We start from the raw sequence: 72089 nt of genomic DNA on the forward strand, positions 1-72089 counted from the left end.
ATTTCAGTGCCATAAGCGAGGGCCAGATCCAGCGTATGGTTGCAGCAATGTGTGGGTTTATCCACGAACTGAGAGAATCCAATGGAGTCAATAATGGAAAAAAATGATGTTCTGAATGGATCATGTTCATTGTCCATCTGAATGTTGAAATCGCCTACTGCTATAACTGTGTTGACAACCAGGTTGGATAGAAAGTCTGCAAATTCGGATAAGAAAACAGTACAGGCTGGGTGGCCTGTAAACAATTACAAGAGAAAACACCTGAGATGCAGTCTTGTCAGGTTGTGCAAAGCAAAGTACTAGCAATTCAAATGAATTAAAGTTATGGCCAGATTTAAAAGTGGCATAAAGATACCAGTTATATACAGCAACAACACCACCACCTCTACCAGTTGAGGAAGGGACCTGGTAGTTACTGTAACTGGGAGGCGTTGATTCATTTAAAGCAATAAATTCATTCGGCTTAAGCCAAGTTTCAGTCAGACATAGGATATCGAATTTATGGTCAGTAACAGAGCCATCCCTGACCAATTTGGTGCCCTAGGCAAGATTTTAGCTGGTGCCCCTTGCATCGCAGCCAATTCCACCATCACGGAAAATTGTGGTTTTAAACTATTCTTTATGGTCAGAACATGACAAACACTTGCCAAACAGCGAAACATTTCACAAATCTGAGGTAGAACATTCAAAACAATTATGATAATATCTTTTTTCATCAAAATAAGCATGAGTCAGATTAAGTAAAATCCTTTTTCAGTCCTTTTTCCTCAAAAAAATAAATATCTTAATAGAAAAATGAAGTGCTGCAGTGTGATACAGTACACATGTAAGATGACTCAGACTGCAAAGTGTTTTAAAGGATAATGTCAGAAAATAAAACAATAAATAGACAAATCTTAATTCTGGACAGCATGCCAAACCCTTTGTACAGACGGGTTGAAACATTTTGTAAACATTTTAGCTGACAATGTAAACAAAATAAATAGACAAAAGAAAAATCTCAACTGTGGTCAGTATCTTCTGTACAAGTTTTAAACAAGCAAAGCCATTACCCTACAAGTTACGGGCAAGAAAGACAAGTCTGTCTACAGTCTCAGGTTTTAAAGCTGCCCTGTGACAGCAAATAATCCCTCATTTTCAACAGTGCTAATGGGAAGCATGTCTTTGCAATATGCAATTGCATTTGTGAGGTCTTTTGTGTCTTTTTGTTTTTTTTTTTGTTGTAAGGCACGGTGCTGGAAAATGCTGATACGATCGTTTGCTGCTGGGTAGTCGCTCTGGGTAGTGGCCTGGTGCTTGTTGAGGGTCCACTAACAACACTCGTTTGGGACTGTATTTTCTTACTTACTTTTTTTTCCATTTTTTACATTTTCTCCCCAGTTTTGAATGGCCAATTCCCCTAATTTTTGGAATGCCCAATTTGTCATCGATGTTCGGCCCCATTGCACAACTGCCACTGTCAATCTGGCAGAGCGTGGACAAGCACATGCCCTCCTCCAAGACACGTGATGTCAGCTGCTGCTTCTTTTTATACTGTAGTCCACAAGCTAAGCTAGCACAGAGATGAGTCGGAGGAAGACATTTCATATGCAGCTTTGGCACGTGGACCACAGGTGCCCGACCGACTAGTGGGGGGGTCGCTGTTGCTAATGGGACCGAAACCCCTGCCAACGTACCCACCCCTATCCCCTGCGGAACGGAGCCAATGTGAGCTCCCACCTGTGAGCTCCCGGTCATTGTTGGCTGGTGACACGGTCAGGATCGAACCCGGGCCGTAGCGTTCAGACTACACTCGGAACGTGTGCTTTTGCTGACTGAGCCACTTGGGAGTCCCCAGTATTTTCTTACTTTCTGCATGTTCTAACAGGTGATATTGTTTCAAATGATGAAACAGGTTTGTGGTGTTGCTTGTCTTTGATGGCACGTGTCTTCGGCACAGTTTGCAGTGCATCTGCTCTGTTTTTTGTCGGATTGTAAATAGCCAATATCTCCAAACTACTGAAGCTGAGTGACCTTTCCTGTCAATGATGTCTTCGTCCTTCGAGCTGGCACTGCCTTTTCTTCGATGTCGCTCATTTCGCTTGTTTTGCTTACTCCGCTCCAACTACAAGCCTGTTAGCCACTGTGTCTGTAAACAATACCACGTGCTGGACTGAATTTATACCTCATTATACCATTGCTTGCGCAATGCATATCTCTATTACTGTGACATGATTGGCAGTTAGTGATTCATTTCTGTGCGTGCTATCTAAGGATAGAAATTAATTATATTGAACATTTACTGCACGTTTGTTATAGTTCTATCAAGGAAAATTATATTGTGATAATTGTTATTGTTATCGTTTTATATCCCAGCCCTACAGTTACAACTATTAATTACAAAAGGGGATGGAAAAGGAAAAAGCATTTTAATTGACTATTACAAGCAGGGCTAACGTTGGCTAACTAGACTAAGATGTCAATAAAGATGTATGCCTGGTTTCTTGAGGCAGACAGTGGATGGTTCGTGCAGCACACTTAAAAGAAAAAGTGTATGTCTCAAAATTATGTTGCAGGTTATTCCCCAAACACCTGAATAGTCTTTCCAACTCTCCCTATGAATTTAAGGTGGGAGTAACTGACGTTAACTCTAGCTATTTATTAAATTAGCGAACTTTACTATCGTCCAAAGTAACCTAGTAACACCCTGCTCCATCGGTAATTAGTATTACTATGCAGTAGATAAACTATTCATTCATCACATCACCTCTGTCTGCTTCCCGCTTTTCCTCCTCTTGTCTTATTTTTCTTCCCTGGGCACCAGAGGGCTTTTGTCTTTTTGACATGGCAACCCAGAAAATAGGCTTAGTAGTTATGTTGTTGTGGGCTTTTTTAAATATTTCGAAATAATAGTATTAAAATAGTATTAGTAAAAACAGAAAAAGTTAAGAAAATGTTGATTTTTTTTTTCCCTCACTTGGGGCACCCCTATGGATGGACGTCACCCCTAGCATTCGCCTATACCACCTATGCCAAGGGCCGGCCCTGGTCAGTAATAAATTCATTTACTAGCATTGCTTTGGGTGTTAAAGACCTTATGTTTAATAAACCAACCCTAAGGACATTTTTTGCAGGTATTAATTTCAGGTTCACCAGATTTAGTTTTTATCAAGTTGTCAGGGCAAATGCCCATAATAGATTTCTTTAAACAGTATGGGACCAAAGATCGGGGGACTAACCAGTCCAAATAAACTCCTAATGTTTATTGTTGAACATCAGCCAAGACAAGGGAAGTACCTGCATCCTTGCCTGTTTGTGTCCTTGATGATATTGTGGCCACAGATATAAAACACTTTGTGTTTCAAAAGGAAGGTCAAAAAGCTGGTTTGGAGCTGAACAACAGAACTAAAATGATGTTATGAGGATGCGTCAGTGACAATAATACAGACTGAAAAGGTGGCATAACCTGATGACCTAGAAAAGACAAAGATCACTGGAAGAATTGTAAACATGCCCCTACTAGCAGGTTCCCTTCTACTTCACTGTAAGTTCCTTCCAATTAGAAATGAAGTAGTGAGAGTTCAAGAACCAATAAGTGGATGGGACCACTGAGCGCTTTCAGTAACTCATGGTTTTGAAGCAATCAGTGTTAAGACGTGGAAAGTAAAATCTTTTCATTGGTTTATAGTCAGTAAATGACAGCAAATGGCAGCTCCACTCATTTTGGGGTTCCACTTTCAGATCTTCACCTTTTTCACTCTGATAAACAATTTTCCTACTTGTTAATTGGATCACCAAACACAACCACAAATCTCTCCACTGTGAAATCAGTCTGACAACACAGTGGGGGCTCTGAAACAGCTCAGCATGTTTTGGGGTTTAATATTTACCCACATTTGCTTTCTGATGCTGCCTCCACATTAGTTGTGATGCCAGCGTCCCACAGGACTCTAAACAGCAGTAAAATCATGCCGAGGTAGAACACATCTGTGCAAAGTGGATACGATAGTACTGGTTAAATCCACCTGAATACCATTTAGGTTCAGTAAGAAATGTAACCAAATGAACATGATCACTGTTTGGCATTCTTCCAAAACAACTACATAATAATTACATGATGAGGTCATCCATGACTTAAATGGTAATGGTACACTTTATTGATCCCCGTTGGGAAATTTGTCTTCTGCATGTGACCCATCCGAAGCAGTGGGCAGCCGCAGTGCAGTGCCTGGGAACCAACTCCATTTCTTTTGTCAGTGCCTTGGTCAAGGGCACTGACAGAAGTATTAACCCTAACATGCATGTCTTTTTGATGATGGGAGGAAACCAGAGCGCCCGGTGGAAACCCACACAAACACGGGGAGACATGCATACTCCACAGAGAAAGGACCCGGGATGGCCGGGATTCGAACCCAGGACCTTCTTGCTGTGAGGCAATAGTGCTAACCTAGGGATGTCACGAGAACCGATACTTCGGTACCAAGTCAATGCCAAAAATTTCAAAATGTGATGGTACTCGTTTTTCTACAGTACCATAGGTACTGATGCTTCGGTACCAAGTCGATGCCAAAATTCTGAAAACATGACGCTACTCGTTTTTCTACAGTAGGCCTACCATAGGTATTGGGGATGTTATTCTTCCGGATCTGACGAGGGCAGCATATACGCCTGTTTGTTTTCAGTACTTGTTGCTTTTAATTCCTCATCTTTCTTAGCGATGTATTTGTATGGAGCAGCATCATACCAAAACAATTCCTTGTTGGGGTAACCTACTTGGCCATAAACTAAATTCTGAAGTGTTTTAGTCTGCCGTTAAAATGCCAAAGGAAGAAGAAGAACACTTGGAAGATGGCGACAAGTGCAGCTGCAGTGACAGCTCCACCTCGACTCGTCGAAAAGAAAAACAGTAAGAGTCGTGTATGGAAGTACTTTGCGTTCGAGGCAGATCATCAGGGATTAATAATAAATTCGCAAAAAACAGTATACAAACGGTGCCATAGAACTTTTCAGATGACACAACGCAGTCTCCATGCTATTACACATAGGGCGTCTGTATTCCGTTTTCTGTCCAACTAGCTTACATAACATTGGATATAATTTCACACTTTCATCATGATAATGTGTGTAGCCTGCAGCAAAACGATTACAACCTAACTAGTAGCACATTATTGATGTGGTTACCTTTCATTGAGGTGACATCATAAAGGTTTTCTGTGATTGTATTGACTTGGTCCTGCGCTCAGTAAGGGGAATTTCCAATGCTGTAGGCTAATTTAAACAATGTCTATATTATGCTGATATTTTGTATCTTTTGTGATATATTGGGTCTTTTGGGGTGTCTTATGCCTAGAATTAGCCAAGGAGGTTGTATGGTTCATTTAGTTCCTATTCTGAAAGTCTGATATGCATAATGACATGTATATTTAATTGTGCAACAAATGTATTTAGGGTGTCAGACTCTACTGTATTTCAATGCAAATTCAGGGGAACTTCTGAAATATTTTAGACTCAATGTTCCAAATGTCAGAATAAAAATTACAGTTAGTGCAGAAAGGTGCATTCTGGGGGGTGGGGGTGCTGAAGGGGGAGTTCGCCCAGGGTTCCATACAAGCTAGAACTGCCACTGCTTACAAGAATGACATCTATCCATCTACAATATGGTCCCTTTCCCTGATAAGACTCCCTGACAGTAAAATATGATGATAATATAGCGTGTGCGGCATCTGAGCTTGGTTTCAGCCTGGACGTGGAAGAATCAGTCAGGGACAGGGGACTGTGAACATTTATTCCCTGTTGTTACAGGCTAACTGTTGGGTTGTGCAGATCACTGAAAACAATTAAGTTGCCTACGGTTTCCTAACAATGGTAGCAATTTATTAGAGCAATAAGAAATAGAGCTACTTGCAGAATGAGATATGGGACCTGCTCTCATATAATACGAGGCACCAACTGATGCACTATTGAAATGTTACAACACTTTAATTAGATGCCCCCGCCTTAAAACCCTTCACTTTCCAGTAGCAACCACATACCCCTTAAGATTGGGAAAAAAAACATTATTTTGTGTGCTGCCCACCCTCCTAATCCTTATTGCCATCCCCACTGCAGGGGGTCGGAAGGATACTGACCTGCACCAAACTGATGTGTGGTGGAACATTAGCTAAGAACACTACACCATAATCTCATAAGCAGAAGATTCTTAGAAGCAGAGTTTGAAATGAAAAGAAGAAATGTAAAACAGACATTTAAGTTTTTCTCTTATTTTACTAAGATGTATTTAGCCAAGTTCCTCAACCATGAAACCAAACTGATTTGAAGAATCTAATATTTTATTCAATCCTTTATTAAGTGAATGAGAATAACATGAATAGTGTTAATTATTTGTATGCCACGGTAGAAATTGTTGGCACTGTTTGAGCAACAATTATTAACAATTATATCACATCTCAGCAGATGCTGACTTACGTGCATTTTTTTTACATATCCATTTATACAGCTGAATATTTAAGTAACTGATTGAATTTAACTAAATTATTTAAGAATACAACATTAGCACCTTGCTTGGGAATTGAACCCATAACCTACAGGTAAGAGGTAGCTCCTTCACCACAACTTCATTGGGCCACCCTGTGGGGGTTACTTTATATTTACATGTCTGCTGGTCTAATGCCATCTCTTACCCAGCATTCCCCTGGGTCTGTGTGTCTTGGGGAGGGGGCTCATCCAGGACTTTGTCCTCACCGGCTAGGATGGGGATGACTGTAGGGGCAGGCACTGGCAGAGAGGAACACGACTCTTGGATAGGGGATCTGGACGTTTCCGAGGGGGGTGGCGATGCAGCAGTGGTCAGCTTTGCCTGAGTCAAAACACAAAAAGGACATGCCCCTTCTCTGGGACCAGCTGTGCACATTGATCATAACCTGTAGAGATCATCTGGGCAATGCATGGAATGAGACATTATGTATGGTACTGGCAGGACACAGCTCTTAGAAGACTTCCACCAGAAGATATATAGAATATAGATCCACCTGGTTAGTCTATATTAGTGACGTTAGCTAGACTAGAATCCTGAATGAATTGCAATGGTTGACAGCTAGAGAATTGGTACTTCAAATAAAGACTGATAACTGATGATTAGACTTATTCGACTTATATTTAAATATTCATATTGTAGCGAGCTGGGTCCTTTTGGGAAAGAATGATGCTGCCAGTTGCTAAGCTTGGCTATCCAGCCGTTTACTAAGCAACAGGACATACACAGACAAACACTGACCGGGAAGGAGGGGACTACACAGAAAAGGAATGCAGACACAGTCACAGTAGGTAAACTATATACACAAAAAGAACACTGTCACAAGGCATGCTGGGAAACGCTCCGCCCACCACCGCCAACACGCTACACACCCCCCACCTAGGTGGTTTACTGTCCCCAGCAACCCACGACAAAGTCCCAGAGGTGTTGGGGGAGCCGACGCTGATGCTGAGCCCACTGCGGAGGTTCCTCGGTGGCCCTCAGCAATGCAACAGCTGACCCTTGGGCCCTGCCTCCCCCCAAGACGAAGCCAAGGGTCGATAGGGTGTGAGCCGGCCACGGTGGAGCACCACCACCCGATTCCGCTTGACCAGCCGCACCCAGTACACAATGTCCGACAGTTTCCTCTGGTCAGGGCTGTACACCCACACCTGCACCCCCCATGCAGCATGAGTCGTAAGCCCACTTCTGTCGAGTCCCGGCGCTGGAGAGGGCCCAGCTCGTGTACTTCCCAGAACCACTTCGGGAGGTTGTGGAAGCAGTCCAGGCCAGGCTCACCCTCCACCTCCGGCCCGGAGGTGGCCCAAACACCAAGTCCGTGGGCCTCCGGAGCTCACGTCCGAACATGAGGGCAGTGAGAATGCATCGATTGGACTCCTGAACTGCTGTTCGGTACAACCACAGGACCAGGGGCAGGTGCAGGTCCCAGTCCCGCTGCCGGCGGCTGGTCAGGATGGCAAGCTGGGTAGCCAGGGTGCGGTTGAAGCACTCAACCAGCCCGTCGCTCTGGGGATGGGGTGGCATGGTCCGGGTGTTCCTGATGCTCAGCTGCCGGCAGACCTCACTGAACACCTCAGCCTTGAAGTTCCACCCCTTATTGCTGTGTAGCTCCTCAGGAGCACCAAAGCAGCAGAACATCTCGCTGACCAGGCGCTCGGCGGTGGTGGTGGCGCTCTAGTCCGGAACCGCATACGCCTCAGGCCACTTGGTGAAGTAGTCCATGGCCACAACGACGTAGCGGTTCCCCCGGTCACAGGGGCATCGGGACAGAACGTCTGCGTTGGTGTGGAGACGATCAGCCCAGTGGCGGATCTCGAAATGGTAGTCCTGCAGAGTCTTGAGCCACCGGGCCAGCTGCCCCTCTGACTCCTTAAAGTTGAGGAGCCAGGTGAGGGAGGCATGGTCAGTGTGTAGGATGAACCTCCACCCATAGAGGTAAGGCTGGAAGTGGTGGAGCCCCAGGATGACGGCCCTCTCCATCAGGCGCTCAAAGGTGGCTGGGGCATTACAGAGGCTGAAGGGCATGACCTTGAACTGCCACAACCCCTGGCCGATGGAGAAGGTGGTCTTTGGGTGCCCCTCCGGTGTCCACTCCACCTGCCAGTACCCGCTGCAGAGGTTGAGGGAGCTGAACCAGCGGGACCCGGTGATGTAGTCGAGGCTGTCGTCGATGCGGGGCAGAGGGTAGGAGTCCTTGCAGGAGATGTTGAGGAGGCAGTAATCGACGTAGAAGCGCCAGGTGCCGTCCTTCTTCTGAACCAGAATGGTTGGAGCTGCCCAGGGGCTGCTGGAGGGCTCGATGACTCCCACCTCCGCTCCTGCAACTGACATCTCTAGTCTGCTTTGAGGCCCCCGCAACTCCTTTGGTACAGGTCGTCAACAGCGTGTTTGGTCCCGGTCGAGGGTTGGAGTGACGGCGATGACGTAGGGACCCCCTCTGTTGCTGGTGGTGGCATTGAGGACCCTCCGGCTGGCACCGTTGATGTGGAGGTAGGTCGCAGCCCCTCTTTACCGGCGGTGCAGAGTGCCACAGCCTCCGAACCCAGGTAGAACGTAGCCCTGGGTACGTCCACCGTGGCCTCCCACTTGGCTAGCAGGTCCAGCCCAATGATACAAGGGTCCTGGATATCAGCTAACCAAAACTGATGGTCAGCGCTGTGGCTGGCGATGGTCACCTGGAGAGATCTTTTCCCTTGCATCTTCGCGCATTCGTCCACTTGAAATTGGACGTTTTAGAAATCGCCAAATGTCCATAACTGCTTATTGTATAACAGAAAGATAGCTAGCTGAATCACTGAATGCACAAAAGGGAGGGGACTCGCATCTAACGTCGCACATCACAATGTGCCATGTCACATGATGAGTGCTCAAAAATTTATTTATTACAAAACCAAACATAATACAATTCATATTTATTACTTACAATCATTTTATTTTATTGCATTACTTAAAATATTGCATTATTTTATTGCATTACTTACGCATTTGGAATTTTATCAGCCTTATAAAGTAAATGGTTTTACTGGGGTGTATGTGAGGTCTTTAGCATTCTCATTGAAGTGTTTTGTAAAATGATTACATCACATTTTTTATTTACCACAGTCCCAGCATTGTTATATTCCATATGGCAGCTCCTCCGTGGTTTGTACCAGCTTGATACTACATACGAGGTATGAATTGTTTGAATCTTGTCATTTCAGGGGGGCTAGAATGCATGGGCAACATTGAATGTGGGATTTGTTTGTTAACATATTTTTACGCAGGGCAAGTGCAATAAAGCTGCGTCTAGCCACTGTTTTTCTCCACACATATAGTTTCTTTAAATTTTATGCAGTATGTTGTCGGCTAGGATGCTGTGGTTCGATTGATGCTATTGAGTTTTTCTTTGTGAAGCATATCCCGACAAACCTGCCTACATAGGCCTAATAGAGCTTCCTAAGTGTATGTGTAGGACTCTCATTGCGACTGGTATTATTGACAGCATATGGGGGGGTGCAATATATTTATTTATGACAAAAACAGAAACTCTTTGTGAACAGTGATTTTAATTTGTGGATGGTGCAATAGCCTAAAGCAAAATGGGTGTGATGCACTAGATATATAGCATTTGTGGGGTGGTGCAATAAGCTTGAGTATAGACTTGGTGGATAGTGATATTCTTAATTTATTGTGGGACCTAGTGACTTAATTGGATATAGAGGTTGTGCACTGTGAGTAGTTGTGACTATTTGTGCTTGGGTTTTGCACCTGCCATCCTTTGGCGCATCTTGTATACATTTCTACTGGTTGGGGGTTTTGTTTTGTTTTCTAGCATTAATTGAATTGATATTTATTTTTCCTTTGTTTGCTCTTACTTGAGTTGCTTTTGTTGGATTTATTTTGTAGTTTGGTTTGTTTCTCATTGTTTTTTTACCCTAGCCAGTCGTGTGCACTAAACATGGATATCCATAAGGCCTAGATTGTACTTTGCCTATACCATCATCTTGGGACAAAGGTTCTTTGACTGTAATATCAGTGATTTTCAGGTAAGTGTGAATTTATTACATCATTGACCTATAGTCTACTACTGTGTCCTGTTTTAAAGTCCGTTTTAGTGATTTATGTATAATAAAATTGTGACCTTTTGATAGCTCTGTTAGTTCTTTCAACAGAACACCCTGTGGTTGGGGAATCTAGTCATTATTGTTAAGAGGGTCTCCCACCCGTATAACTGGGAGTGGCGGAGTCTGGCCTTAACTATCAGTGGCAATTACGTCCTGTAAGTTGCAAGGTGGAGCCACCGTGGATCGGACTTGTTGGTCCACCACATCCCACAGATGCTCAATCGGATTGAGATCTGGAGGATTTGGAAGCCAGGGCAACACCTTCAACACTTCATCATGTTCCTCAAACCATTCCCAAACAATGTGTGCAGTGTGGCAGGGCGCATTATCCTGCTGAAAGAGGCCACTGCCATCAGGGAATACCATTGCCATGAAGGGGTATACCTGGTCTGCAATGATGTTTAGGTAGATGGCACGTGTCAAATTGACATCCACATGACTGGCCGGGGTTTCCCAGCAGAACATTGCCCAGAGTATCATGCTCCCTCCAACAGCTTGTCATCTTCCCACAGTGCATCCTGGTGCCATCAGTTCCACAGGTAAACAGCACACACATATACGGTCATCCACGTGTTTTAAAAGAAAACGAGACTCATCAGACCAAACAACCTTCTGCTGCTCCAAGGTCCAGTTCTGATGCTCGCATGCCCATTGGAGGCACTTTTGATGTTGGACAGGGATAAACATGGGCACTCTGACAGGTCTACGCAGCCCCATACACAGCAGGGTGCGATGCACTGTGTGTTGTTACACTTTCCTCCTGTAACCATCATTAAAATTTTCTGTGACTTGTGCCACAGTAGACCTTCTTTCAGTTCAGACCAGACGGGAGAGCCTTCGTTGCCCTTGTGCATCGATGAGCCTTGGCCGCCCAACACCCTGTCGCCGGTTTGTGATTTGTCCATTCTCAGACCACTGTTGGTAGGTACTCACCACTGATGACCGGGAGCACCCCACAAGCCTTGCCGTTACAGAGATGCTCTGACCCAGTCGTCTGGCCATAACAATTTGGCCCTTGTCAAAGTCGCTCAGGTCTTTACTCCTGCCCATTTCTCCTGCATCCAACACGCTGACTACGAGAAGTGATTGTTCTCTTACCATCTAATCTACCCAGACCTTGATATGTGCCCTTGTTTGGAAATGATCAATGTTATTCGGTTCACCTGTGAGTGGTCATAAAGTTTTGGCTCATCAGTGTGTATATACAATATATGGACAAAAGTATTTGATCACTCCTGTTTTTCAGGGTTTGGGCTAAGCCCCTTATCTCCAGTAAAGGGCAATCTTAATGCTTCAGCATACCAAGACATTTTGGACAATGCTATGCTTCCAACTTTGTGGCAACAGTTTGGGGAAGGCCCTTTTCTATTCCAACATGACTGTACCCCAGTGCACAAAGCAAGGACTATAAAGACATGGTTTGACGAGTAAGGTGTGGAAGAACTTGACTGGCCCGCACAGAGCCCTGACTTCAACCCCACCGAGCACCTTTGGGATGAACTGGAACAGAGATTGCGAGCCAGGCCTTCTTGTGCAACATCAGTGCCTGACCTCATAAATGCTCTACAGAATGAATGGGCACAAATTCCCACAGAAACACTCCAAAATCTTGTGGAAAGCCTTCCAAGAAGAGTTGAAGCTGTTATAGCTGCAAAAGGGGGACCAACTCCATATTAAAGTATATGTATTTGAATACAATTCATTACAATGTAATGGTCAGGCGTCCGAACACTTTTGTCCATATAAATATGTATGAACAAACTCAACTGAATTCAACACAGATCTTTGGAGGCCAGAGACTCTCTGTGAATCATGCAGTGTGTCCAAATTATCCCTGGTGCTACTTTCCTCACGTGCGCAAACAATCCAGTCTGACTGCCACTCATAGCTCTTGCCCTATCGCTACATAAAGCCACGCACTTCTGCCACGAAATATCGCGATCTTTGAAAAAGTCATCAAGGGTTTTAAAGATCTTTGCACCTGTAGTTTGCCCCGGCAGTGGTTTGCAAAAAAGAAATTCCTCGCACATAGCACCACTATCTTCGTATCGCACAAATGCCAACAGTTGCGTATCATTCACTATATCAGTCGTCTCGTTGATTTGAATTGAAAATCCTTGAACCTATCTGACAAAGGAATGGTTTTAATTTGTTTGCACATTCTTCATTTATCATGGTTTTACACATGTCTATAGCTGCTGGCAAAATTAGCTGCTCTGTAATTGTATGGGGCTTTCTGCATTGGGTAACTTTGAGTGTTACCAAATATGATGCTTTGAGTGCATTTTCACTCACTTTTGCACTCTTTCTCATGAGCATCTGTTGTCCTTTGAAATCACGCAACACCTGTTGCATATACTCAATAGGTTTAGCCTTCAAGAAACTGTGAAGTGTCTCCATATTAGGGGTGTGTGATACTGCAAATTTTTTACAGATCCGATACCAAGTAAATACAGGGCCAGTATTGCCGATACCGATACTTTGTACTTAAACAAGCAGCTTATGTGCTTTCATGTAGGGGCAAGCAGTGTGTCATCTTATGTTAAATCTGAATACATTTTCTGACCACTAAATGAGTTTGTGATTTTTGCTTTCCACTGTTATTTAATTATGTGCATATTAAAACCCAGAACAGATTTTAAGCAAAGTTAGGCAAATAAAAAATATATATTAACATAAAATCTGCACAAAAGAAAAATCAATATTGAATTTACATTCCTTTTCCCTTCAGTCTGAGGTTTTTGTTCATAAATAATTATATAATAAAAAAGCAAATTTTCCCAAATTTGACTTTTTTAAGAACAAAGTGCACAAAACTATTACTAGGGAACAAATGTTTAAAAAAGTCAAATTCTTCCTTCCCAGTTAGAGGTTTTGTTCAAAAACAAAAATATAATAACATTGCACCTCTCTGGCTTTTTTGAAAAAAATAAAGTTATTAAAGTTACAAAGTTACAAAATTATTACTGGAGAACATGTTGTAAAACTTAAATTCCTCTTTTTCAATTAGACTTTGTATTCCGTTTTTGTTCAGAAACAATATCATAACAAAATAAAAATTCTTTAGTTTTTATAAACAAAGTGCACACAAATGTTTGAGAAAAATAAAGTAAATAAGGTGCAAATATATCTATATGTAGATATATCTATATAGATATATCTATATCTAAATGTAGCCTAAATACATCCCAGTACCCCTTTGACAGTTAACACTAAAGGATTATTATATTCTGCCATTTTCATATTTGTTTTAAAATATTTTTTTACTTCCAGTTAAATAATTCATTTAGATAACACATTGTAATGAGCTGACTGTCTTAATATGGTCTATATTTAGATATATATATTATATATCAGTCTGCTAAAGTAACAACTATGATGACTAGTATCACTTTGAAAATTAACATTAACTAAAATTGAACATGCGATATGACTGAAATATTAGTTTCACTGCTGTGTAGGAGCTACCTGGATATTCTTTGACTCGCAGAAAAGATTCTGCCAGCGATTCTTTTGTCTCTGTGCCGGTGTAGCAGCCGATTCCGTTCCCTTTAGGAATTCAGGTTCCCCCTTGAGAAAGCCATGTCTGTTCACGGAAGCTCCAGAAGCACCCAAGCACAACTGGATGTACGGAAAGCGAAATAGCCCAAACGTGCTGCCGCTAGTTTCAAATGTCTTGGCGCACATACAGTAGCATACATTCCTGTTAATGTTCTGTTATTTTAATGTCGTTTCCTTGTTTTTGTCTTTTGCAGTGGTCATATGTCGCATTTAGCCTACACCATTAATATGTCTGAACCCACGTCCAAACTCAATGTTTTTTGTTGTTTGTTTGTTGATTGTTTTGAGACAATACATTTAAATTATTCTCAAACTCTGTCTGCCGAAAAACTTGCTGGTAAGTTCATATATAGGCATAGGAATAATGCATAGGCTAGGCATTTTTGTAGCTGAGGTAGGCTACTTTGGGGAAAGACGCAGATCCTTGTAGCCTATAATTTTGCCACGCAGGGTTATTCAGTTAGTGAGTGAATGAATGAATGTTTAAAAGAACGGAGGAAGGAAGTAAGGATATATATATAGTAAACTTTATACACGTACAAACAACACCCATTTAAGTAGTCATTTAAGTCATTTCCGTGCTTCCGTAAACAGACATGGCTTTCTCAAGTGGGAACCTGAATTCCTAAAGGGAACGGAATCGGCTGCTACACCGGCAGCGGTCTGCCTGGGGGATTTCTCTCCTCCTCGGCATTCTCCTTTTCGTGATTTTTTATATGTTTGTATATATTGGTGGTGTTGCCACAGTAACGAACAGCTCTCTTACACACATCGCATTATGCAATATTTTCATTTTCGCTTGTAAAATAACTCCAAACAGCGCTCCTCTCTCTCTCTGCCATACTCTCGCTCAGCGCAACTAACAGTTTGCTAGGCGCTGCTGAGTCACGTGACAGTAAACCAGTAGAGCAGAGAGGGGAGGGGCAACAGAGTGAGCAGGCAAGACGTAAAGGTAGCTGTGCTTTACACACACGTGTCTACTTTTTGATGAAATGGGAGTAACGTACTGAACGTAGAAGAAAAACTGGAACAAAAGAATCGATCTCATCACGCTAGTATTGATCAGATAGTGATAACAACGTTGGTATTGATGCTATCGATATTTGGATCGATCCGCCCACCCCTACTCCATATGCCGCAATAGTTTCGACGGCTTCATGGCTTCATTTGAAAGCAGCGTTCAGCATATGAAGCACAGTGGTACCTCCTCTCCTGCTTTGTCAGTCGTAACTGTAAATCCATATTTAATGTAATACTCACTGTATTTTCTTTTTCGTTTTCGCTTCCCTGCTTCGTCTGAAGTTGTAGCTTTGTCCGAACAGCATGCAGTAGAAGCCTGTCCCTCTGTCGTGGTATCTGTCACTTTCCTTACTAAATACCGATCCATGTTGCTGCTCACTAGCTAACTTCACGTCAGTTACAAACGGTAGCTAACAGCAGTAGACCAGCAGACCAAATTTAAGTTCACTGAAACTATTACTTGCCGTCTAAACCTCAAAATCACATATTTTCCTGCCTTCTTTTAGATGCTAGTCTATTTCACGTGCGAGATTGTACGTTACGTACGTTATGTGTAAGGATATGACGTTATGGACGCAATGCATTAACATTAGCACAGGCTATGATAGACCTGATAGGTGCAAAACTAGCCCATCCGGTGTCAGCTTGGATCTCCTCTATACTATTTTAGTCATTGAATTCATTATTCATAACAATGCCCCAATCATCTGGAAATGTGAAAATAAAAGTAAAACGTGCTTGCCCACGCTCTCCCAGATTGACAGTGGGGGTTGTGCAATGGGACCGGACATCGATGACAAATTGGGAATTCCAAAAATTCGGGGAATTGGCCATTCCAAATTGTGGAGAAAATGGAAAAAAATACTATAGGCTGGAATGCATGTCACGGACCACCTGCAATGCCGCCGCGGACCACCGGTTGATAAAAACACATATACAGGGTTACTTTAGGTAAGAAAAACAAGGAGCTGGTATCAGTAAGGATGACCCTGGTAAATTGGCCCGACGCCTTAGTTTGAAATAATTGTAACAGGTTCAGTTTGGAGAATAATGGGGAAATTCAAGTTGTTTTGAGGGCTAAAAATAAAGACATATCAAGAGCGGTTTGGAGAATAATGGGGAACTTCAGGGTGCTTGAAAAATAAAATAAAGATGTACACAAAGCGTGAAAATAATGGTGTATTGAAAAAGCATGCTAGAAAACAGGAGAAGAAGGTGTGACACTACAGGAGGGGTCTGAATGTAAGTTCCAAGACAGGAGGGGCTAAGGTAAAGACAGAAAAGAAAAATGTATTTGGGGGTTTTTTCCGACTGCTTTTGGGATATGACTGATGACATTACTGCTCCGCGGACCAGCTTGGTTTACTGTATGTGATTTGCGCACATATACAATAAACTCATTGCATCAGACTCTGAAGAATATTTTCTGTACATATTTTCTGCGATTATTTTATAACATTGTTTTATTCAGAATTGTTACAGCACAAGTGTGAAGGGAGCCGTCAGTGTATTCGGCCCAGACCACGCCTACCACACCATCATCAACTGCATGTTCTACTCTGACCCTGCCAGGTAAACTTTACTTTATTCTTTTGAATAATTTGGCAACAGCGATTGTAGCCAAGGCTATTAGCTAGTTTCTGTACTGTTGAAACTATGGTACGTTAAATAAAATTTGGTTTCGGGATACGTTAATTCATGTTAACCGACGACCGCAAGCACAGTAAACCCAATAAACAGGTTTTTATTTTCGAAGATAATTCAGGGCTCCCGCTCGTTGACACAGAAGACTGGAACGACACAGCTAGTTACAACAGTCGTTTCAAAAGCACTGGGCTAAAAAACATTGAGTTCACGAGGTAACCGCCTTTGCAAACCAAGGACATAGGAAGTATTCTGGGCTACTCGCCGCACGCTATTTTCGGTATCAAAATCTCTATAGCCTACTACTGAACAGTGTTCTGTTCGAGTATGTCGTAAATTTTCAGATATAACGTTAGCTAAATTTCGCTGATCGTTAATGAACAAGCTAACGTTAGCTAGCCAACTATTCTGTTACTGACATATTGCTGAGGTAAAGTTAGTATCAGCTAGCTAGCTAGCTGGTAATACCGCCGGTTGGAGAATTATGTGCTTATGTAACCTGAACATTCAAAGTATCACAGCTCAGTAAGCTATGCTGACAACCAGGGGCCAATTTCTGTGTCAACTGTTGTGTTAGTTTGCTGGGCACTAACGTTAATGTAAATGGATACCTAAATGTTTACAGCAGCTGGTTGTAAATTGACAAAAACAGTAGGACTAACCCATAGTCACAGACATAGATATTTATTTTTACACAACAAAATCTGAAACTGATGAAGCTGTGGTGTTAAGACAGGTCCGCTACCCAGACAGTAAACAGTTGCGTAGATTCGCCTTCTTCAATGGTTTAACATTGAGCTACCACTTCCGTTAACACGTCACCAGAGTCTTAATTAAACATGCTATTAAATAGTAGGCAGCCTTCTAATTAGTATGCAGTATGATGCGGTAAATACTTTCAGTATGCAATAGAGAGTTCAATATCAGACTCTCTCCAACGCAGTGACGGCTGGTGGTGATATTGGGTGGGTGGGCTAACAAACGCATTACACCCATCAATAGTTCACGCTGCAGCATCACAGCCGCGATACCAAGTTACAGCAACATCACTAGCCTATATACCCTGTCATAGCAAGTGCTCTACAACAACACTACAGAGAAGTACCCACAAGAATGGCCTGATACTAAAAAGCTCTCTGTCTCTCTCTCTCTCTCTCACACACACACACACACACACACACACATAAGTGCTCACACAAATTGGTACTACAGTAACATTGTACGTACCATCTGTACATCAGCTGTCATTAGTCAAAAGTCAGTGGCCTGTGGGCTGAATCAGAGCCGTTGATTTAGGGAGTTGCGTCAACTCTAATAGGACCAATTATTTCACAATAATGGGATCATGGAGGTTAGAATAGTTCCTAATAGTGGCTAGTCACCTGCAGCGTTTGCCGTTCTTTGAGGTATAATCCGAAGAAAAAAAATATCCAGAAAAAATATCGATAACCTAAATTTGAAGAACGGTAAGGGATTCATTTAACGGAGTATTTTCCGTCATTTAGCTACCATTTTTAAAAGCTTTGAGCTTTGAATCACCTCTTAACCTCTTATTTTAACCAACAAAATAAGCATTCAATATATCATCACTATATTAGATTGACAGATAGCTATTTGACAATACTAGCTAGCTAATGTTATTTGACTAATAGCGAAAACGTTATCTAGCTAGAGAGCTAGTGATAGTTAATGTCAGTTATTAACTAACTATTGGCAGCCACTCTTTTTTAGCTACTCTACTTTTCAGGGGCGCCTCCAAGGGGTGGCCATGCCCCCCCCCCCCCCCCCCCCCCCCCAAAAAAAAAATGTCTAGCCACCCCACTAGCCAATTTTTAAAAAAAATATTTTTACATTTATTTAGGCAATTTGTCCAAGATCGAACTGGAAAAGTGCGTATTTTATTGTTTTTACTGCAGATTTCAGATGTTTGTTTTTTCCTCTTGTAAGATGGATGTGTTTAAGTCCGGTCTCCCTAGGTCGCTAGATATAAATTAGCTGGGTACGTTGATTGCGGATAGCCTATTAGCTAGTTGGTTACATCACATCATTTAGTAGTACATTGCCATTTAAAACGTAACCGTGTTTTTATTGTTTCTATCCAGATATATTTTGTCATCTCCATTAATCGTGTTTAGGCTTAGAGAATCAAATTATCTACATAGCTTTTACCCACAATTGCATTGTATGTAGCTAGCTAACATTAAAAAAAATCACTCATGCCAGATGCCACAGCTTTCTTGTGTCACTTACCGTACGTTCACACCGGGAGCGGGGAGAGCGTCAAAATTCGCTCTGGCCGCACTGTCGACAACGCTGTTGAAGAAGTGGACGCTCTGACGTAGATAGGCGGCTACAAGTTCGTTTGGAATGCTTCGGCTTGCAAACGTTATTTAAAGGGGCCGTAAAGCAAACAAACGTGTCGACCGGTGTCTTTGTGCCGATTGGCCACAAGTAGTTAACCTCATGAAATCTGTAAATGTGAAGGTACGAAATCGATCGATGAAGAAAAGAAATGAACAATTATAATTACATGTTTGGTAACAAAAAAACTAACGAAATAAACTAATTAAAAGCCATTTTTGTGGTGTGACTTTTGTATTGATGCTAAATGCTAAGTGAAACTTCAACATGCAGTTTATAGGATACGTTTACTAGCTCTGGTCTTTAGTTAACGTTAACGTTAATTTATGTGTAGCACACATATCAACCTCTCCTTGTGCTTGGGAACTAATGTTTGGTGGGAACAAAAGTTTACACCATTGTGTTCTCTAGAACTCTCTAGAGCGCAGTACTTCTATTCCATCATAGCCCATTACCATAAAGTTGCCCAGACTTGAACTTTATTCTGACGCCCACAACGCCCAAGAGTCGCCGCCAACGGTCATGCCGCTGCTCGCCGCCCAGAGACGCTGGCTCACGTAGAAAATGAATGACTTCCGGTCGCTTTGACACTCTCGCCGCTCCTGGTGTGAACGTACGGTTAGTGTTGCCAAGTGTCCCGTATGATACAGAATCGTTTCGTAATGAGGAGAAAAATATTGTGTTTAGTATCCATAGGTTTTAACTTCAAAGATTTAAATCCATAAATTCAGTTTTTTTTAGGGCTTTATCCTGTTCGATATTTTAAACAGAAATGAAGACGAGTTCGAATTAATATTCGAATTTCCGTGTTAAAATGTTTTAAATTCCAAGGCTAAATACAGGTCCTTCTCAAAAAATTAGCATATTGTGATAAAGTTCACTATTTTCTGTTATGTAATGATAAACATTAGACTTTCATATATTTTAGATTCATTACACACAACTGAAGTAGTTCAAGCCTTTTATTGTTTTAATATTGATGATTTTGGCAAAAAAGTAAAGAAAAACCAAAAATCCCTATCTCAAAAAATTAGCATATGTCATCTGACCAATAAAAAAAAAAGTGTTTTTAATACAAAAAAAGTCAACCTTCAAATAATTATGTTCAGTTATGCACTCAATACTTGGTCGGGAATCCTTTTGCAGAAATGACTGCTTCAATGCGGCGTGGCATGGAGGCAATCAGCCGGTGGCACTGCTGAGGTGTTATGGAGGCCCAGGATGCTTCGATAGCGGCCTTAAGCTCATCCACAGTGTTGGGTCTGGTGTCTCTCAACTTCCTCTTCACAATATCCCACAGATTCTCGATGGGGTTCAGGTCAGGAGAGTTGGCAGGCCAGTTGAGCACAGTAATACCATGGTCAGTAAACCATTTACCAGTGGTTTTGGCACTGTGAGCAGGTGCCAGGTCGTGCTGAAAAATGAAATCTTCATCTCCATAAAGCTTTTCAGCAGATGGAAGCATGAAGTGCTCCAAAATCTCCTGATAACTAGCTGCATTGACCCTGCCCTTGATAAAACACAGTGGACCAACACCAGCAGCTGACATGGCACCCCAGAGCATCACTGACTGTGGGTACTTGACACTGGACTTCAGGCATTTTGGCATTTCCTTCTCACCATTCTTCCTCCAGACTCTGGCACCTTGATTTCCGAATGACATGCAAAATTTGCTTTCATCCGAAAAAAGTACTTTGGACCACTGAGCAACAGTCCAGTGCTGCTTCTCTGTAGCCCAGGTCAGGCGCTTCTGCCGCTGTTTCTGGTTCAAAAGTGGCTTGACCTGGGGAATGCGGCACCTGTAGCCCATTTCCTGCACACGCCTGTGCACGGTGGCTCTGGATGTTTCTACTCCAGACTCAGTCCACTGCTTCCACAGCTCCCCCAAGGTCTGGAATCGGCCCTTCTCCACAATCTTCCTCAGGGTCCGGTCACCTCTTCTGGTTGTGCAGCGTTTTCTGCCACACTTTTTCCTTCCCACAGACGTCCCACTGAGGTGCCTTGATACAGCACTCTGGGAACAGCCTATTCGATCAGAGATTTCTTTCTGTGTCTTACCCTCTTGCTTGAGGGTGTCAATGATGGCCTTCTGGACAGCAGTCAGGTCGGCAGTCTTACCCATGATTGCGGTTTTGAGTAATGAATCAGGCTGGGAGTCTTTAAAAGCCTCAGGAATCTTTTGCAGGTGTTTAGAGTTAATTCGTTGATTGAGATGATTAGGTTAATAGCGTGTTTAGAGTACCTTTTCATGATATGCTAATTTTCTGAGATAGGAATTTTGGGTTTTCATGAGCTGTATGCCAAAATCATCAGTATTAAAACAATAAAACACCTGAAATATTTCAGTTGGTGTGCAATGAATCTAAAATATATGAAAGTTTAATTTTTATCATTACATTATGGAAAATAGTGAACTTTATCACTATATGCTAATTTTTTGAGAAGGACCTGTATAGGCCAATCCAGTGGCAACTAACTAGTAATTGGAACGTGTATGCAGAAGAGGGCGTGAGAGCGAAGTAAACAGAAACAACAATCCATATGAGGATTTATTACCGAAAAGTGCAGTGCACAAAAACACTCCAGGCCTAGCCTTCTGTATCAATCAAAATCAGTTAGCAGAGATTGGGCTGCCATAACATTAGGCTAATAATAACAAGCACAAACATTAAACTGTGCATCCTAGCAGGCTAACATAGCCACATTTACGATTTTAATACAACTCCAACAGATTACCAGCGATTGTCCAAAAAAAACTCAAACTTAAAATGTCCTTAGCCTACCTGAGAACAACTGAGGCTAACTGGTACATTAAATATGTTCAAATACGTCTACTGCAAATTATTTGCCAGGAACACAAGCCGATCAGCATGATCGCAGTCCAGAGCATAACATTTTTTATTAACTATTGTCCCAGCAGTGGAGAAGACGCGCTCCGAACGCACTGACGTCCCGGGAACGCTAAGATACCTCACTGCCAGCTGTGCGAGGTAGGGATATTTTGTTGTTCCCGTCATCTTCCACCACAGCAGTGGATTGCTGTCGGCTGGCTCGCAATTCTTTCAACAATTTTAGCATTCTTCCATTTTTGGTTCATGATCTACGTATTTTTATCTCTATTTTTAAAATTGGCAAATAAAATTTAAATACATGCTAATAATGTTAAAATCGAATTCATTTTCGAAACACGTGTTAATTAACAAATTCGAATTTAAGGTGACAGCCCTAGTTTGTTTAAATCCAAAAATCCAGATTGTTCTATTGCATTTGGCCATTAAAAGAGAAATATCCGAGTCTGTTTTCGTGAAAATGAATTGCTGTTATTAGATCCCCACCCCCGGCGGTTATCATGCTAGAGCCACCCCAAGATTTTCACTGGCCACCCATGGCCACCCCACTGAACATTTTCTGGGGGCGCCACTGCTTTTGCCGTGATCATGTGATTAAAAGAAATGTGCAAAACAGACAGTCAATAGATGTCAGTTACTTGTATTCTAGATGATGAATATATAGTCTAATACAGTAAATGATCTACTTTCGCCGGATTTTCTCAGATACTTCTCAATAGTTTCCAATGAAAAACAGCATTCAAATTAACCAGCGAGGAACTATTTGAGCTCCATAAGCCACGTGACCGCCTGAGACTTCCGGGTACTTCAATGGTGCAACTCTCTCAACGGCTCTGGGCTGAATGAATTTAGCCCAAATGATCCACAAATCAAGGGGGTGTGCCACGACACCTGTCATTCACTTGACACGAAGAAGATGAATGGAAGCTGATGCTACTGTGTGTGGGCTGTAAAAAAAAAAGCCCATTTAGTTATATCTTGTGTTCTTGTTGTGAGTATTTGGTGCTGTTGCTGCTCTAGGTTCCACCAAAATTTAAAACAAATCTGTTCTAAGGTTTTTTTTTTGCAATAATTTTCTCATCTTTATTCTAAAAGACAGGGAGGGCTTAGTCCTGTTAGCCCATTTATACCAGCCATCCCTGCTCCTACGCCCTTGATTAAGAGACATGGCCAACAGTACATTCTCTGAGTCAAAGCACTTCCAGTCAGCCAGTTCACTTTGTCATACCAGGGCCCTCATTTATCAACAGTGCGTACGCACAGATCTGTGCGTAATAGTTCCGTACGATCATTCCTGCGCAAAGTGTGGAATTTATGAACTTGTACTTGTGCTTAGGAATGTGTGTACATATACGCACATCTCTGACCATGCGTACGCACAACACCCAGTGGTAGAATAGCAAAACTGCAAGTAGAAACCATTGTGAATGTGTGATGTGAACATCTGTCTAGTATTGTAGTTGATCGATAATTACTAAATTAATTAATTTGTATAATTACAATCAGACATGTAACCAAATTGATGCAAAAAGGTATAAAAGCACACATGGGATTTGAAAGGGATTTGAAAATGTAACATGGCTCATGTTGCATTATTAGAAGTTTTAGCCTACTGTGCGCTCCGCAGGGAGCGCGTTTTCAGAGAGCATGCTGACTTGTTTGCGGAAAGTACAGAGTGGCTTCTGAGCAGGTACCGCTTTCCAAGAGAAATATTGCTCGATTTATGCTGTGATTTGGGACCTATGTTGCAGCGCGAAACAAAATGCATGAAAGCCATTCCTGTTTATATACAAGTTCTATCCACCCTGGGATTTTTGGTTACCGGCACATTCCAGCGTGAGGTTAGAGGCAGATCCGGCATTTCTCAGCCATCAATGAGCAAGATATTGCCTGCAGTGTTGGATGCAATAATTTCCCTGGTCCCAAGCTACATTGAGTTCCCTTACACAAATCTGCAGCCACCCGAAGTCAAACGGGGATTTTATGCCATCGCCGAATTTCCTAATGTCATAGGTGCAGTAGACTGCAACCATATAACGATAAAAGCACCATCCTAGAACGAGTTTAACAGGAAGGGGTATCATTCCATCAATGTTCAGCTCATATGTGATGCTTGTTTGACCCTGTTAAACGCTGTTGCCCGGTGGCCTGGAGGAATGCACGATTCATTCATTGTGCAGAACAGCTATGTGGGCCTTCGTCTATAGGGAGGAGCTGTTGAAGATGGATGGCTTATTGGTGAGTGCTGCGCAACACGTTTCAAATACTATTACTGGGATAAATTAACATGTCCTGTATCTCATCTAACTTGCATCCTTAGGTGATCAGGGCTATCCACTGAAGCCATGGCTCATGACCCCATTAGGCAACCCGAGAACCCCGCAGGAGCAAAATTACAACTGGGCCCATGCGCGCACTACATGCGCAATTGAGCACGCAATAGGTCTGCTGAAAGGTCGATGGCTGTGCCTGTCTAGCACGGGGAGGACACTCCAATATCGGCCTGAAAAAGTATGCAACATCGTTATGGCGTGTTGTGTGCTCCATAACCTGGCCATCAGACGAGGTGTCCCCCTGCAGAAACCCCCAAGACCAGACGCACCCAGACGAAGAGCCTGACGCAGTGCCCCTTGCACCTCCTAATGCCATTGCCGTTCAGACGAGAGCTAGGATCATACAAAGATTTTAGGCTGCCCATTAGCCGGCTTCAGTGTGTGTGTGTACATATATTTGCACAATGACTCATCTCACAATTATTTGCCAGTCTTAAGTTTTATTAACCATTTGGGATGCACATGACGCTATTTGTTTCAGTGACTCATTGATTTCCATTAATACTCTGGAAATGGTGTTCAGTTGCTCTTATTTCACTTATAGCCTTGGTTGTATCTTCTTGATTTTTTAGGACCGCGTCTGTCAAGACCCTTGGCTCCCGATGCACAGAAGACTGTGCAGATGGCCGTGGCTCCTCCTGCATCACCACCACAGGAACGGACAAACTTTCAGAATAATATGGAAAACATTTGTTGGTAATATTGTTTGTAACATTGTAATTTTTTTTAAATGTAAACTTCTACTTCATGGTTTATCATTTCAAGTTGCGATACATATCGAAATAAATGTGTGGAAACAGTGGCTTTGTTTTTTTACCATCACTTTGGATGTTCAATGATCCAGCTTGCTCTGTGGGTACCACGGTGTCACTATCTCCATGTTCTATGATGCCAGAAAGGGCTGCTTTGCCAATGATACTTGCAATCCTCGTGTCCAAAGCCAAAATCTCGTCCGTGCCTTTTCCTCCACCGGTGGTCGAAATTTCTCGCTTGTATTATTTTGAGGCTCTTTCTTCTTTATTTCTGAAGGTGTCCTCCTCTCAGACCCGACACCATTAACTGCATCTGTGACCCTCTCCCATGCTGTATTTTTTTTCTTGTTAGTTATACCTGCGCTCAGTGAACTAAACAACACCTTTTGGTTGGCTTCCACTTCTCCGACAAGTACTTCAATTTCTGTTTCTGTGTCTGTTTCTTACGCACATTCTAAATTTGACTCCTACAATAGAATTTAGAATCCTTTCTACGCACTGTTGATAAATGAGGGCCCAGGAGAGCTGAAACGATCAGTTATTGCTCCCTGACTTTTGAACTAAATTAATGTTGGGCGTTCATCTGCCTTGCCGTTTAATTCTGAGTCTCTCCTCGTAAAGGAAGACCATCAAAGGACTTCACCAAAATCAGGTCGACAACATTAGCAACACCTGCCATTTTGTACCTGCTAGTGGGGTCATTCCTATGTTCCCCAGCTCTAGCACATGTAGCACATAATGGGAACCTAGTGGAGGTCCTACAGTGGGGGTCATTCCCATGTTTCCTAGGTCCTATATTCCGCAGCTCTTTCCTAGGTCCTATGTTCCCCAGCTCTGTCATACAATAGATACACTCCCCTGCTAGATAGGTAGCTGAATAGATTTTCCCTCTATGACCTATCTTAAAACAACCTTTACTAAAGTGAAACGAAAGCAAGTAACAAACTCAAGAACTCTATATTTACAATTTTATTTACAGTATGTACAAGTAGAAATGGTATAGCAAATAACAGAGAAAATGAGCAGAAGCTTATGTCTTACGACTTCACCTGCCAACACTCCATATAGACTCAGCTTGAATTCCTCCAATGCCTGTGAGTAGGCATGTCACGATACCAGAAATTAAGTAGTCGATACCATTACCAGTGAAATTCCGCGATTCTCGATACCCAATTTGATACCACGGTAAAAAACAAAAACAAAACAATAAATCCCATGTACTTCAACATACACTCCTTTATTAAAAACATTTGAACATTACAAAAAACAACAGTGACATGTAGCCTTCAAGTAAAAAATAAAAAGAAACAACTATTAACATTACAAAAAAGAAGTGCTATTGAACCCCAGAGACGCACGGCGTCAATAGGTTGTGCTTCCAGGGGCTATGAGAAAAAAAATCACGTTAGATTATGATGACCTGCAAGAAATTACTGCTGAATGAACTAGCTGTGAAAGTGAACACTCTAGCCTGAACATGAACACTCTTGATTTGAGAGTTAAGTAATGTAAATAAAATAGACTATTACATATTTAATTGACAAACTTTTCTGAGACATTTTAGAGGAGACTGGGCTTCCTGTGTAGTCTTACAGCAGTCGCCTTGCCAGCCAGCTAAAATCATTAGCTTACTGCTAACAATGAGATTAGCTAGCTAGTTAGCCACCTTAAATCGTCTTAAATGTTGACATTAGACTGTCAACAGTGTTAGCAAAAACAGATTAACTTTGATTGGCTTGGCTAAATTAACACAGCTAGGTAGGTAATAAAAACATGGCAATCATTTTTCAAACCTTGCATTTCAATGACTGCATTATTCAAAGTTATTTAGACTGCTTGCTTGCTGGCTAAATTACACATGTAATGAAAATTATGTAGTAAATAAGCACATGTTGAAGCACATGTTAACTGTTTGTTAAGTTGTTGTTAGTTGACAGGTGGTTAAATATTTAAAAACTGGAGTGTAATTGCTAAAAGTAACAGATGATGTTGACATAATGTAGGACAAATAGCATATAAAATAACTAGATTCGCTACAATAGTAATTTACTATTGTAATATTACCTGACACTTAGCTAACAAGGTTGCCAACTAGGCCTACAACACCTTAGCCCTGACAAAACTCACTGTAAGTGATCTTGCTGCTACAATAGATAAGACTAGTTACATTAATGACACTTAGCAGTTTGCAAATAAATAATAAAGCTATCCAGCTATGCTAAGAGAAAGATCTCCCTAAATGATATATTGTGAATAAAAAAGCAAAGCATATTAGCTACATAAGGCTATGCACAAATGACTAAATGTTGTGAGCTAGAGGTTCCTGCCAAAATGAAGGAAACACTTGAGCAAATGAGAGATACAAAGTATATTAAAACACATGAAACTCTGAAATGAGCAACTCTGAAACAGTTGCAACTGCAAATATCAATCTAGGGCATGAGCAGGCAGTTTCATCAAGAACAGTCCGTCGAGAACTTCACAGGGAGGGATACTATGTTCATGTTGTGGTGCGTATAGCCCTTATTACACCTAAAAATGCATGTGAGGAAAGTGGTGCAAAGAACACAGGCAGTAGTGTATTGGGCGATGGAACAAGACATGGTTGAGAAGAGGTGCACTGGGAATGTTGTGGCAGACAAATGTCCTGTTAAGACACTTTATGTTTGTGTTTTCCTTTATTTTGGCAGTTACCTGTAGCTAGCAAGCCAGTTGTAAAAACAGACATAGTAGTTATTAAAAACAAACATAATATGTTTGTTTTTAATAACCTTTCTTTTAATCATAATCTAATAATAATCTGATAATAATCTAATATTATTGACTTCCTGTGTGCCTTTTTGATTGTGTTGTACTCTGCCTCATTTGTGAGTCGCTTTGGATAAAAGCGTCTGCCAAATAAACGTAAATGTGAATGCAAAACCCATCTTTGTTCATTTGTATTCCTCCCTCCGCTTTCCCTGTCTGTGGTAATATTGATTAAAACTAATCAATACATAAACTCAATCAAAAAAATCAATACAAAAACTAATACATAACTACAATGATATTCACGTAAACCTGTTATCTAGCTGTTATCTATCTAGCTGAAAAGGCACCACAATTATGCTGAAATTGGCGATGTTTTAATTCACAAATATATCTAATTAATAGAAAGATTTAATCCTTAAACATTTTAGTTCATTTGATTTAGCTCATAGATTACAGTTACCCACAGGAAGGTCGTGAAAAATACATTTTGCCACTGGAGGTACCCTTTAATGACAGCTAGGTGATATGACACTTCTTACCCATCTTCAGCTATTATAACAACGAGGACTACGGAATTTAATTTCACAAATGTACATTGTACTATTTGAAACAGTAATATTGTCGAGAGGGAAGCACATTGCAGGAATGTTGACAAAAGGTAACGTTTAAAAGTTACCTTTAAGCAATTGGCTCAACTACAATTCCCAGAATACCTGCACATCCGCTCCCACAGTTTGTAAACAGTAGAGAATACATGGAGCTGACGAAAATATCGCATGGAATTGTTAGCTAGATAACTAATTGTGTAAAGGACTAGTGCAGCTTAGGTATTGTTAGTGCACTAAAGTGGGAAAACACTGCCCTGTTTTTATTTTACTGTACATTACATTTATTTAGTGAGGCTGCAAAAAAAAACACCCACCCTACTGCTTTTGATTTTGGAGATCTTAGCTAGCTTGCTTGCTAGCTGACTAGCTCTCTGGAGCTAGTTAGCTAGCTAGCTGGTGCTGTTGGTTCTGATTTGCAACTTAAACACGGAACAAGTCCTCCGCTGAATTTAAGTTTGGGACGGGGTGTCCTTCTCTGCTGACCCTGCTGTGGAACCAGTCATCGTGTCACCGTGTCACTGGTCCGGTTCGATGGGGAACTGTCTGTCCTCTCAAAACGCCGATGACTTGTCGTTGCTAAATGAATCTGAAGGAGCCAGTCTACCGGGAGAGCCGCCACCGCCTTACCAGGTGCAGTTAGGGGAGGGGGGCCGAATAGCTAGCTATGGAACTATGTCAACTCCGGAGATTTTAAAATAACTGACAGATATAGCTATACGTGATAATTAAAGGTGTAAGGTTGGATAGCACAGATTAAAAGCGTATCTAACAGACCTACGTTGCCAGTTAAAAAAATTGAAAACAAACATTAGCAATCAGGCTGTCCAGCTAGCTAATGGACACATACAGTTCAGTTTCAGGTGGTGCCATCAGCAACATGAAAGAACGTGGCACTTGTGCTTTGGCATAATTGACCCATGGATATGCCACAAGAACACCCGAGTGAATATGCAAGTGATTGTTGCAAAAATATGTATCATGATGTATGATGCTGTGGCTAGCAGAGTACAGAAGAGAGTAAATACAATGTGATCAGCCGCTCTACACAGTGTGTGAGGTGTTACTCATAACAGTGCTCTCCCCTCAGTGTGTGAGTGAGGCTAACATGGTTGTGTTTTTTTTTTTTTTTTTTTTTTTTTTTGTAATATTGTAGATATTGTAATCTGAACAATAGGTACCTACAATGTCATTCAGTTTTAAGATGAAACTGTGTAACTGAGTAATCCTGTGAAGGGGCTGACTGGAAACAGCAGTGTGAGATGAAGGGTGCTATTGTAGGTTAAAAGCAAGAGTGGTTTTATGTGCAGAACCTAGCGATATGGAAAGCCGTTTTGTAACTTGCACGGTGAGAGATGCAAATAAAATTAGGAATACAAAGAAATACATAACAAGCCACAAGAGATGAAGACTAATGAGTGCATGCTGGTATACCTACTGATGTATGTAATATACTTATATACCTTTATCTTTCTTTACAAATAGATGTAGCGGGATTTTCACATTTGTGACTATGGAAAAGACCAACAAATCTCTAGCTTTGAAGAATCCCACACAAAATGTCAATGGGTCATAAATATGAATGAGGATATGAAGTACCAGTTTCAATCATCATTTGTACTTTTTTAAAATGAACGGCTCCAGAGTAACTAAAATCGAGACAACTAGTTCCAAAAATCACTGTGTCCTAGGACTGGAAGTGTTGATTGAGCCTTGAAACAGCAGAGCCACATCTTTTAGCATAAGTAGTGAGTCAAACAGAGCAAGGCAACAAAAAGTGGTATGGCTCTGTGTCAGCTATTTGCTGATTGAGTGAGGTCACTTAAGTGGTGTCAGCTCCAAGTCTCATAGAGTCACAGTTGGTAGGGGTTACAGATGCCATTGAACTACAGCTGATTCATGTTCCCATATGTGAGTGTCTCTAAAGCCCAAGCTGGAATAAACACAGGAATCAAAAAACAAGCAGACAGTGTTCATATCGCATGCTAGGTCATGCTGACTGTGACTCCTCAGCGCTGGCACCTTTGATCTCCACTACCTCTAATGCTTAAGTTTCTTGGAAACTGCAGAAGTTTCTCAAACTGAGTGTGGATTGTTTAGTGTGCATGCATTATGATTTGTAAGTGAATGTGTTCAAGATGCATCAAGTATCTCTGGTGGAAGCTACCGCACCTGAAAGATGTTTTATGTTTCGTCTTCTTGATCCAAATTGAACACCTGACTTACAAATTGTGATAGATACCGTTGCCAGTTAACAATTTGTCTTTGTGCGCGCGCGCATGTGTGTGTGTGTGTGTGTGTGAATATGAATGTGTGTATTGATGCCTAGGAACAAGCCCAGGCGCCAGTGTACTACCCAACCCCTAGCCAGACTCGGTTGGCCTCACAGCTGACTGAGGAGGAGCAGGTTCGCATTGCCCAGCGGATAGGCCTCATCCAGCACCTTCCTCATGGCGTCTTTGACCCCGGCTCTGATCCCTCTGACAAGAAAGTCAAGGAGTGAGCAGCAAGCCTCCTCATTCTCTAACCTGCCTTAATCTGCCTTGACTTATTCTCCAACCTGCCTCATCTCATTCTGTAACCTGCTTTAACCTCCTTCATCTCATCCTCTAACCTGCCTTAACTTACCATATTTTAGTTTCTAACCTGCCTTAACCTGCCTCATCACATTCTTTAACCAGCCTTAACATGCCTTGTCTCAGTCTCTAACCTGCCTTTTACTGAAAGCTTCTTTTACATTCTGAAAGTGTTGTATTTATTTGTATCAGACAGTCAAACGCAGTTCCTTGAGGCTCATATATTGGATAGTGTCTGCTCTAGCATCTGAATTTCATTGCACCATCACCATGCTAATGTCGGTATTTTTAAATGTATTTGGCTGATTCACATAACAGTTGACACAGGTAAGCCAAAGGAGCAGATGCAGAGCCCTCTGGGAACTGAGATGGCGTAAATTCCCTCTGAATGAAATTTTACTGGAGTGTCCTCAACAGCTCACACCACAAAGTAGCAAACGGTCTTCTGTGGGGCTGCTGAGTCCATGACTTGCACATAGATCTAGAGTCTAACTGAAATGCACATATTTTAGTTATTTGAGAACATGCAGAGCCCATGGAAAATTCCTTTATTACTGAATATTAGAGTTGGGATGGCCAACTGCAATCCCACAGGGCCTGTTTGTTTTCAATGTGCTTTAGCGCTTGATTGTTTAATTGAAGTCATAAGCTGGCCAGGCAGACAGAGCACTTAGATGCATGGATGTTAATATAAACCCAATGGGCTTGTCCTGCTCATTATGCCTACTAGAGCCTATTCACACTCTATAAAGGTTCAGAGATCTCAGTGTAGTTTTGCTTAGTGAGTGGCATGCATCTCCCTCTTCCCCAGGTGTGTGATCTGCATGATGGACTTTGAGTATGGAGACCCCGTACGGTTCCTGCCCTGCCTGCACATCTACCACATGGACTGCATCGATGCCTGGCTTGTGCGCTCCCTCACCTGCCCCTCCTGCATGGAGCCTGTTGACGCCGCCCTGCTGTCCTCCTATGAGACCAACTGACACCACACGGGTAGAACTACTAGACAAATGGGTGGGGTGCTGGAGGGGGAGGGGGTGGGGCAGGTTCACACCCAGGGACAGAGAAGCAGAGAGCTGGATTTGCTTAAAGGACTGGATCTGTGCTTACAGACCAGAGAGATCCTTCCTCTCCAGCCTTGATAACTTATGTGATTGTAGCTCAGAAAATGACTTCAGTGGAATTTAAACAATGTCCATTAGCTCACAGGATTCATTCTACTGTTCCACCCCATCACACCAAGGCCTGAGGTATAAATTGTATGTAATAGAGAATATCCAGCCCAGACATCTCCCCATTGGCTCTCCCCAAGCTGGCTCCGCCTTTATTTTGTAGCATGTGGAGATGAGAGGAGTTTGGGCTCAATGGCTCAGGCTAACAAGGTCCTCCTTCAGAGCCTCTGAAATGTAGTCATTCACTAGAATGCACTTTGTATATTGAGAAGGAGATTTAAAAGAACATGCAGGTTTCTAAAGACATTGGAGAAAGACCCCTCCTCTAAAGTCCCCTCCTCTCCTTTATGCAACATCACCAAAGTTGGCATTTACTTCACAGGTTTTGGGGTTTTTGCAAGGGGTTGATGGGTTTAGTTCCCAAAGCTGTGTTTTGCATTAACGTAGGTTCAAGCATATTTTCCTAATATGCCCCGCCTGTGTCTTGCATTACAGTGTTGAGATGGAATGTGGAAATTTTGGATATTTGTCAATATGGATGTTGGTCACCCACTTCAAAGCAGTCCTCAGATTTCATGTGCATTTATCTCTCCAGCAATTCTACTTTTCAGGTTTACAGTAATAGAACTTTATAGTAGGAAGCCTTTTGCCCACTGAAACCTGTACCTCCCACTCCTGCATCCTCTGTGATGGCCTTATGCTAGAGCTTAAGGAAGTGAAACAATAGACAGCATGACAAATATACAACTTATCTGTGTCAAAGTTGTGTGCAAAAATCTTTAATGCAGCTTGAGAATTCTTGGTAGATTAGATGAATGGCAAAATATATTAATATATTCTGCCTATTCTTTAATGCATTGTCATTCTGTAATGTTGCACGTATGCACGTATACTGTCTAAGCCATATTGACATGGCAGCAACATTACTAAATAATAACAGGAACCTAAAATTATAAACATGTAAATTTCACAAACCTGAGAACAGCTGGGGAAATGGGATAGCTGAATCACTCAAGGCCGTGAAGTGATCAAAGGAAATCGAAGCTCCTGCCAGAAACAATTGCTTCATAGACACTCCATCACATCTCTTTTTGGGCTTGAGATAATCATTACATAAAAATCCTTGCAGAAATATCCCCAGACTGTCATGTGGTTGAAATTCCTGGCTGCTATTATTATTATTTTTATTTATTAAGGATTCTGTTCTTTATAAAATGTGCATAAGAAAGGCACAGCTTTTAAGAAACAAAAGCCACAATAAAGGTGGGTGCCAAATCATTCTGTATCATTGCATTATGTTCATTCTGTGAATTTGCATTGTGTGCGTGTCTTTGGCAGTAGTTGCACAGCCATTTCAATCAATTTTCACTCCACAAGTGTAATTTTGAGTCTTGCCAAATAACTAATTTATGGGTCAAAGATGAGACTCTGTTAATTCCAGTGCCAGGTACAGTGCTGTATTTCAAATAGAATTGTGTCTGTTAGTATGTAAATCCAGCATATTCAGAGCAAACCACACCAAGAAATGAATACTCTACATATATTAATAAAGTCTTGTTAGTCAGAGGGAGGCCAGCAATCATCCAAAACATATTTCTGAGGACCTTTCATCATTGCAGATAAAAGCACCATTTTTAAATGCTACTCAGTCTGAAAAGAATAATTGTATTATTGAATAATCTTACACTCCACACCACTGTGATCGGCTAATCAATATCAGGATTCACTGCAGAGACAAGATTTAAGTGACACATCAAGTCATCATTAATGCAGACAGCGTCCCAGGTAATATGTGTACTAAAATCCAAATCATGTTAACGATGGTTACAAAGTACAGTTAGTTGTGACAACAGGAAAATCACGTGTGAATCAATACTCATTTCAGAGGCCTACGAAATAACTGTATTCATGTAAAATGAATGCTTGTCAAGCACACCTTAAGACCTGATGAAAAGAAAGATGTATAAATGAAATGTGACATTTTCCACCTTCATGCATGGAAAAATTGCTCTCTTTAGCAGCAACATTTAGTCACAGCAAATAAAACTCTGTTTTATCAGTTACACAAGTTACAGGAAAGCTGTTACTGAAACATCTTTCAGGAGCCTTTCTGATCTTGATGTTTTGACTTTTTAAGTTGAGGATGGACGAGGTTTGAAGGATGGTGTTTGAATCATGTTTCATCGAAATGCATGATCGTGGTCTCCAGAGCTAGGCCTAGTAAGCAAGGTGAAATCTAATGCTAAAATACCAGGATTATCACACACATAACTGATCCATTTGGTAGGTAACTCACTCTATGTTGCAACTGCAGTTTCAAATGGAATCTCAAAAACTCTGCACCAAGTTACTGAGAACACCTTCATTTACTAGAATGGAAAGGTTTCTGTGATTTGGCCAAAACGCCAAAACAGTGATTTGATTCGGATCTTGAGGTCGCCATTCAATGAAAGCGTTTTCTAGACTAAACACACACTACATGTGCAATGAACACTGGGAGAAATGCTTTTTTTTTTTTTTTTTTTTACTTCACAAAGATTCAGGTTACACCATTTATCAGGTCTGAACAGAAATGGTAAAAACATCAACTCAGCAGGACACAATTCAGATGAAACAGTTATGACAATAATATAATTCCCTATTAATGCTAAATGATTCAGAAAAAACTGTCAAGATTTTTTTTTTTTTAATTTCCATGTACACTCAATACGTATGCTCAGTGAAACACGTATGAAATATTGGTTGTCTGTTTGCTCTTGTCTGTTGTGATGAAACTGAAAGCCAGGTCATTTAATAAGAACAGTCACAGCTGACCCCACCACCTGCAAAGGCAGGAGGTAGGAGTCCTGGCCAAACGCAGGTACCCTGTACAGGGACGGAGAAGGGGTAGTAAGGAGACAGTTTATTTCACCAGAGGCCTGGTTTTGTCATCATCGCCACACTGGTGAGCTTTATACTTTTTGACCTCCGCCATATATTTAGTCCAAGCATCTCCTTTACCAGCCTCGACCTGGAAAAGAGAGGGGCAGAGATTTTTTGGCATGGACAATATTTTTGGAGAGCAGCAAACGATTTTGAGCAAGGTGTACAGTATATTCACGTAGAACAATCTGCAAAAACGCTATACTCTTTTTCAGAGGCAGAACAGGACGCATGTCCTACAACTGTCTGTGATAATTATTACTTGATAATAAGTGGAAAGGTAATCTTCCAGTGGAAGACCTATTATACTTCACCAAGTTGGATACTTCAGGTAACTGTCTACAACGTGAACTATGAATTGAACTTAAGTTATAATTTTTCAATTCCTCCACATTGCAATACTAATACAGGAAGTTTGAACGATCCGGAGAAAGTGGAATCAACCTGAAAAAGTCCACACAGGTATGAGTGTTTTACCTCAGGCTCCAATTTCTGCTTCTTGGCAACCATTCCAGTCTTGAGGGCTAGCTTGGCACCTCCTCTCCGCTTGCCCACCTGGTTTAGAGGACAGAAGACTGCAACTGTTATACGGTGTCCTCTAGACCCAATGGGTCATGTCTATTAAATAAGAGAATAGATGCTTTACATTTGGACGCCACTCGCCTCGCAAGAGGGCTGTGTTCGTTGCGATATCTGACAAGCCTGACTGTAAAATCAAGCCAACTGCGTGCCAAGAACTGGACATTCTCTAGGATACATTTTATAATTACTGTTTTTATTTATTACTATCAAAACTCAAATGTCTTTAAGTACATTGTACAATTTCAAGTATTCTTTGTAATTCTATCTGCCCAGTGCCGGCCAGAAGCAGATGGGCTCCCCCTCTGAGCCGGGTTCTGCTCAAGGTTTCTTCCTGTAAATTAGAGTTTTTCCTTGCCACTGTTGCCTTAGGCTTGCTCTCAGGAGGTCTCAGACCTGGGAAAAATGTAAAGCTGCTTTGTGACAACTTGTGTTGTAAAAAGCGCTCTACAAATAAAATTGAATTGAATTAAAAGCCAAGTCAAGGCTAGTTTACATTCTGGGTAGCTAAAAGCCCGGATATTATACGGATTAGATATACATTGATTTGTTCCGGAATTGTCGCTTAAAGAGCTAGCAAGCGACAGAGGGACTAAGATCATTTTGGACCTCGCTTGCTAATGACACAACTTCCTACACACTACACACTTCCGACACAATTGTAGGTGCATTATTGTTTGCATGTATATAATTGTATAAATATATCGCTGGTGAAAGACAAGAATTAATTTATCTGTCTTTCAAATTCTAGTTAGATACACATGGCTAATTTGCAATGGTTTGCGTGCAACTGCCACATTACTGCCAAACCCCTTACAAAGCTTGTCACGCTAAATGTCTTCTTTTCCTGTGACGACTGCCCCTCCTCCGTAGTGTTCTTATTATTCTGTCCTTGTTCCATCTCCCTTTTCCGTCTCTCTTCCTCCATTTTTTTCTTGAACATCTCCATGAAGCTGCCGTCGTTGGCGAACGCGTTGCCTCCGGTCGCCTTTCCCATCTCCGCCGGACTGGCAGGTGAACCAGGACTGTTGCCGCTGGAATCGCCGCTACTGCTGTTTTCATGCGACTTCCCGGTACTTCGTTTGGCGTCCATGTTTCCTGATAATCCTATGAATATGTTCAACTCCTAGTCGAAAGATCCCCTTGATTTAGTATGATTTCTGTTTATTTTTGTGTCTATTGATGTTCCTTGGCTCTGTCACCATAAACCTGTTAGCCAGCCACACAACGCAACACTAACTGAAACTGTCGATCTTGGATATACAGATAACGAGCTTGCTAAATTAGTAACTGGCTGTCTGTCGCCACAAATGATCGAAATGGCTATATAAGCGTCACTTTCGAAAGCTAGCTGGACAAATATCTAGAACTACTACTTGTACGGGCGAGTCTTATGGAGTGCCAAAGTAGCTCGAGTCGCTAACGTTAGCAAACTAGACATTAACTACAGGCTCAGCTCAAGATTGAAAAAGAGAAAAAAAACATTCTTCTGTAAAATTTACTTTTAGCTTTCTACTAGCAGAAATTTGTGTGGTGTGGATGAACTTAACGTATTTCCCAGCAAAGAAAAGAACCCGATTATATTCATGTATTTTTCTAGAAGTTTATTTCTTTCTCCTACATGCAGCCATGTTGGATTTTAATAATTTCCTGCCATAGCGGAAAGTGTGGGGGAGCGGCGGTCATAAAGCCGGAAGTAACTATACATCACCTTAAAGAGCTCCACTAACTTGGCGGTGCAAAGAGCGGTGCCCCCTCACATGACAAGCTATTTTATCTGGGTGGTTCAGCTGATCAAGTGAATCTGCGCTGACCATGACCCAGTTAAGTGAATTTGCAGTGATCCAAAAGAATGAAATCTGTGCTTCTGTAACCGGCTCGATATTTTGTCTGCTTTGTGTTGCACTTAAAAGTAGGAGATCAACGACGACGTAGCTGCATTTGTATTTATTTCGGCTGGACTGCAAGAGACACATTTCTGAATTACAATCACAAATGCACTATTATTTTCTCTGTGTTTGACATTTACAAATACAACTTATTTTTTTTCTTTTGCCACTGTGGATATTGCTTTTCCTGAAACAACGTAACTTATTTTTCGTTTTCGATACGACTTTGCTCTGTCCAGCTGTACAATGTACAATAAAATTAGCCTAACATACAACAGTTTTAGAATGTTTTTCGTTTGTGTTTTCGGTATCTTGTTGGCACTTTGTGTTGTGTTTAAAAGTAGATCAACGACGACGTAGCTGCATCTGTACTTATTTCCAGCCATCTGCATAAGAGTGTATTTGAAAAAGAAAAGGCCATGATTTACAACGTGGAACGAACTTCTCCACCTCGTTCATCAGAGTGTAATAGGAAAGGGGAGAAATATGGATGCGCAGGTGACTTAACCCTTTGTTAGACACACCCCCTTTCCAAGTGACCTCCCATGAATCACTACAATCCCAAAATGCCTCAACACAGGAAGAACACCGGCACAATCCAACAAAATAAAAGCAGATAGGCGATCACAGAGAAATGGATAGCTAACAATAGATAATACCAGCAAAATGGATAAGAAATTCTAGTGAAATAATCATATCGATATTACTCCTGCTACACTTCTATAGGCTGACCCTTAACATTGTTTACCAGAAAGTGACATGAAAGTGACCTAAGTAGTTGAATAACATGGCCAGGGTCGTTTTATTGTGATATTTATATTGATATCATTTGTCCACAGGCTGTCCGTAACAGCTTGCATCCATTTCAAAATGCTGGCATTAGCAGCTCTTCCCTCATCTCCAATGCAACATCACTAACACACATCTGCCAAGCTACTCTATTCTGGAACTTCAGGATGCTTGGCTTTTCATATCAGTATTACCTGTTAGGTGCAGTTTGTATGTGCTCTATGTAAATTACTCTAGATGAGACCACCTGTTAAATGACAAAATGTTAATGTAAACACATGCAATATTTCATCTTACAAAGAGCTTAACATTCAACATACTGTAGTTTAAGGATTTAGGAATAAAATAATAATTATTGACAAGACACATGATACTTTGCTCACTAGCCATTGCACTGATTTTGACTAGAGCTCTGTTTCAACAACCAATGTTTTTGTTGCTTGTTAGTTCACATTATTTTACATGGTGGTCATAATGCAGATTCATATAGCAGTATGGTAAAATGGCTAGGTTGGCTGCTATTAAAATATGGCCATAAGGTCCTTTTCACTGTTGTCAGTAAGACCTTGTTATGAAAAAGCTCTGACTGCATCGAGACCTTATTCATTGCTATTCATTGCTCAAGAAGTCCACAGAGCAACAGCATTGTCATTCATTCATTCCATGAAAACAGGATCTTGACCAAGGCTGTTGTTCATCATTGTAAGCAGATATCAGTGTCTGTCATGATTAAATGCATTGTCATTTCAGCAAAACCTTTATAAACAGTAAATATAACGGCTGCACTGCAAGAGACACATTTCTGAATTACAATCACAAATGCACTATTACTTTCTCTGTGTCTGACCTTTACAAATACAACTTTTTTTTTCTTTCTTTTGCCACTGTGGATATTGCTTTTCCTGAAACAACGTAACTCATTTTTCGTTTTCAATACGGCTTTGCTCTGTCCAGTTGTACAATGTACAATAAAATTAGCCTAACATACAACAGTTTTGTTTTTTTCCACATCTTGTTGGCACTTTACTGTGGGATCCTTTATACAGCAAGTAGCTGATGTCAGTCAAAATCTAGATTAAATACATTTGAAAACACACATAACCAGTCAGTACGAAAAAATTACATACAACTGCGCTGAATTTAACATGGCTAAAACAGTAATACACCAAGAAAACAAAATTTAACAGAACAGGATATATGTGTGGCGCTCTGCTGCTATGCTCCCGTTCCCCTCACTCCCCTTTTAATGTGTTTTGGTATGCTCCAATCTACTGACCCGCTCTCAAGATGGCAGCGGCGTTAGAAGAAGAGTTTGAAGATGCGCCTGACGTGGAGCCGCTGGAGCCGACATTGAAAAACATAATCGAACAGAAATCGCTGAAATGGATATTCGTGGGTGGCAAAGGTGGTGTTGGCAAAACGACTTGCAGGTGAGATTTCGTTATTAAACGCTTTGGTGATAACCATACGTAGACGCTTTGTACCTAGTAGCCATCGTAGCCTGTTGGTATGTGTTTAGCTAGATAAACGGGGTTCTCAATGTCTATTTGTTTCCTCATAAATCAGTACTACTGATTAAAAAGAGAAGAATGATAATACGGTAATTTACTTTGAATTTACGTTTAACTTCGTTCATGAAAGTCCTCTTTAGTCTTTTAGAATGTTGCGCAGGCTTATGACGTGTCATCAGGAATCTAGCAGCAACATAAACGTTCTTTGGAGATATGACCGTAAGTCGTGAATCATTAGCGATAAAAGTAAGTTTCGTTGTCTTGTTGGAGTGGCATGTAACATAGGACATGTTAGTACTGTACTTAATCGGTCATCTTGAGCAGATACTTGGTCCCATGACACTTGCGTCAAATAGCACTGGCCATATCAAATCGTATGTGACTGAATATTTGTCACTGCCATGACTGTGCAGTCCTTCTGGCTTAACTGTATTATATATATAGATAAAGATATATATATAAAGAGACTGTTGTTGTTACCTGACGGTGTGCGCTTGCATTCCTGTCCCCTTGGTTTAGCTGCAGTTTGGCTGTACAGTTGGCATCGGTGCGAGAGAGCGTGCTCATCATTTCTACCGATCCCGCCCACAATATCTCTGATGCATTCGACCAGAAGTTCTCCAAGGTGCCCACCAAAGTTAAGGGGTATGACAACCTCTTTGCGATGGTGAGTGAATGCTACCCTTATTTCTCTGTCTGGCTGTGTCTTCACTGATTTCTGTTTTATGTCTTGAAAATGCACAGGCATTTTTTGCATGTATTAAAATATATCTCTTATTTCAGTATCTTCAGAAAATAATAAATATGTCACGGACTAATTCACTGTATGGCACTTGTGTAATATTCACGGCCAGAAAAATGTGCTCTTTGAATGTGAATGTGAAGATGTGAAGATGGAGTACAGCAGTGAAATCCCTCCAAGTACACATGCACAGAGAGCCGAGGCAGGTGGGAGTGCCTGCGAAAGGGTGAGACCCGGCTCACACACTCCTGTGTTGGGTCAGTTGTTGACTGTACCATTTTTGTTTGTTTGGTGTCTTTTTTTTTTTGCAGGAGATTGACCCGAGCCTTGGCGTGGCTGAGCTCCCAGATGAGTTCTTTGAGGAGGACAACATGCTGAGCATGGGGAAGAAGATGATGCAGGAGGCCATGAGCGCCTTCCCCGGCATCGACGAGGCCATGAGCTATGCAGAAGTCATGAGGTCAGAGGCCGAGGCTGAGGCCTCACTTTTATGGCACAGTATGCATCTTGTGTGGAGGGAACATTTAATTTATGACCATGTTCTGGCATCTCCTAGAGCACACATGAGCAACATACAGCCGCATACTATTTTAGTCCGGCCTGCAACACCTTCGAGGGAAAAACTATGAAAAAAAAAAATGCTGTGTTAGGCTGTGTTCACACGTAGTGTCTTTTTTGAAGCTGTCAGTGTCTGTCTTACATAATAATCCTATGGAGTAGACTGTGTTTTTGAAAAACGTCCTGAGCGTTTTTTTTTAACACCGTCGCTGGCATTTTTTTCAATTGAAAAAAAACACCCTACGTCAAGCGCTTTTTTGACAGCTGACAAAAATGGAGAAGGTAGCGGTGAAGTTAATTGTGCTAGTTTCTGAGAACAGTGAACTGTACAACATGACAGTTAAACTGTATCATAAAGAGGCTGTTTGGAGTCAAATCGGACGGATCCTAGGAGTTTCTGGTGTTTGTATTTACTGCTTGTCGTTAGCAAAACTAGCCTGTTAGCTAACGTTAGCGCTGCAACAATGTATAGCCTGCTAGATCGCTAACAATGTACGTTATCTACTCAAATGGTGTCTCGCCACAGAAAAAAGTACCAAAGCCTTATGTAATTACCATGTTTTTAAGTGACCCTAAACGAGAGCCAGTGGTCTCCTTCTCGCCATTTTGTATCGCGGAAATGTTGCAGTATTCAAAGGATACAACAGTAATTAAGTAATTAATAGACATCAGTACTAAGCATGCTAACTATGGCACAAACTTGTCTTCACGGGAAAGAGAAGAAAAAGCCCTGAAATTGTCTTCCAACTTAATTGCCAGGCAGAATATTTTTACAAAGCAGTCTACAGTCCAAGAATTGGCAACAAAAGTTAGCTACATGCTATCACACAAAATCGCAAAACACAGCAAGCCATTTTCAGATGGTGAGTTTTTAAAAGACTGTATGCTAGAGGCAGCTAGCATACTGTGCCCTGACAATGTGAGTCTGTCGCGTCACACAGTTACTCGGTGTGTGTAAGTCATTGATGAAGAGTTGACTGCTGAACTGTCAAAAAGGGCATCCGGTTGGATTGTTTTATGAAAGTAAGTCTTTTTATTGTAACCGCACCGCACAGTACACCTGATTGACATAAAGCTGTAAAAAAATGTCAGGCCTTTGAGTAGGCTGGCAAATGGGCTACTGTAAAGTAATCTGTCATGTATATCAAATTCATGTCATTTAACATAACAGCACTATGCATTTCATGTTTCATTTCAATCGTCCAATGTGTGGCCCTCGGCTTACTTTATCAAAGTAAGTATGGCCCTATGGAAAAAAAATGTTGCCCACCCCTGTCCTAGAGATTTCAATATTAATTGCATATGAAGCTAAAACATCATCTAAAACACAAGGTTCCTTATAAGGCACTTTGGGTTGGTATGTAAAAAAAAAAAGCCCTGTAGGTTTATAGTGGTTTATAGAAAAGAAAGAGACCAACGTTAACCCCCATCACATTTTCTGGTTCCTGTACAAAAACATTTCCAATGCAGTTAATTTTCACATACTTTTTTTGAAAATGCTTCAGAAAACAGTTTCAGACAGACCTTATTACTTGCATTGTAAACTGCTTTTGATTTTTTGTGAACTGGTGAAGGTGCCATTTATGGACAAATAGAAGTGCAATTTATTCCGAGTAGGTAGGTAGGCTGGAAGTTGTCTGATAATGTTTAATTAAGCAAGGAGGGCTTTTCACGATCAGGTATTGGGTTTGTGATGAAACCATCAATGGCAGCAAGCAAATCAACAGGAAGAGCTCTCCGACTGGCAGTGCTGTGGCTGTGTTCTTCATAGAATGTGCAGTGTCGGAGACCCCTTAAAACAGATGGAGTGAGTGAGAATGTGTTCCCCTGACAGTGTTTCCTTGTGTGCCCTGCAACAGGCTGGTGAAAGGCATGAACTTCTCTGTGGTGGTGTTTGACACTGCCCCCACTGGTCACACTCTGCGCCTGCTGAACTTCCCCACCATCGTGGAGAGGGGGCTAGGCCGGCTCATGCAGATCAAGAACCAGATTAGCCCTTTCATCTCTCAGGTGAGGTGGGTGTGGCTCAGCCAGCCAGCCAGCCAAGGTCTCACCCACTAACATGGGCCTGTCAGGAGGCGTATATAATGCTGGGAATGTTGCAATGTGTTATGGATACTGTGATCTAGTGACTCTGTGATATGTGATAGTGTGTGTACTTGACTCCCCTCAGTTTTCTAGGCTGTCTAGTTTCAGATTAGCACAGGTTAAATTTTGGTAGGGCTTGAATGGTGTTGTGCTTACACTCACTGGTCTGGGAGTGTTGTTAGCCTGGTGTAACACTGTTACTTATTTAGGAACAATGAGGGAAAGTCAGATCCAGGCCAGTATTCAGTTAAAAGCTGATTGAAACCTGATTACGTGTGAGACACTTCAGGTTGTAATCTAGAGGAAAAAGCTCGGCTTTGCTTTTGAAGTGTTCATATGATGACGGCACAGGGTTTTTCGCCGATTCTTCCAGACTGCAGGAGTCTTTGGCACACTCCCTCTCCCTCAGTGATGACCTGTTGGACTCTGCTGTGTGTCTTGGTGTCTGCAGATGTGTAACATGCTGGGGCTGGGAGACATGAACGCTGATCAGCTGGCGTCCAAGCTGGAGGAGACTCTGCCTGTAATCCGCTCGGTCAGCGAGCAGTTCAAGGACCCGGTGAGTGGCCACAGCCATGTGGCAGTCTGGCGTGTCTCATTTAATGTAGTGTAATGTTATTATAATCTGTTTTTAACATGGGGAAATTCACAGTGGAATAGGTCAGCCTGTGCACTCCTGTTGCAGTGTGTCTCTGTCTGTCCAAACCCTGCCTCAGGAGCAAACGACATTCATCTGCGTGTGTATTGCTGAGTTCCTGTCTCTGTACGAGACGGAGCGGCTTATACAGGAGCTGGCCAAATGCCACATCGACACGCACAACATCATCGTCAACCAGCTGGTGTTCCCCGACACTGAGCGGCCCTGCAAGATGTGCGAGGCGCGCCATAAGATCCAGTCTAAGTACCTGGACCAGGTGAGTCCTATTAATGCTCATTGACTGCTGTTAAGTGGCCCTAGGTGGCCTGTCACTCATGACTGCTTGAGCAAAGCAGCACCTCCCAGTAATGACAATACCTTTGCTGCAGCACTAGACGGCAGAAAACACTAATAAGGGAATCCCCCAATATAGACTCAGGTCCAGTATAATGCCCTTTCTCACCCCTGCTTTGTTTAGAAATTTTGGATGGGTATCTGTGGAGGCACTAGATGAATTAGAATTTGTATGAATTACTACAACCATTGATAAATTTTTACCTTAAGAGGACATTCACTGTATTTTTTTAAAGAAAAATGCTTTACAAATTCCAGCAAGAAAATGCCAACAAAAATGAATGTCATATATTCCAGGGGTTTCATAACATGACCCCCTCTCAGAAAAAAAAATGTGTAACCCCCATAATTACGGGTCTATAATTGCAGTGTTGAAAGATTGCCTTTATTAAAATTCCCTGTTAAACAGACCATCTTACTTCAAACTGCATGTATTTTTCATCAAAACAAAAAAATATTAGGCTACCCACTTGGAGCTGGAGAGGTGTGCTTGTACTGATGAGCACAGTTCCTTGATGTGTGGTTGAGTGGGGAGGGGACAGGTGAGATGAGGATGGTCCTCATCTCTGAGATGGGGTCTGTACTTATTCTTTAGTAATGTCAGCGCTGAGAAGGCAGATTCATACAGGCATGTCGATGCAAATGCAGAATTCAGTGCAGAATTTGATACCTCGGGCTATTCGCTGCATACTGAAATCCAAATAACTGGCAGGGGAATGCCCTTAGAGGGTGAATTTTAGTGACTTTGTTTAGTGAGTTTTAGGAGAGGTGAATGAGCACCTCCTCTCACGTGAGCAATAACCTGTACTGCCAACCGAGAATGGCCTATGCATCCAACTGTCTGTGCTCACATTTTCGGGAATGTAGTTCCGAAGCTGCACTTTGATGCTCTTCTAGGGGGCCACAGATCATTTACATTTACATTTACATTTACATTTACATTTATTCATTTAGCAGACACTTTTATCCAAAGCAACGTACAAAAGTGCATATAGTGGGCAGACAGGCACAAGGGCAAGATGTGTACAGGTCATACAATGCAGATAGTGCTAAAGCTGAGTGCAAGGTCGGTGTAGCAGGCCAGAACTAATCTGATCTAGGATTACATATATCGAATACAATCACAGGGTACAGTACTGCTATACTACGAAACACGTGCACAATACAAAGTAAGAGATAAACCTACAAGTACAAGTTAGGAATCTAAGATTTACAAGGTCAAAGTTACAAGGTCAAAAATGGCAAGGGTGTCAGTCCAGGTAGAGTCTGAAGAGGTGTGTCTTCAGTCCACGTCTGAAGAGTTGGAGCGAGGTTGTTGTTCTCAGGGTGGTGGGGAGTTCATTCCACCACTGGGGGGGCAATGATGGAAAAACATCGTTGTGAGGAGCGTGGCCCTTTCGTTCCGTTTGTGGGAGGAGCGGGGTGTCCGGATGTAGCGGAGCAAAGTTGTCGAGCAGGTGCGCAGGGTAGGATGAGGTCCTGGAGCTAGGTCAAGGCAGTCTTTCTTACAGCCAAAAAAGTGAGACACAAGGATTTGAAGCAGATCCTGGCTGCGTTTGGGTGCCAGGGGAGGGATCTCAGTAGGGGGGTGACGCTGGAGAACTTGGGGAGATTGTAGATCAGCATAGCAGCTGCGTTTTAGATGAGCTGCAGGGGCTGAATGGTGTAGGCTGGGAGGCCTGCAAGGAGGGCGTTGCAGTAGTCCAAGCGGGAGAGCACGGTGGCCTGGACAAGCAGCTGGGTGGAGTAGGTGGTCAAAAAAGGGCGGATCCTCCTGATGTTGAAGAGGAGAAATCGACAGGAGCGTGTTGTCTGGGACATGTAGTCGGTGAAGTCCAGCCTGTTATCGAGGGTGACTCCCAGGCTCTTCACAGAAGTGGAGGAAGTTACTGTGGTGCTGTCGACAGTAACTGAGAGCTCTTGAAGAGGAGAGGGCTTGGCCAGGATGAACAGCAGATCGGTCCTGTCCAGGTTGAGCTTGAGGTGGTTGGAGGCCATCCATCTGGAGATGTCAGCCAGGCATGCAGAGATCTTTTCGTTGACCTGGGGGGTGGAGGGAGGAAAAGAAAAGATTAGTTGAGTGTCATCAGCAAAGCAGTGATAGGAGAAACCATGTGAGTTAATGACTGAACCAAGTGAGTTGGTGTAGATGGAGAAGAGGAGAGGTCCTAATACAGAGCCCTGGGGGACACCTGTAGTGAGGGGAGTGGGTGTGGAGGTGGAGCCCTACCAGTAGACCTGGGAAGATCTACCGGTCAGGTAGGACCTGAACCAAGAAAGGGCAGTCCCAGAGATACCAATCTCCGAGAGCTTGATGATGAGCAGTTGGTGATTGACGGTGCCAAACGCAGTGGAGAGGTCGAGGAGGATTAGGAGCAAAGACAGGTCAAAGGCTCTAGCTGTGTGGAGGGCCTCTGTCACCGCCAGGAGTGCCATTTCGGTCTGAACCCAGACTGGTGGGGATCCAGGAGGTTGTGCTTGTGGAGAAAGGGAGACAGTTGGTTAAGAACAGCACATTCAAGGGATTTGGATACAAATGGCAGGGATACTGGACGGTAATTGTTCATGTCAGATGGGTCAGCAGTAGGTTTTTTTTAGCAGAGCACTAACCAGAACATTTTTTAGATCTGTGGGAACAAGGCCAGTAGTCAGAGATGAGTTGATGATGGAGGAGAGATACGGAGCGATCTCAGCGGACTGGAGGAGGGTGGAAGGAATGGGGTCGAGAGGGCAGGTTGTAGCATGGTGGGTTGTGATGACCCAGATGATTTGTTTCAAATTGCCCTTTGACATGTTATGCTCCAGGAAATCAGTGAGCAACAAAAATGCCTTGGAATTTCTGATGATTAAGCAAGAATGCTAAATGTAGTCTCTTAATCCAGCTCTCCATTTTGTCATAAAGGGGTCATAAAGGTTTTCCACCCCTCTAGTCCTGCATTTATTTGAAGTGATCAGAGCTGTTTGCAAAGTATGCCAGTAAAGCCAGTGAGTTGGCATCTGCAGAGTTTTCTGCTAAAGGTGATTGTTAGTAAGAAAAATATGACCTTCCTTTCAGAGTTCAATCAGCTGAGCACCCTACCCTGAGAAAGCCCCTTTACTTTAGTACTTTTACTTCAGCTCCCATTTCCTTGCACATTGACAGGGCTAACCGCATCGTTGAGTACCTGTTTAAGAATCAGCGGCAGTGACCCCAAGTATTAGAGGTGTGAATCTTCACTGGTGTCACGATTCGATTCGATTACGATTCAAAGGGTAGCAATTCGATTACAAAACGATTCTCGATGCATCACAATGCATCTTGTCCTCCTTGTTTTTTTTTTTTTTTAAATTAATACAAGAATACAAGCCCTCAGATTTGAACTGTTTTTATTTTTCAGCTCTTTGTTAAACAGCTGTTTTCAAAAATCATAAAGTCATATAAAATCTTTTTCAAGTAAGATTACCACAAGGTATATGTAAACAATAACACAAAACATTTTCGTTTTTAGTGCATTGTCAATATATAGTAAAAAATAATGGTTTTACATAAAAGATAAAATTCTTTTACAGCTCTGTGTCATTGTACAGAGCAGGTATGGCGGTGTCTGTGAAAAAAACTGCGAGATGGGATTCTGTATCTTTGCTCCAAGGTATGGAGAAGGAAGCGAAAGCCTGTGTTTTCCACAACCGAATAAGGACGGAGACCCTTTGCAATGAATGTGGCAATAGCTTGGGTAATCTTCTTTGCCCTTTTGGAGTTTGGGAGCAAAGTTGACACCATGGCTTGCTGTATGGTTGTGGCTGATTAGCAGCTACATACTTGGGGTTTGCTAAGTTTAGCTCCGGGTGGAAGTGGGTGATGTGATTCCTCATATTTGTTGTATTGCCGAAGTATTTAATCTTGGCTCGGCAGGTCTTACATATAGCATATGTTTTGTCAAGCTCGTTTTTGCCTATATATATACATAAAAACCAAAATGTGCTCAGATATCTGCTTTTACAGTTTTTTACAGCTGTTTTCACACTTATGTCAATACCATGTTCACTTTTTCAAAACTCTTTAGACTTATCAACTATGCATATGAGCACATCAGTTAATCTTTCGTGCAAAATGCACTACAACCACCAAAACACTTCATACTTCACCCAAAAGTGACTCGTGCTGCCATAACTATAGCAAATGCTCTCTCCCAGCAAGACTACTTTGTCTCTCAAAATACAGTGGACTAAAAAACAGAAACAACTTGAAGCATTGCAAAATACATATATTATGTGTTGCCATATCCTCTGTTTTCGCATAGATTAGTGCTGCATTGCAAAAAAAAGTAAAGTTTACAGTACATATTGTAATACCAAACAAATCTGAAATGCTGCAATATGCCTCATGACAGCTCTATGTTGCAATTTCTGAGGTATACTATAGCACAACAAAAAGTCTGCCGATGCTTTTCATTTCTAGTACAGTAAGTGAAACAACAACACATGATACTACCACTAGAAGTCTGCTGTAGCCCTAATGCTGATCCAGGGTGTCCTCTGTATTTTGGGTAAAATTTTTATGAATTTTTCATTTACTGCAACATTCTCCCTTGACTTTAACCTTTAGAAAAAATCTTTAGTATATCTTATCCACCCCTACAATCCCCCACGTCCCATAAATATTTGAAGCCAAGCAGCTATCATGACACCAAGAGCAAACTTTTTGATCTGTTGTTTTGCCTGTCACAATACTGTAGATACCACTATTGAGTGTGGTAAATTTATTGTAGTTGGATTCTTGGGTCACTTTCTCTCACCGATAGCCCATGACTTACGTAGACAGCAGTAATAGTGGAAAAATCTCTTCAGTGACAACTACATCTATATTTTGCCTATAAACATGCACATTTCAATGCAAATATGACTTTTGTATAGATGGTAACAAGGCTGCAAACAAAAAACTGAAAAAACCTTCTGCTAAAATCAGAATAATCTCTTATTTCAAGTGTATAGTTTAATTTGTCTGTCAAAATGACAGTGATCAGTTTTTAGTGATTAATTCACATAGTCTACTGATATGGTGAATGTATTCAGTGTTTTGAGGAAAAAAAAAAGTGGACATGGTATTGAGACACATGTGAAAATGATTGTAAAAAACTAAGATATTGGGTGCGTTTTTAATCTCTAGCTGCTGGATATGTTGCTGTCTCTCTGCCATGTTTCCAATCACACCAGGCACAAGTGATAAACGTAGTATCCAGGAAGGGGGGTGTGTACTTTTTAGTTACTTAGCCTACTTTATTTACAGTAAAAACAGTAGCTGGCATGTATGTTGTTTAATTACAATTTTTAAAAATCAATTATTTTCTTTTTCTGTATCGATGCAGAATCTTTCACTTTGGCATCGCGATGCGTCATAAAAATGATTACTTTCCCCACCTCTACCATGTGTGTGAGGCAACTGCCTAGACACTTGTTACTAATCCACTGCATTTGCCTGTCATAACATGGACCCCAGTCAGTACAAATCCCCACACATTGGGGCTCCCGAGTGGCTCAGTCGGTACAAGCACTCGTTCTGAGTGTAGACTGAACACTACGGCCCGGGTTCGAGCCTTACCCCTATTTTGCGACCCCACCATGAACTTCTCACAACCCCAAATGGAGATCTGACTCCTTGTTTGAGAACTACTGGTACATTCTTAATAGATTCATAAGAACTATTTTCTTGAGAATAAATGGCTTTTTTGCAGTGCACACAAAGTGATTCAGGATGTCAGTGTGCTGAAATTTGCATCTTGTCAGTATTCCTCTTTTGTTTTGTGTCACAGATGGAAGATTTGTATGAGGATTTCCACATTGTCAAGCTGCCGCTGTTGCCCCATGAGGTTCGAGGGGCAGACAAGGTCAACACCTTCTCCCAGCAGCTTCTGGATCCCTACACCCCCCCCAAGAAGTGACCCTTTAAATCCGACTCCTACTCCCCATCCACTCTGAATCAAGAAATCAGCAAAACTACAAGACTCACTACGGGCAGAAACACTAGGACTCAATGTCATCATCTACAAGCAGACATGTTTAACAGGCTCCACCCCCTATGTCTTGCCCTCTGGCTCGCTCTTTCTCTCCTTCTGTCCCACTATACTTGAATCTCAGTTGGGGAAGTGTCACCCATTTTTCTAACAGACCGAATGCCTTCTCCTACAGCTAATTTCAGCCATTGTGACATTGAATGAAGCTTTTTTTTGTCTGCCCACACTACTGATTACACTTTGTGATGGTAAACCAGACTGCTACTTCTCAGCATACTACTTTTGAGTTAAATGCCTGATATACAGAATAAATGATATGACCTGATTATGCCCATATATGTAACTAAAGATAAGAGTGTAGCATGGCTATACACCCCTAAACTCCTCTGAGTGGCTGAACATGCATTGTAAGGTGTCTTGGGATATGTAGTTTTGTGGTTGCTCAATATATTTCAGGAACCCCTTGACACCCCTTTTGGGGTTTTTACCAGTCTATCTACCAGTGAATGAAAACTGAATTTCTGTGTGTAAGGTCTGAGGTAGCTGTGATGGATTCTAGATGGCATGAGTGGAGCATGATGGGATATTGTGAGGGTTACTATGGCCTAATTTTTTTGTGGGTTTTCTTCCTGGATTCTGGGCACTTTCCTAGCTTTTGTAACACCTGGCCCCGTTATAAATCTGAGTAGTCAAGCTGTCTTCGGGCAGCAATATAAAACCATGTTAGGTGCTCTTTTTAGTTAGTCAGAGTTTTGACTTCTTGCTTTAAAAACTGCATCTCTCCAACTGAGATCAAAAGCATTGAGAATAAAATGGAATTTTATCAGATTAATGAAATAAGTACAAGGCAGACCATGTGCTGATCTGTACTTCCATGGCTGAAATTCAACCTGACCCAAATCTGCTGGATAAAACTGGCCATTCTAATTATGTATATAGTGTAATTATGTAGCGTAAGCTACACAGCATCATTTGTGAATGAAGAATGTAAATAATCCTACCCAGGGGTGTAGGACTGGAATCGACTAAGTTTTGTTTTGCCTCCTCCCCTGTTTCTCTGGTCTCTGTTGTGACTCATTTGTCTCACTTGTGCAGGGACTGAATTTATTACAAGTCTTAATTCTTCAGAGTCCTATAAACCTTAGTTGGTTAAGATTGTAAGTGCCATGTGTGACTTCCTGTTTGGTCTCTGATTGGCCAATGTAAAGCGATTCTGATTGCTTTACTTTATAAACCTGCAGGTTCTCACTGAGCATGCAGAATGCGCAGAAGTACAAGAGAACTGCCTTCACGCTGAGCTCCCTCTGCCTGATATCATTCTTTCCTGATCCCTGTGTCAAAAGCATCCGTTAGGAGGAGGATGGGCACCAAGGATTCACTGTTTAATTTGTATTGCAAAGATTTTAATGCCTTCTCCCATTTCCTTTTTTTTCTAAAGGTGATAGTGTAAAATCATGTTACAGAAGTATTAAAACACTAGCTTGAGTAATGGTAGAAACATTGAATCGTTGGTTTTGATTCCTGCTTGTATTGGGCATTCCACGCTTTGTCCCAGTTTATGTTAAAATGTAATGGAGGATAACCAAACAGGTCAAATCACTGTTTGTGGCAGATGCTCCTGTGTTCCAGTCATACCATTTAACACAGGCTTACTAGTGGGTAAGCTGAACATGTCTATATATGTGCACAGTGTTAGAGGTGAAAAGGAGCCATGTTGTAAACCATGCACAGACTGATCTGAGCAAAGACAAGTTCCCTTGCACTTAATACTGTAAATTATGCCCTTCTGAGCTCTTTCACCTGGGCCCTGCCTTGTGACAGGAACAAGGCACACTGTGCTGTAGGGAATACTTTTGGAGCAGATGGCTAAACTCTGCTAGAGGACAAGCATATAATGAGAAGGTATGGTGAGATCCTGTATCACCTCAGCTCATTGATTTTCCTCCCATGTTAAAAAGGAGAAACCCCAACTGCGGGGTCCATATGTGAGACATCACTACAGCCTCAGGCAACGTTGGATGCCTAAACTGGGCCTGGCCACAGTGTGCTTGCTCACAGAATTCAGTATTCACTGGAGAGGTGCCAGGTCAGGTGTAATCCAGAGAAGACAAGACCTCTAACACTGACACTGCACTTGAACAAAATGAGAAAAACTCACACACATATGCACACACGCACATATACTTTGATTCCAGCCAGTGGTCCACAGAATCAAGGAACGTATTACACAATTGAGATGGTGCTTACAGGTGAGAGTTACCTCTTGTGATGTGATAGCTAAAGCAAAATACATGTTACAAGAATTGATTTACAGGTACACCATTGCTACTTAGTTGTCTTCAGAGTTGCCTGTCACTAACTAGGTATACTATCACACCTGTGTAAATATCTGGTTTCTGGCCTGCTGCAAAGTCAGCTCGCTGGCCATAATCGGTCAAAATTATGATAAATTAGCCACGCAACAAAGAAACTTAAGGCAGTATGCCAGCATACAAGTGTAAATTCATGAAAATCACTAATTTATTAGATTGACTTGACAGCAGCTTCACAAATTCTGTTCATGAATTAAGTGTACCTGCCACATGCTTCTTTATCCTGGGACAAAACACGGTGTTCCTTTAAACATTGGCACCTGTCTGCGCTGCTGGTAATGTCTCCTTAATAAAACGATAAAATAATTATAGACATAAACTGAAAAAATAAAGTTCATTCAAGTGAGTCTGTCAGTGTTAAACTGTCTGCACATAAAAGTTCCAATCTCATTTCCCTCACAACACTGAAATGTCTTAACGAAAAAGTTAAATCGTTAATACATTTTGCGGTAGATGTATTTAAACAAGAACGTGCGGTTGTGGGCAGGGCTGGCCATTGGCATAGGCGGTATAGGTGAATGCTAGGGGCAACATCCATCCATAGGGGCACCCCAAATGAGGGAAGAAAAAAAATCAAAATTTTCAACTTTTTCTATTTTTTTACTAATACTATTATTTCAAAATATTAAAAACACAACAACATAACTACTTAGCCTATTTTCTGGGTTGCCCGCAGCATCACCCCGGCACCCCACCACCACCACCACCACCACCTGGTTGTGGGATGGGCGAGTTATCTGAGCTAGTGACCGTGAAACATGATACGATTATGCTAATATCAATAGCGTAATTATGTCAAAAAGACCAAGAGGAGACAAGAGGAGGAAAAGCGGGAAGCAGACAGGGGTGATGTGATGAATGAATACTTTATCTACTGCATAGTAATACTAGTTACCCTTGGAGCAGGGTGTTACTAGGTTACTTTGGACGATAGTAACGTTCGCTAATTTAATAAATAGCTAGAGTTAACATCAGTTACTCCCACCTTAAATTCATAGGGAAAGTTGGAAAGACTATTCAGATGTTTGGGGAATAACCTACAACATAATTGTGAGACATACACTTTTTCTTTTAAGTGTGCTGCACGAACCATCCACTGTCTGCCTCAAGAAACCAGGCATACATTTTTATTGACATAAGAACATAAGAACATATGATGACGAGAACAGGCCATTCGGCCCAACTAAGCTCGCCATTTCTTAATTAAAGAGTATCCAAAACTGCATCAAGTCTTGACTTGAACACAGCAAGGGTCTCTGCCTCAACTACATGACCTGGCAACCTATTCCATGTATTGATAACTCTTTGTGTAAAATAATATTTCCTTACATCAGTGCGGAACTTACTCTTAACTAGTTTCCATTTATGTCCTCTTGTTTTACAGACTGAACTCACCCTAAAGAATCTATTATAGTTAACCTTATTGATTCCTTTTATAAATTTAAATACCTCAATTAAGTCACCCCTAAGCCTCCTCTCGCTTAATCTAAATAGGTTAAGTAACTTGAGTCTTTCCTCATAGCATTTATATTTCATGCCAGGAACTAATTTAGTTGCCCTTCTTTGAACCTTTTCTAAAGCTTCAGTATCTTTTTTATAGTGCGGTGCCCAGAACTGCACACAGTATTCCAGGTGCGGTCTGACTAAGGCATTGTATAATTTCAATATAACCTCTTTAGATTTATACTCAATAGTTTTGGCTATATATCCCAGCATCCTGTTGGCCTTTTTTACTGCTACAGCACACTGCCTAGATCCTGTTAAGCTTGGGTCCACCATTACTCCCAAGTCCTTTTCAAATTGAGCACATTCTAGTTTTTTCCACCCATGAAGTAGTCTTGTCTAAGGTTCTTATTTCCTACATGCAAGATTTTACATTTATCTAAATTGAAAGTCATCTGCCAGGTATCTGCCCACTTTTGGATGCTGTTTAGGTCTTCCTGTATTACCTTAGTTGATTCTATACTGTTGGCTAGACCCCCTAGTTTTGTGTCATCTGCAAATTTTATTATTTTACTTCTAACCTTTGCATCAAGATCATTTATGTATATAAGAAATAGCAAAGGCCCCAACACCGATCCCTGCGGGACTCCACTTCGTACAGGACCCTGCTCCGATACAATTCCTCCCACAGTTACAGTCTGCTTTCTATTAGACAGCCAACTTCGAACCCACTCGGTGATGGCTCCTGTAATTCCCGCAGATGTCATTTTCAATATGAGTCTCTCGTGCGGAACTTTGTCAAATGCCTTTTGAAAGTCCAAATAGATAATATCATAAGCCTGGTTTGAGTCCAGACATGCTGTAGCTTCCTCAAAAAAGTCCAGGAGGTTTGTTAAGCACGACCTCCCTCTGCGAAAACCGTGTTGGCTATCATTTAGAACACCATTTCGTTCCAGGAATAATTGCAAATTATCCCTAATGATGGATTCCAGTATTTTGCATGCGATACAAGTTAAGCTGACAGGCCTATAATTTCCTGGTTCAGTCCGGTTTTTGAAGTTTATCTAGTACTTCTGCATCATTTAAATCAATTTCCTCTATAAGTCTCTGAGAACTGACTGCACCTGAAGGCATATGCGAAAACACTTCACTAGTGAAACTCTCCACAAAGTAACTGTTTAGTGTATCAGCAATAGCTTTGTTATCGTAAACCATAACCCCATCCTTATTTTTTATACCTCTTATTTCATCCTTAACAATCCTTTTTTGACCATAATATTGAAAAAAAGGTTTAGAGTTGCTCTTTGCATCTAGTGCAATTTGTCTTTCATAACATCTTTTGGCTTCCCTTATTTTTTTCTTAACTTGAGCTCGCATATTACTGTATTCAATCTTATTTCTGTCTGAGCTCTCCAACTTATATTTTCTAAATAATTTCCTTTTTTGTTTTAAACTGTTCCGCAGTGACTTATTCATCCACTGTGGATGCTTCTTTTTCAGTTTTCCTTTTCTCACTTGCGGAATGAATTTATGCTGTACATCCAGAATAATCGTTTTAAATATGCACCACATTTCTTTGACAGTTTTACCACCTAGAAGAGGTACCCAGTTTGTATTCCTTGTATAATCACGCATCTTAATAAAGTCAGCTTGCTTAAAGTTGAATACTCTAACATTGGAGAATGCAGACTTGACTTGACTAATTGAACTATGGTCACTTGTACTGAGTGGTTCCCCTACCTCAATACTGCCGATTCTATCAGGATTATTACACAGAACCAGATCTAGGATTGTGTTCTCTCTCATGGGTTGAGTAACAGACTATCAAAAAACAGTCATTTACAACATCCAAAAACTCTTCCTCACATTTACCTTGACCTGACACAGCTTCCCAATTAATTGAAGGGTAATTGAAGTCCCCCATTACTATTGTCTCACCCTCCTGACATGCAAGTTTAATGTTATCAAAGAGAGTACTACTGACATTGCTATCTGAGGCTGGTGGCCTATAGCATACTCCAACATTCAGGCCTTTTTGATTTTCCCCCAATATCTTAATCCATAAGTCTTCACTAACACCAAGGGGCTCCATTCCTGGTATTTCCTGAGTATTAAGATTATCCTTTACATAGAGAGCTACGCCTCCTTCTCTTCTATTGATTCTATCTTTTCTTAGCAGCTTGTATCCCTCTACGTTGTACTCATCCCCATCCCCTGGACCAAGCCACGTCTCTGTAATCCCAACAACATCAAAGTTACTATTACTCATAACGGTTTCCAGATCGAGAATTTTATTTTTTATGCTTCTAGCATTTAAACAGAGAAATTTCAGAGTACCATGTGTGCCTCTCCTGCCCTCTACCCCCGCCCCCAACTGCCCAGAACCACCTCTATTACAGTGCTGTTCTGACTGATTTACAAGCATCGTTTCCTCTCTACTAATAAGATATTTAGCCATGGTGTGTTCTATTCCGGCAGTCTGTCTATCCCTACCCATCTGACTGTATAAACTCCCTGCCCCCCCAGACCCTAGTTTAAATAACCCTCTGCTACCCTAAGCATACGCTGGCCCAGTGCAGCTGTACCCCTCCGGTTCAGGTGCAACCCGTCCCGCTTGTACAGGTCACCCCTGTTCCAAAAGGAGTCCCAGTGCCCCATAAACCTGTACCCCTCTTTCCTACACCAGGTTTGTAACCACGTGTTAAACCTCCATATAAAGGCTTGCTTCCCTTTGCTTGCACGTGGTACTGGTAGAATTCCAGAGAAGACTACCGTGGAGGTTCTGCTCCTAATCTTCCCCGCTAGCTCAATAAATTTTTCTTGCAGAACCCCGAACCGACCCTTTCCTATGTCATTGGTTCCAACATGGACCATGACCACTGGATCCTTCCCCGCTCTGGCCAGGAGCTTGTCCACGCTCTCCAGGAGGTCTCCAACCTGGGCACCAGGCAGGCAACAGACCATGCGAGACTCCTTGTCACACGAACACACTATGCTATCTACCCCGCTAATGATTGAATCCCCCACTATCACTAACTCCCTTTTCTTGGAGGATGAGGCCACCTGGGTGCCCTGGGGCTCTTCAGTCCTCCCACTCTCAGGATCGTGGACCAACTCGTCCTGCAGTGGCACGAAACGGTTGGTCACCACGATCTCTGGAGATGCCGCCCCTCTTGGAATTTTGTGCCCCTTTCTACGCCTACGCCCTACTGTAGCCCAGCTCCCTCGCCCTATCTGGTCTGTATCTTCCCCCCTACCCGGTTTTGGTGAGCACACTATCTCCCTATAGGGCATACTAATCAGTTCCTGGAACTCTAACAATTCAGGATTACTGTGGAGTCCAGCTAGTTGGGCCTCAAGATCAAGAATCTTGTTCTCCAAGTGCTCAACAAGTCGGCAACGGTCGCAGATAAACTCATCCTGGAGGTCTCCCTCCAGAAATCCAATCATCCGGCAACTCTCGCACAGTTTAGGCCACATTTTTTTCCCCTAACTGAAACGCTTTCCCTAAATAAGGATTTACTGCCGAGACAGAATTACCAGCTAAAAAAGTGCTAAAAGCACCGAGGTGGCTCAGAACAGTCAAAGGCAGAAATCAAGCGCAAGAAATGCCACTTAGCCTAAATACAATAAAACTACGTTTACAGTTCAGCAGACGCGCTAACACAACCAGAATCAGAATATCCTAAAATCTGACGCTGAAAAATAGTAGAAAAAAGTAAACAAGCGAAGCGGCTAGCTAGCTGAACTACCTATTCACTAATAATATGAACGCTCATTTTATTGTGATTGTGGAGAATCCACTCAGGGGAGGTACAACACATGAAACACTACTTTTTAGAACTGTATGGATATTGTAATTGTAACGTGAATATGGAAAGTTTCGGACTGTGGTCTTAATATGCCTAAAATGTTAACATACCATTTTTTCGGTAGAGATCTTGTCTTAATACTGGTCATGAGGGCCTCAATCTTCTGACACAAAGCCTGCGGTGTGTCTTGATGGTCAGTTTCTCCTGACAAAAAGTGATTAACACAGCGTCAATTTCGTACAAAAGACAAAAATGTTTCTTCATGTCAGAAAATGTTTATCATTTTCTTACCATTTGCCCATTCTTTCACTTCTTGCACAAATTCTTCCATGGTGTTTTCTTCCAGTTGAAGTTGGGCTTTCAGGGTTTCCAGGTCCCTCAACTGGATTTTGAGAGCTTTAGAAGTCTTAAAATGTTAAGCAAAATCATTACAAAAGCCTGCAAGCCATTAGAATGTGTACGGTGTATAACAGCAACTCAAGTCATGCAAAACTTGTAACACGTGTGGCAAGGCTATAATCATGTGCACAAAGCTGTATGTGCATTTCATTTACCCACACCAGGCCATAGCAGCAAAATAACATTGTTTCTATTTACCTTATGGTATCTCTGGGAAAGTACATTAGCCAGGTTTTGGCATTTCTGCTGGTTCCATCTCATGGACAGAAGTGTCAGCATGTCATTGCGTCCTGCAAGTACACAGAGATGAGTTCTGCAAAAATTCCCTTGTAATTATAGTAATGTCATTCATTCTATATACAAAGGTACAATTATATAGCACCTGCTTTTGACATATGCTTAGAGGTGACTGCTATCCTGGAGAGAAAAGCATTACACTGTTCCACTTCCTCCCCTAGTGTGGAGCCATCACCATCTTGATTTGCTCCACTCCATTTCACCTGGACAGAGGAACACAAACCTGAACATCAAGGGTATTCAGTACAGCGAATACCTCCAGCAAGGCCCAACAGTCCCCTTTAATTCAACTAAAGCCTAATCAAAATTCAAACTGCCACAATATTTAATAGGTTCTTCCCTGGCCCATGCCCCACCCTTCCACCAAGTTATGTGTAAATTAGTGTGAAACCTTACAAGTAATCCTGCTTACAAACAAACACATACACAGACAGATAAACACAGGTGAAAACATAACCTCCTTGACAGAAATGGATATATCAGTTGCTCTGGTATATGATAGTTAAAGATCATTCATAGGATTGCACGTCATTTGATAACAATGCACTACACCAACCTCACATTGGAAGTCATGGGCTTTAGCATGTAAAACCAACAGGAAGGGCCTCATGTTCTGAAGGGGCTGGAGCTCTGGACAGTCAGTACAAACGGCCAGTATTTGCAGGCAAGGTCCATACAAAAGAAGGTGATGTCATGCTTGGACGCCAGCTGGTGCTGTAAAAACATGGGGTACGCAAATATTTCGCCCCTGAACATATTAAGGGCAGCCAGCAAGACACCGTGCCTGCAGACTGCCAGCTCCAGTCCCTCCTCATCCACCTTACTGCTGGATCTGTGGGAAGTCTCTCTGGCTGCCGACCACTCCCCACCACACATGCCGCTTCCAGTGACCTACATTGTAGAAAATCATAACTGACAAATGATCTCGTCAACAGTCATTACAGGGAGCAATTCTAAATGACTGAGGACAAGGAACAGATTAGTGTAGATTTTTTTGAGTTATTAAGTATACAGGTAGATGTCACAATACATGTCAGTATTAACAGACTATGAATTATAATGTTATTTACTTTAAATATTCAGATAGAAGTGCAAGTCTGCAATTACATGTTTGGTTTTGCTGTGTATGTGATCCACAAATCTGATTACATCTTCATCATTAGTGATGAAGACACCATCAAAGATACAAAAAAAAAGAGTAAACAGTTTTAAGATGTCGTACAGTGAAAGGATACTTGGTGTAAAATACATAATTGTCTATTTTGTCATTCATTGATATAAACAGTGTGAATGTGTACATTCTTGAATACCTTGCTGTACTCTTGAAACGGTAATGCTTGCGGTTTCCGTCAACTGAGACCGCAAGCATGGCCAGGGTGCAGGCAGGACAGCTAAATTGCTCCTCCTTGCAGATGGAATCAACTTCATATTGAACAGCAGCCCATTCAAAAAAGCTTCTTTGAAAGCTGTCTGATGAGATCCTCCCAGTCTATTAAAAAAAGAAACAACAGCACAAAACACATTTTTAACAAAGAACTTTTCATATCAAAACACCAACAAATTTACGATGCTGCAGAATGAAGAAAAATACTGACACGGCCAAAGTGAACAGTCTGCTTCTCAAGCATTCGTAGAAATGCCTGACAGGACATCCCTGGTGATGCCATCTTCATGTCCTCAAAAGAAAAAAAATAAGTCTGCCTCATAAATTGTAGCGAAGTTGAGGGTAGCAGGCCAGTAGCCACTTCGTATAAGGTCATCCACTTCTGCATTCCAAGTAGCCTGGCATCCCTCACAGGTCAGCTCTGGGATGTTGAGATCATACCGTCCTACAAAGTAACATTTACATCCACTGTAATGTTATGATTGCCAAGATTAGAATGCTATGTAGTATGTGCCATATATATGTCAGTGGTTCAGTAAAGCCCGCTGACTTAGTGGCCACTATCATGAATCAGTCATTTATTCATACCATTTACAAATAAGTGCCAACTGTCCATTCCCCCCCAAAAAGTTTGCATGACAACCCTGATGTGCTCAATTCTTTGAGACATTAAATTCTTGTGGGAGTTGTTGAATAGGGATACATCTTTTTGAAACTGGACAAAGGAAATCTTTCACATCATTACCATTTATTGTGACCAAAGCAACTGCCTTCCCTTGGATGATCCTCAATGCCTCTGGTGGACAGCCACAGATTTGGACAGGCATCTCGATAGGCAAAAGTCGCACTGAAAGGCATTACACATGTGAGTTAGGATAATTGTTCATTAGCAACACATATACATACACAGTGGTCCCCCCTTATCTGCGGTTTCAGTTACCCGCAGTCAACCGCGGTCTGAAAACATTAAATGGAAAATTCCAGAAATAAACAATTCATAAGTTTTAAATTGCGCGTCGTTCTAAGCAGTGTGATGAAGTCTCGTGCCGTCCCATCCAGGACATGAATCATCCCTTTGTCCAGCATATCCGCGCTGTATACCTTACCCTAGTCACTTATGTATAGGAAAAACCATAGCATATATAGTAGGTAGGTTCAGTACTATCTACGGTTTCAGGCATCTGCTGGGGGACTTGGAACATATACCCTGCAGATAAGGGGGGTCTACTGTACACACTCACATAAAGCAGTCCGTAACTTACCACAGTGTGTAAGAGCCTTATCCACAACACAACTGGTTGGCGGCAATGGCTGGAAGAAACCAGCACACATGGCCTCCCGGTTGTGGAGGACGTAGGTTTTGTTGTGCCTGCTGATGTCGCATTCAGCACAGAGGAACGGACACAGGAGGCAGTCTCGGCATCTGATAGCCGCCCAATTGCTCCCACACTGGCTGCAGATGTTTGCTGCCATGTTCCCCTGTGCCAGCATACTGTTGGCAAGGTCGCATTGCCCTCCATCTCTCAGAAAAGACAGCATTACGAGTGCTCCAATCCAAGGAAGCCAGAGGAGCTCTTTGGTCTGCTGCTGCTTCTTCTAGCTCATCATCAGAGCCACTGAAGGAGTGCTGCAGATCTTGCAGAAGACATTCTATTGCAATTGTAAAATAAACACATGGAGTGGTTATAACAGGCCCAAGAATTTTTTGCCCACTGTTTGATCATTTGCATACAAACTAACCAAAATCATGGAATTTACATTGTAACACAGTGTTAGATAATATTGTGGATGATGCTTGGCAATTGCTGATCAACAGCTTCAAAACCTCATATCTTGAAAAAACAAAAAAACGAAAACAACACCACCCTCTTAAAGCAGCATTTATATGTATAACCCTTACATCTTTTTGACTGGCTAACATTTGTTGAGAAACAGAAAAACTGTACAATTAGGTTCTCTATTTCTCTTTTTTTGAATCTTCAACACCAAATGTATACTTCAGTTTTTGAAGAGGTTCCTACACCAAGGACCACCTACATCAAAACATTTTTCATGCTACCTATGTCAGCCAAATCATGCTAGGACCAAAAAAGCATTTCCTTATTTTTCAGGATTTGAGATCACAAAGCTATCAAAGATGAGTACACATTGGTCTGACCTGGTGTAATTAAGCTTAAAATGTTGAAAAATATTGAACACACGGTGTGATTTATAACACCAAAATTAAAATATCAAAATTATTATAATTTACATATTTGTGGGCATATTTATTTACATATTTATTTATAAATTACATTGCTGTGGTCAGTCTGAGCCCAAACCTGTGGGACTATGCAGACCTTTTAACAGAACAGAATGGTTAATTTGTTTAAAACCCCAGAGAACTGTAGTACATTTACAGCCATGCATGTAATCCCTGGCAATGGCCTGCCCTAACATTAAGGACTGAAACAATTAAAACATTTTGAATATCTAGAATATAAAACACTAACCATGGCCAGATAGATTCCATGTGACTCTAGGCCTCTGGCACAGCACTTTGCCATCCCCATCCCTCTTTCTCCACCTCACCTTCAGTGGTCCTACAGGTGCTACTGCCCCTGTATATACATATATATATATATATATATATATATATATATATATATATATATATATATAAGCAAACATTGGATACAAGAAAAAATGGCAATATCATCACTGAAATCAATGTAATACAGAGTAAAGCAGGACAAAAAAGAACACCTGGGAAAAAAGAAAAAAAATTATAATAAAAAAACTAAAATTACAAAAAAGACAAATAAGTTAAAACATACAGTAGGGGTTATACAGTCATTAAGCTGTCATAATATTTTAGAAACAGAACTTTTTTATTATTTACCATTCTAACAGACAACAAGAGATATTCAAATTCTATTAAAAATACATTCAGTTTTGGAATGGTTTTAAGATATTTGTGTTTGTGGATAAAAAATTTACTTGACAGAATCAAATAGTGACAAATTCAATACCTTTGTTGTGATGTGTGAAGTAACAAAGAACGTCTTTTTTGTGAATATATACAATCTATTCAGAAAATGAGCCATGTGGTTTTTTTTAGATCTACCCAGAAATTATGGACAACATTACATTCATAAAAGATATGAATGATAGATTCTTCAATATCACAGAAAGGACACTTACACATTTAGATAATATCACATTACACTGGTAAATTTTGTGTAATATTTTGAAATGTATTTCTTTTATTTTATGAGAGATACAAAATTTATGTGGCAATAACCAAGGTTTCTTCCAATCAATTTCATAAATGAAATCATTCCAGAAGAATTTTCCTCTAGAAGAACGATTCTTTTTGTCATGGACAGCATTCCTTGTGAACTTATTGTTGCATTTTCTGTCAAGAAGTGCACAACCCTCTATAATGAGTTTAGAGTCAATTCTGACATCTTTACCATACGATACGTGGTATTTCATTAACTGAATGATACCAGAAGGAATAGCCTTGCGTATAAGACTAAATTCTTTGTACTGTACAGGAAATTGATAGGTTTTTTAGGAATTTGTCATAAGAGAGAAGGTTTCCATCTTTATCAAACAAGTCTAAAACAAAGGAGATGCCTTTTGCATGCCAGGAAGGAAAGAAGATAGATTTGTTCTTTATTGTGATGTCTTTGTTGTTCCACAAAAGGGCTTTATGAGGGGAAAAACTGTGAACATAAAACAGTTTCCACGCTAAAAGAGCTCGTTCATGAAACTATGCAGGTGCATAGCTACATTTCAGCAGATACTGTAAACCACCAAGTTTTTTAAAGATATAACATGGGATAAAGTACCATAAAGAACCCTCACCTTCCAGCAAACATCTTTTTAGCCAATTGATCTTGAAGGTATTGTTAATGTCCATGAAATCAACAACTTCAAGATCACCTTCTGATCTAACATTTGACAAGACGGATTTTTTCAACTTATGTTGCTTGTTACGCCATATAAAATTTAGGTTTAATTAATGTCTTTAGAGGCTGAGTCTGTAACACATAAGGACAGGGCTGAGTAAACAAATCGAGAGAGACCTTCTGCCTTTGAAAGAAGAACTCTACCAATAATACAAAGGTCTCTCTGAAGCCAGTTATTAAAAATGTTTTTTGCTTTTATCAGTTGAGGGAAGAAATTGAGATGTCGCACAGTAAGATTTTTGCTGATGTGTACTCCTAAATATTTGACACTATCTTTCACTGGGATATCATTAATCAATTGGTCATTTGAGTTGTGAAGACATAATATTTCACATTTATTTAAGTTAAGATTTAGACGCAAGGCTTGAGAAAAGGATTGAATGGAGTTAAAAGCAGCAGGAATTTGATCCTTGTCCTTTAGAAACAATGTAGTGCCCTCAGCAAGCTGAGAGATCTTAATATCTCTTCCAAAAATTGATATACCTTTTATATCTGTGTCAGGGCTCCGCCCCCTTAAGCCGCGGTGTTTTTGTTTCCCCTGTGTTCCAGCCCCGCCCCGCTCCCTGCTTGGTCTTCGCCCACCCGATCCCCTCATTACCGGCACCTGCCTGCCTGCTCACCTCCATCCCATTGCCTCGTTACCTCTGCCCTATATCTTCCCTGCGTGTCTCTGTCTCGTTGCTAGTTCGTTTCAGTGAGTTCTTCCTGTCTCGTCCCCGCTTTAGTTCCCTTGAGTCGTTTCCTGTTGCTGTTGCTGTTGCCGTTTCCTGCCTGATTCCCGACTTCGTTTCTGCCTGCCGACTTGGATCCGTTTGACGCCATTCGCCTGCCTGGTTCCCGACTCTGCCTGTCCCGACTTCCGATCCTGGATCTGCCCCCGGACTGCTTCCCCGTGTTTTTGAACCCCGCCTGTCCCTGTACTACGAACTGCCTGTTGATTGAGATTAAACGCTTGGTTCCGTTTACCCGGTGGTCCGCGTTTGTGTCCCGATCTCCGATCCTGACAATCTGGGTTATTTAGGAAACTAATTGACAGTAATTCCACAACCAAAATGAACAGAAAAGCAGAAATCGGGCATCTCTGTCAAACGCCACGGTGAATACAAAATCTTTTGGAAGTGTTTCGGTTTAAAATAATAGAACTACTAATATCATTATAAAACATTTTGATGGCGGAGATGAAGTTAGAACCAAAGCCAAATGCCTTTAGGGAGCCAAATAGAAATTTGTGTTCTACCTTGTGTTCGCAAAAGTCTAGGAATAGAATAATGGTGTCTGAATCTATTGAATCAGCATAATCAACCAGGTCTAGAACTAATCTTATATTACAACATACAGTGCCATGCAAAGGTTTGGGCACCCCTGGTCAAAATTTCTGTTACTGTGAATAGTTCTTCTACTTCTACAGTAGAAGATGAACTGATCTCCAAAAGGAATAAAATTAAAGATGAAACATTCTTTTCAACATTTTAAGCATTATTTTTGTTTTGTACAATTTTAGAGTGGGGGAAAAAAGGAAAGGAGCACCATGCAAATGTTTGGGCACCCCAAGAGATTTGAGCTCTCATAACTTTTACCAAGTTCTTAATTAGCTTGTTAGGGCTATGGCTTGTTCACAATCATCGCTAGGAAAGGCCAGGTGATGCAAATTTCAAAGCTTTATAAATACTCTGACTCCTCAAACTTTGTCCCAACAATCAGTAGCCATGGGCTCCTCTAAGCAGCTCTGATAAATTAAAATAATTGATGCCCACAAAGCAGGAGAAGGGTATGAGAAGATAGCAACGCGTTTTCAGGTAGCCGTTTCCTGAGTTCGTAATGTAATTAAGAAATGGCAGTTAACAGAAACGGTGGAGGTCAAGTTGAGGTCTGGAAGACTGAAAAAACTTTCAGAGAGAACTGCTTGTAGGATTGCTATAAAGGCAAATCAAAACCATGTTTGACTGCAAAAGACCTTCAGGAAGATTTAGCAGACTCTGGAGTGGTTGTGCACTGTTCTACTGTGCAGCGACACCTGCACAAAAATGACCTTCATGGAAGAGTCATCAGAAGAAAATCTTTCCTGCGACCTCACCACAAAATTCAGTGTCAGAAGTTTGCAAAGGAACATCTAAACAAGCCTGATGCATTTTGGAAACAAGTCCTGTGGTCTGATGAAGTTAAAATAGAACTTTTTGGCTGCAGTGAGCTGAGGTATGTTTGGAGGGAAAAGGGTGCAGAATTTCATGAAAAGAACACCTCTCTAACTGTTAAGCACGGGGGTGGATTGATCATGCTTTGGGCTTGTGTTGCAGCCAGTGGCATGGGGAACATTTCACTGGTAGAGGGAAAAATGGATTCAATTGAATACCAGGAAATCCTGGAAGCAAACATCACACCATCTGTAAAAAAGCTGAAGATGAAAAGAGGATGGCTTCTACAACAGGATAATGATCCTAAACACACCTCAAAATCCACAATGGACTACCTCAAGAGGCTGTAATCTTTAACTTTGTCTTTTGGAAATCTGGTCATCTTTTACTCACTTAGCTATTCACAGTAACAGAAATTTTGAACAGGGGTACCCAAACTTTTGCATGGCACTGTATATGGTGACCTTTCATGAAACCTGGTTGAGTTTCATTGATGAGGTGGTTTAAACCTTTTTTGGCATAAATTAATGCAATCAATTTATAGTCTGTAGTTAGTAAGGTTATTGAACGCCAGTTATCTATGTAAAGTGGGTCGTTCTCAGGTTTTGGAATTAAGGGAATAACCCCTTGCTTCATAGTGGTCAATAGTGGTCACCATTTCTTAATTCTTTAGACATTCACTAAACAAATTAAGAATTGGTTTCTCTAAGAGATCCCAGAAGTGTAAATAAAATTCAACGGGAAGACCACCTTTGCCTGGTGCTTTACCTTTCTTCATAGATTTCAGAGCATCATTTAATTCCAATACAGATAGTTCCACATCACATAAGGATTTAACATCTTCTGTAATAACAGGTATATGACTGTGCACTTGCTGTACAAAGGCATTGCACCTGTCTTCTTGAAAACCAGATTTATACAGGTTCTCGTAAAAAGTAGAAACAAAATCAGAAATTTGAACAGGGTCTTTACATAAAACATCATTAATGTTTAACGTAGAAAAAGATTTCCTTATATAATTTATTTTTTCAAGAGCAAAAAGATAGCTAGTATTTTTTTTTCTCCTTCCTCAACCCATTTTGCTCTGGATCTGATGAAAGAACCCCTGGCTAAATCAGTGTACAAATTGTCAAGTTCTAACAGGTTTTTAATACCATGACTTCCTCTGCAGAGAGATTATCTTTTTAAAAAAGACTATCAAGCCTCAGCATTAGCTCAGATTCTTTTAAATGTTTGTGTTTCTTCAGCTCTTTACTCCGTTTGATGGCAAGATATCTAACTTTGATTTTGAATTGTTCCCATTTGCTCCCATCAGAGGCAAAACACTCCCCCGCACACTCTTTTACACAGTTGTTAAAGACGGCATCATCTAAAAGTGATGTGTTTAGTTTCCAATATCCTCGATTATCATACGTTAGTAACTTGAGCGATGTCAACTTATGGTCAGTTAAAGGGGCATGAAGATGTCAAACGTCTTTTACGTGTTGTAAGAGAGGGGGATAAATAAGAAACAGGTCTATTCTGGATTTGACAAACCTCGAGCTGTTGCACCATGCAAAATCTTGAATGTTATTATTGAAGAATCGCCAAGCGTCAATCACAGTCAAATTACTACATAAGGTTGAGATAATGTCATTTTTAGAGCAATGGGCTGATCGTGGGGGGGGAGTCTGTCTATGAAATTGTCAGGCGTTTCATTAAAGTCTCCCGCTAAAATAATCCGTGCGTTTGTGTACTTATTTTGTAAATCAATTAACTTGTCAGCGAAATCAGAGACGAAAGCCTTGTTTGTGTTATCAGAATTATATCCATAAACACTGCATAAAATAAAGCACGTATTATCAAGATTGGCAATCAATATTACCCATCTTCCATCTTTGGAGGCAAGTGACTCAGTGACATCGCCTCTAAACTTAAATAAAATCATAGCACCAGCAATGAATGATTTGATCCATGGCTAAAATAATATTTTATTTTATTTATTGTTCCTTTCGTTCAGTTCAATAAAATGATTCGAATCTTTGACTCACCGATTCGTTCATTTCCATATCCGGTCGGCATACACAAATCTGTAAATAGTTTTATCGCATTTTAAAAGTTACCCTACATTGTTCCAAACATGTCCATTATTAGCCTGCTCTGCGGCAAAACAGCACGTGTGAAACCAAATTAATAATAATTAAATCGTAATATTCATTACGTGAAACTGCACCATGCTATTCAAACAATCATGCAGCCTACGTCTTCAGGAAGGTAGCAGAACCCCACATTTAAACGCGTATAATAGCCTAAGTACTAATGTCATTTACTAAAACTAAAAAAAAAAAAAGCACCGAGGAAAAAAGAGCCACGCTTAGCCTATATCCGAAGCGAATAACTTCGTTTTACAAGTTTTGAACTAACCGAGCCAAAACATTCTAATAGCCTATACTTGTAGGCCTAGTCAGTGATGTAGTATTTTCATTTGTTGTTAATGTAGACATAGTACGCTACAAATGTGATGCATATAGGCTTACGCATCACATTTCTGTTTTGTTTTGTAGCTCTTAGTAAAGGTCCGGAACACCAAAACGTGTTTCGTTACGACAAAGAAGCAGATTCGATGTTCGCAGCAAAAGACAGGTTCGTTTATTAGCACAGCCGGCCGTGGTAACATCAGCATTGAGCAGAAGTTCAACAGGTATAGCATTTAGTTCATTTTTTTATACAGTTAATAGCAGTCACATTTGCATATGAGTTATGATGACCAGCGGGGGTGCTGTTTCTGATTGGTCTTGTGGAGCTGTGCATAGCTAAACAGCTCCCTCTCTAATTGGGTATTTCCTGAGCCCTGTAACCTAATTGGCTCCGTAGGGTTCACAAGAGGCGCCCTTCTCCGGTCGGATGTACCGACATCGCTTGTTTCCAGCGTTTGTATTCGAATACACATCGCGTGTATCCGGATCAAACGCCATGGCATTCCACAAAACTGTCTCCTAACAGTAGCCTATTATGTTGATTTGTCAGTATTTATTAATAAGGACTTTATTCACGTTAAAAGGAAATATGATGTCAACATTAAATACATCGTAGCCTACATAAAATTGCAGTTGTGATAAACAAGAACTGCAATACATTGTGCGCAGCTAAAATATACTACTGCTAAAATATAAATATAAAATAATATTGCAGGTAGATGAGCAAAATAATATTTAATATTGTTTTTAATTCCTATAATAATGTCACGGAAGCGCTCTGATTCCTTTTGCATCATCACAGTAAATGGCGGATGCAGCCCAAGCCTGCTATACTAAGAACTAACGATTCTGGCAACACGTAGTCACCAGGTCTTCATAGTCAGTGAATCACTGAGTCCGAAAGAACTGCTGAGCTGAGGAACTTCTCAACAGTTAATCAGGTCAGTAGGTGGGGTTTAAGAGTCTTCGTAGTCACCTGATCTTTTGCATTGTCCCACCGTCAGCTTTGCCGAGATGGCCAGTGGGAGGTGCTTCAAGAGTTTTAGCATTTCAGCCATTGGTTAGTTCTTGTCATTATCGTACTGCTAATACAGTTTTGTGATAGGCTGCTTCGTGGGCAGACCGCATATCTAATATCTACTAGAGGGAGAGTTAAGCTGCTATGCCAGCTGATCAGCGCGCAGGTTTGCAAAGAGAAAGGAACGAATCTTTTCGCCTAGGGATTCAGTACGCTGAGCTCACCTCAAAGATTCGTTCAAAATGATTCGTTCGTTCACGAACTGCACATCACTTGTTGCTTGACTAGTGATCGAAGTTAAATAAAAGTGAGAGTTCACTAAACATATTTTGAAGAAAGAATTTGCGTAATCAGGCAACCTTTTGCATCGACATAAGATTTTTGGTTAAAGCACAGTGTTTAAGAAATACAGATCATCTTTATCACTTCGATATGAAACTTTATCTCCGTCCCATTCTACCGCTGTGATTTCCCTCCATTATATTGCCACTTATTTGACATAAAGAGGTTGCTTCACCGTTGCATTCATTCCATGCTGACACCGACAGGAGTGAGAGTTATGTTTTGATCCATCTCCTTTTCCTTGCGTTGAACACTAGAGGGAATATTGCAAATATTATACTGAATTACGGACACCAAACAAAACTGTGGAACGAGGCGTAACTCTTTCGTGCGTACGGTCACACCCGTGTGATTTGCCGTTTAGTGTGTATGCTAAAACCAGTACGATTAAAACACTAGACGGGAAAAAAATCCAGATAATTTTAGGTTTGAGGAAACAGCGATTTAACGTCAAAAATATAGCAAATGCTAACTGACAACTATGAGAAGCTTAATAACGCTAATGAAAACATAACGAACAATGTAATGTAATACGCACTACATAGCATAAAAATAAGTTACGTGCGAAAGGGTTAAGCATGTAACAAAATGCTCTCAATGAAACAAACTCAAGCAGTCAAACGTAGCGGTTGAGAAAGCCATCTTTATTGCAATAATACCAACTTCAGGATTCATCTTTTATATTTATTTTTTTCTGAGCAGCAGAGAAAAATGAACAGTATAAAATTAGGAGTTAATCACACAAGAGATTCAATATCAAATTTACCCATGTATAATAATCCTCTCGCTTCCCAGCAGTGTGAGCGGAAAACAAAGCTAAACAACACAGCTCACGGGTCGCTCGCAAGCCTTTGACCTTCCGCTCTATCACGCTAGATACTTCACAGAACACCCGCTCCCTCCCTCATCTCTGGGTCAGAGCAAGAGGAGAACGGGGGTGGAGGTGCTCAGAGAAAAGGGACAGAAACACAACATGGGATGCAGAGGGAAACATGACCCTGCCAGAGTACTTTCAACTTCATGAGTGTGTACATGGGGGGGGGGGGGGCAGGGTTAATGAAACCGCCTCAGCCAATCTAGCAGTCTTCCACAAAGCTGTGCCCAGAAAAGAAAGTGTGCGCCGTGAAAGATTACCACCCACCACCCCCAGCAGCCCTGCATATCAATAAAACATTGAAAGTGATAAAGAAATAAGTATAAAATTAGACATGCCCCCCCCCCCCCAAAAAAAAAAAAAAAAAAAACAACACAAACAGCAGAATTTAACTGTGGTTTATAAGGCTATGGTGCTTATTTGCATCTGCTTAAAAGCACTTAAGAGTTCATGTCATACTTCTGGGTGCTAAGTGCATCTACCTCAATCTTGCCCTTCTGACCTGTGCATAGGTGTGTACAGTGAGTTTGCTATGTAACCTGAAACACATGGAGATGCTCAGTGCAAAATCTCCTTCAAGGACACATGTGCACTGACATGCAGCTCTTCAGAAATTTCAGTGTGTTGCAATGTATATTAATTTACTTCTGCATGTGTGCATCTAAATGCATACATCCAAATATGAGCGCATGTGGCAAGTGCTAAACTACAGTTCTTGTATAAAGCCCTAAGCATTATCATGTGTGATGCAGCTAAATTTAATAATAAATTCAACAGTAAATTTCAGCACAATTTCTCCCTGCATTAAGAACAGAGGTGCAGAAAAGATAAGAGATACATAAACCTTCATACTTCAACCGTTATAAAATCTTCAGAACAAAATATGAATCTCTAGATATTACTTTGGTCCCCTTTGTGTATGTTTTTTTTCCATTTTATATTTCTTCATTGAGTTAGAAAAATAGACCCAGAAAAAGGAACAACATAATTGGAAATGTTTCCTTACAAAAATATCATTCATATTCAAATTCCAAGAAGGAAGAGCGTGTATCTGCCTGTTGATTCTCAGAGTTGAGTAGCATTGTGTAGATTGTCTATCAACTTCAGTGAAATTATCAAAAAGATTGTCAACTGTACATCAGTATACAACAGTATTGTGGAGTACAGTATTCAATGTGTTCATGTGTCAATGTCTGTTACAGTAATGTGTCTTGGCATTAGTTTGCATGTTAACAGTGTTGTACATGTATTTGTCTATGCTAAGTGTGAGTTGCAGTTCACCACTCCAGCCTGTTGGTGTTGTAGAG

The 72089-nt window shown here is 41.3% G+C and overlaps 4 protein-coding genes across 6 annotated transcripts in view; 2 read left to right on the plus strand and 2 right to left on the minus strand.

Moving 5' to 3' along the window:
* Nucleotides 1–28612: 28612 nt before the first annotated feature.
* LOC118793972 (RING finger protein 11-like) lies at nucleotides 28613–32063 on the plus strand. Its single transcript, XM_036552098.1, has 3 exons — nucleotides 28613–29123; nucleotides 30820–30989; nucleotides 31878–32063. Exons 1-3 carry the CDS (start codon nucleotides 29025–29027, stop codon nucleotides 32047–32049), a joined length of 441 nt encoding a protein of 146 aa, XP_036407991.1. The 5' UTR covers nucleotides 28613–29024; the 3' UTR covers nucleotides 32050–32063.
* Nucleotides 32064–34836: 2773 nt separating this feature from the next.
* Nucleotides 34837–37945, minus strand: LOC118793971 (telomerase RNA component interacting RNase-like). Its single transcript, XM_036552097.1, has 3 exons — nucleotides 36557–37945; nucleotides 35638–35715; nucleotides 34837–35248 (listed from the first exon to the last, which is right to left on the minus strand). Exons 1-3 carry the CDS (start codon nucleotides 36830–36832, stop codon nucleotides 35141–35143), a joined length of 462 nt encoding a protein of 153 aa, XP_036407990.1. The 5' UTR covers nucleotides 36833–37945; the 3' UTR covers nucleotides 34837–35140.
* Nucleotides 37946–39698: 1753 nt separating this feature from the next.
* Nucleotides 39699–51929, plus strand: LOC118793965 (ATPase GET3). The gene is made up of 7 exons (XM_036552085.1): nucleotides 39699–39847; nucleotides 40448–40595; nucleotides 40982–41130; nucleotides 43088–43238; nucleotides 43768–43875; nucleotides 44033–44230; nucleotides 50097–51929. Exons 1-7 carry the CDS (start codon nucleotides 39705–39707, stop codon nucleotides 50223–50225), a joined length of 1026 nt encoding a protein of 341 aa, XP_036407978.1. The 5' UTR covers nucleotides 39699–39704; the 3' UTR covers nucleotides 50226–51929.
* Nucleotides 51930–70531: 18602 nt separating this feature from the next.
* Nucleotides 70532–72089, minus strand: part of LOC118793952 (myosin-9-like) — a 55080-nt gene continuing 53522 nt past the window's right edge. For all 3 annotated transcript variants that reach the window (XM_036552049.1, XM_036552047.1, XM_036552048.1), the window contains one exon: nucleotides 70532–72089. This exon is cut by the window's right edge and continues 125 nt beyond it. The gene's annotated coding sequence lies outside the window, so the exon portion shown is untranslated.

This window comes from Megalops cyprinoides, chromosome 19, assembly GCF_013368585.1.
Source record: "Megalops cyprinoides isolate fMegCyp1 chromosome 19, fMegCyp1.pri, whole genome shotgun sequence".
Lineage (NCBI taxonomy): Eukaryota > Metazoa > Chordata > Actinopteri > Elopiformes > Megalopidae > Megalops > Megalops cyprinoides.

Bases quoted from the DNA above. Each gene is read 5' to 3' on its own strand.
- LOC118793972 (XM_036552098.1), top strand. From the start codon at position 29,025: ATGGGGAACTGTCTGTCCTCTCAAAACGCCGATGACTTGTCGTTGCTA. The intron at 29,124-30,819 runs GTGCAGTTAGGG...ATTGATGCCTAG, and splicing joins AGCCGCCACCGCCTTACCAG to GAACAAGCCCAGGCGCCAGT. The intron at 30,990-31,877 runs GTGAGCAGCAAG...CCTCTTCCCCAG, and splicing joins TCTGACAAGAAAGTCAAGGA to GTGTGTGATCTGCATGATGG.
- LOC118793971 (XM_036552097.1), bottom strand. From the start codon at position 36,832: ATGGACGCCAAACGAAGTACCGGGAAGTCGCATGAAAACAGCAGTAGC. The intron at 35,716-36,556 runs GTAAGGGGTTTG...CCTCTAAACCAG, and splicing joins CATTTAGCGTGACAAGCTTT to GTGGGCAAGCGGAGAGGAGG. The intron at 35,249-35,637 runs GTAAAACACTCA...TCTCTTTTCCAG, and splicing joins AGCAGAAATTGGAGCCTGAG to GTCGAGGCTGGTAAAGGAGA.
- LOC118793965 (XM_036552085.1), top strand. From the start codon at position 39,705: ATGGCAGCGGCGTTAGAAGAAGAGTTTGAAGATGCGCCTGACGTGGAG. The intron at 40,596-40,981 runs GTGAGTGAATGC...TTTTTTTTGCAG, and splicing joins ATGACAACCTCTTTGCGATG to GAGATTGACCCGAGCCTTGG. The intron at 44,231-50,096 runs GTGAGTCCTATT...TTTGTGTCACAG, and splicing joins AGTCTAAGTACCTGGACCAG to ATGGAAGATTTGTATGAGGA.